Source organism: Temnothorax nylanderi, unplaced genomic scaffold, assembly GCF_030848795.1.
Source record: "Temnothorax nylanderi isolate EJ_2023f unplaced genomic scaffold, tnyl_v1.0 TNYL_tig0307_pilon, whole genome shotgun sequence".
Lineage (NCBI taxonomy): Eukaryota > Metazoa > Arthropoda > Insecta > Hymenoptera > Formicidae > Temnothorax > Temnothorax nylanderi.
This window is the reverse complement of record NW_027249369.1, coordinates 1,503-73,591: the sequence shown is the minus strand read 5'-3', so window position 1 is coordinate 73,591 and position 72,089 is coordinate 1,503. Positions and strand designations below refer to the sequence as shown.

Here is a 72,089-nt window from a genome sequence, read left to right as displayed (position 1 = left end):
CTCGGAGCACGAGGCCCCTCTGCCACCGTCTTCCCTCACGAACAGCGACCTCCGTTTCGGGCACAATTTCGTCTGGCGGGAGATGGAGGAACTCACTCCTACGCATCATTCTCCGTGTTAGGTCCTCGACAAGCTCGTCGAGGTCCTCACGCGAATTCTCCAGATGGACCCATGGGGGAGTCCACCCGGATGACCTTCGCCTTGAGCGGGCCGCGGGTCAACAAGCTAGTGTTGATGCATTTGATTTCCATGGCTTCGGCTACAAGAATTCGTTGTTAGATTATCTGCATGTCGCAGCATGCGATTATAGGGGCAGGGTGTTAATGATAGATAATGAGGTGTCATGCAATTCGTCCCTTTTTCCTTTGTGCCCCCCCTTTTTTTTTTTTTTACCCTTTGAGTTCGAAAGTATAGGTACTCTCTTTCAAAGGTAGGGAAGGATAGGCGTGTTCGTTTTCCGTTTGTTGACCCGACAGGCTGGACATTTGCCTGCCATTCAAGATCATGGAGTGGTGCGCTAGCTGACGCTCCTTGTTCCGGATCGTCTTTCGGAGCATTGGCATTTTTAGTTTTAGGCCTTGCCTGTCCCAGATGTAATAAAAGGTGAGTTAACGAGTCCCATATTGCTCCTATTAGATATATCGACCACCCATATACTGTATGAAGAGCATATCCATGCACAAGTGTATCTAATATTAATTTAATGGCTCTTATAAAAAGATATATTCCAAGCAGGCCAGCGCTAATATTGCCAAAGATTAAAAATTTGCTCCAGAAATTTTCCCAGGCTGAGAGTGCAATTTTTTCGATTGAAGCCTCGTCGATTAGGTTGGCGAACGATCCTCCACTCAGCACGATTGATTCTCCCATTACTCCTCTTGCTACGGTGTTAAGGACAGCGGGTCTCTCAGAGGGAAACATTATGTGATCCTTTAGATCTTCCAGATCCTTTTGTGTGTATATGCCGCTGGTAGCGAGTGCTCCAGGGCTAGTGTACTTCCAGGTAGTTTTGGTCATGGGTTTTATGACCGTAGGTGCTAGTGTTTCTATTGGCCTTGGCGTAATTTTATACCAAGAGTCTCCCAAAAGATACATAGGAGGTGCGAAAGAATTACAATTAATTTGTGTTCCTTGCCGTAGTAGTACGTGCGTTTGAGGCGTTAGGAAGGAGGTCTTGTTATTAAACATTACTGGGAGTTGCTCGTAGCATTCTTGGGTGTGGACTAATTTTACCTCGACTGGAACGCATTTTATTATGTGGATTACTTCGCCTGCTAGAAGGGCCATATATCCAGGTCCCTTCATAAAATGATAGGCGAAGATGTCGGGAGATTGTGTAGCTATTGCTAAAGCGTTTTGCAACATTTTTAACTCAAGGTTACATTGTTGTAGTAAGATGTTCCTGTACAGTTGATTAATCTGGTTACGGATGTGCTTTTCTACGTAAACGAATTTCGAATTCATATAAGTAAAAAGGTCGAGATTTTCTACACGGCCGGTTCGTTTAGCGATGTCCGTTTCAGGTGAGGTTTCCCAAATTACTAATTTTGGGTGTTCAGTTCGAATGAGCGAATATCCACACGCTAAGTCTTTCCCGGTGCTGGTTAAAGCAAAGACTGTATCGTCGGCATTCACAGTATAAGCGGTTTGAGAGTGCTCGTTTACGTTATCGATTACCTTTTCCGCGTAACCTCTATATAAGATGCTATATGAAGTGAATTTACAGGAGTCATTAGGTATGGGCTCCCAAAAGGTATTTCCTCCTTCTATGTCGGTGCATCTGGCGGTACTAAAATCACAGGCCACTCCTGATCTAAGTTGTATACGGTTAGTGCTTAGTTTAACGTTAGCGAAGTAATCTTGCAGGGTGATTGTGACAGTTGCCTGTACGAAAACATTTGTCCACGTTCCGTAAAGGTCTGAATAGGATCCTCCAGAACATTTTCCGTCGGCGTCCACAACGCCAGTTAGGATCGCCGGGCGACTGGTGGTCTGGTTAGATTTTAGTGCTACTATGTATGTTCCTTTAAATTCGAGAGTTCCATAATAATGCATTCGTATGCAGACCTCCCTGGTCACTTCGTGTATATATGCATATTTTCCGTTTAGAACGTCCGAATTATGAGAAAACATTCCACATTTCCGGATCGTACGATCGATTTCTACCTTGCATTGTATCACTTTTACAGATTCGAATTCGTTGAGCTGCAATAATTGTATGAAGACTTGGCTAGAATTGACCTTTGGTAGTGGAATATCGCATTCTTCAACGTTTATTAATGATAAGGTTGTTAAATTGGTAATTGGGGAAGTACAATCATATCCTATTATTCCGTAAGTTTGGCGTATCCATATGGTTATTATTAATATTGCGGTTATTCCTTTAATCCGGGAATCCATCTGAAATTTATTGAGTTGTCTTTATAGTATATTGTATCTGTTATTTATTTATTTACTTATTTATTTATTTATTTGGTTTGATATGAGAAATTCGCAATCGGTTGGGGTGTACAACTCGGTTATTTTTCTTGATTCTGATTTTCACGTTGTTTTTATTCAGTATTTCTAAGATTTCATGAGGTCCAGTATATTGATCTCTGAATTTTCCTGGCTTAGGCCCTTTTAGCAGAAACACGTGGTCTCCAGGTTTAAAGGTTCGAGGGTTAATTTTTTTGTCGTAGTGTCTCTTGGATTTGAATTTAGCTTCGACGACGTTTTCACGAGCGTTCGTTTGTATAGTGTGAAGTTGCGTGACGAGACTTATTAAATATTCGTTGTAATTTCCTAATTTGTCTTCTGGAGCCAGAGGTTCGTTCGATGGAATTCTTGCTATTTTACCGAAAACTAATTCGTACGGGGTGTGTTTTGTTGCTTCGTGTATGCTGGTGTTATAATTAAACATTGCAAGACTAATCCATCTATCCCACTGCTTTTGCTCATTTGCATATTGTTTAAGATATTCTCCTAATGCATGATGTGATCTTTCTAACGATCCGTTTGATTGAGGGTGAAAGGCAGTTGTACGAAATTTGCGAATTCTGAATATTTTAGCAATCTTTTTCATTAAATCGCTAATAAAATTTCTTCCTTGGTCGGTTAATATCGCTTTAGGTGCCCCTAATACACAAATAAATCTGTCCACGAAGGCTTCCGCTATTGTTTCGGAAGTTTGATCTGGTAGGGGTACTCCCATGCAAAATTTAGTTAATTGATCTTGTAAGGTTAAAATATATTCGTTGCCTCTTTCGGTTTTGGACAGGGGTCCTACGATATCCATCGCTACTTTATCGAAAGAAGATCCTGGTGTGTCAGTAATTATCATAGGTTGTTTAGTCTTTACTCGCACTAATTTTTTCAATTGACATTGTAAGCATTGCTGTATATATTGTTGAACGTCGGCTTTTAAATTTTCCCAATAATATTTATGCTTAATTCTATGATATGTCTTTGTAACGCCTCGGTGTCCTCCGGTAGGCGAACAGTGCATTTCACCGATTATAATAGAACGGAGATCTCTAGGAGGGTATTTAATCAATCCATTACATATGATTAATTTGGTTGTTGAGTTAGTAAAATTTAATTGTAAAACAGATTTTATATTATTCCATGGTACATTGTTAACAATCTCTGTTTTTGCGATGCTGAGTGTTTCTAATTTTAGTCTGTCGGCTACGTCTTGTAAGTTTTTTATAACTGTGGTAATCTGCGTTAAGGTCATTGTTGGGCCTTCCCGTTGTCCTTCACTGATGGGTAGTGCTATGTGGTAGTATTTTTTATACTTTACAGCCTTTGCTTCACCCAGGGTAAGCGGGCTTAAACGTGGGATCTCGTTTCGTTCGAATAGCTTTTGTGATCCAGAATCTAATGGTTTCCCATTAGTGTCGACAAAGTATGCCACATTGTCTTTACGTAAAAATAGTAAATCACGAGTTTCTATTATATTGCCTTTGAGTATTTGATTATCAATAATGGTAGGTTTTATCCGCGGGTTTTTATTTTCATTAGCAGGGACGTCAGATTCGCTAGATTCGTCTTCCTTATCGTCTATTTCATTATATGGGCCACTTTTTTTGTCTGGCGGGTCGTTTCTATCTTCTATCTCCTCGATTTCATTTCCCTGATCCTGTGATCTTTCTTGCTGATTATGCATATTTTTCGCTGTCTGGCTTCAAGTTTGTATTCTATTATAATTAGGAGGGTCGTGGACTAATGCTTTTTCTACAATTTCCGATTTTGGTGGCTCACGCAGTTCTTCCTGCGTAAAAGGTATAGAATCTTTGTTTCTATCAGGTGGGTTATCGTTAGGTGGTAAATCTTCCATTTTTTCGTCATCTGAAAGGTATAGATCGAAATCCTCGTCCTCCTCCTCATCGGATTCTTCTAACATTTTAGCAATTGTTTCTGCATCTCTGGGATCATTCGGATTTAAAAGTTTTTTATGATTAATTATGTTGCAGTCTGCTTCTTCGAAATTTACCGGATTTCTTGACAAAGCGTCGGCATTAACATTAGTTTTTCCTGCCTTGTATTCTACATCATAATCATATTCTGCTAATTTCAATCTCCAGCGGAGAATTCTCATGTTTGCATCTTGGGCATTTTTAAACCAAAGTAAAGGCTTATGATCTGTGACTAATGTAAATTTTCGCCCGTATAGATATGGTCGGAAATGTTTGACGCAATATATTATCGCTAAAGCTTCCTTTTCATAAGTGTCGTATTTTAATTCGTTGTCGGTTAAAGTTCGCGACGCGTATGCTATTGGCCGATCTTTGTTTATTTCTCCTTGCGATAATATGCCCCCTACGGCAGTTCCGGAAGCGTCGGTAGTTAAAATGAAAGGTTTCGAAAAGTCAGGATATTGCAAGACCGGTTCTTCGCATAATTTCTGTTTCAACATTTCGAAAGATTCTTCTTGAACAGATGTCCAGTTAAAGGCGTATCGTTTTTTTAATAAATTTGTTAAAGGTTTAGCTAATTTGGAAAAATTTGGTATAAATCTTCTGTAATATCCTGCTAATCCAAGAAATTGTTTAATATTTTTCGGTGTTTTTGGCCTAGGGAATTGTCTTACGGCTTCCAATTTTTTTGGATTGGGTTTAATTCCATCGCTACTTATTATGTGTCCTAAGTATGTTACCTCGGTTTTTTAAAAATTCGCATTTATCGGGCTGTAATTTTAGATTAGCTTGGCGGAGTCGTTCCATTACTAAATTGTACCTTCTTTCGTGTTCTTCTAATGTAGGAGCGGAAATAATAATATCATCCATATAGATAAATACACCTTCTATCCCGGTTAATATTAGATCCATTAGTCGTTGGAAAGTGGCGGGAGCATTCTTTAACCCGAAAGGCATTCTTACGAATTCATAATGACCATTAGGAGTTGTAAATGCGGTTTTATGGCTATCTGTGGGATCCATTTCTATTTGGTGAAACCCAGAGGCGAGATCACATACGGTGAAATATTTTGCATTGCCTAACTGGTCGATAATTTCGACAATGTTCGGTAATGGGTAGGCATCGCCCATAGTTTTTTCATTCACGCCTCGGAAATCTAATACTACTCTCCAACGTTTGTTTCCTTTTGAGTCTTCCTTTTTCGGCACTATCCAAATAGGCGTATTGTAAGGTGACTGACAAGGGAACCTCGCGAAGTGGAAAATTCTGATTTTAATAAAACTTTCCACACATGTAGGGGGAGTAAAAAGATGAATTTAGATATTTTTGTAGCGGCCCAAAAACGGTTTTAAGGGGTGAAACCACTGCTCATATGTAGAGCGGTTTTTTGCTTTTCTCGATATATCTCGAAAAATATTTGAGATATCAAAAAATGTTTCAAATAAAAGTTTTATAGTAAAATCTCCTCTATTCAACAACATTAATATAATATTTTTTAAAATAATTTTTAAACAAAACTTTTTTTTCAAAATTTTGTTAATGTTGTTGAATAGAGGAGATTTTACTATAAAACTTTTATTTGAAACATTTTTTGATATCTCAAATATTTTTCGAAATATATCGAGAAAAGCAAAAAACCGCTCTACATATGAGCAGTGGTTTCACCCCTTAAAACCGTTTTTGGGCCGCTACAAAAAATATCTAAATTCATCTTTTTACTCCTCCTACATGTGTGGAAAGTTTCATTAAAATCAGAATTTTCCACTTCGCGAGGTTCCCTTGTGAGAAGGTTTTATGATCCCTGCCTCGAGCAGTTCCTTTACCTGTTTATTTATTTCCTCCTTGTGGACTTGTGGAAATCTATATTGTCGAGTATTTATTGGTCGATCATCCGTTGTTGGTATTTGATGTCGCAATACATGAGTGGCTGTTAATTTTTCTCCGGGAAGGTGGAATCGATCTTGACTATTACTTATAAGTTTCATAACACTTTTCTTTTCTTCATTATTTAAGTGTTCTAGTCGTAGCAATTTCGTAATCTCCGTAAGCCTATCTTTCTTAGGTTCTCCGGATGATACAAAACATTCACGTGAAATAACATCATTAATTGGTGCTTCTGTTGTTAGGTGATGTTGTTTTGATTTACGTTTGAATCTGAAATTTTCCATTATTTCATGGAATCGAGCTTGTGCGCATGCCAAAGTTTTTGAAGACGGTTTACTTTTCCTGTTAATTTCGTAAATTTTCTCCATATTGGGATTATATGATTTTACTCTTCTCATGAGTTCTCCAATAGTAACATGAGAGGTATTATTTTTATTAACATCTGCACTTTTTATGGGTATTCCAACCCTTGGAAATATTATTTTCTCTACATGATTTAAAGAGCTCTCAACTTTCGGCTCTCTTAAACAAAATTCTGTCGTATTACGTAGTGAGGTTTGGTTACTTCCCTCCTCGCAATCGACGGGAGTAGAATATACTAGAGGAGCCTGGAAACTTGCCTCTGCAATTCTAGGATTGTTTAAATCTTCTGGAGAGGTTTGGTAACTTCCCCCTCCAGAGATTTGGGAATTATTTAACTTTTCAGGAGAGGTTTGGTAACTTCCCCCTCCAGGATTTTTAGATTTATTTAATAATTCAGGAGGGGTTTGGTTACTTCCCCCTCCAGGATTTTTGGAATCGTTTAATAATTCATGAGGGGTTTGGTTACTTCCCCCTCCAAGGATTTGGGAATCTAGCATTTCGGGAAAGATTTGGAAACCTTCCTCCTGAATATCTAGATTAAGAGTTTTATCTGATTTCATTCTTTCTCTCATAATTTCATTTCATTTATAATCCCGTCTTTATTATTCGGACTTGCATAATTATTTTTATTTTCATTATTGATGTCATCTTTTGTTTCTTCTTCATTTGTTCCGTCAATTATTTTACAATAAACTTGATTATTCGCTAAGTGTCGAGGATTAATTTGCGTAATCGCAATTTCTTCTCGGTTATTATGCGTCTCCATATTTGACTCAGGATTGTCAAATAATTCGTTTAATGGTTTAAGACGCAGGGTTGGTACTTGAACTTCCACTTCTTCGTCCAAAGTACTTATAACTTTTAAATATGCCTTTCCGGAATTGTTTTCTACTATGGTATCTCCTAGATAAATCCCGTGGGCTATTTTTAATTTTGGTAGATATCCTATTTTTATTTCTGGATTTTCCACTCTTATATAAAATAGAGATTCTGACCGCGGAAAAGCTGTAATAGTTTCCGGTGAGAGGAAAGGTATACTAATTCCTGATACGTTTAAGTGTCCCGTCGCGTAATCTATGTTTGAGGAAGTTTGCTGAAAAAAGTTGTTGCCTAATAGACCGGCTTGTGGAATCGGCAAATCATCTGACACTACGTTAAAAGTTACTGGCTTTTCAAAAAGTGGTAAAATAACCTCTCCGAGGGTATAAACGGGGTATTCATTTATACCGCTTAATTGCAAAAGTTTATTGTGATTGACTGTATTGTTATTTGATAAAATTTTTCTTTAATTAAATTCGGGCCAGAACCGGTATCCAGCATAAGGGTAACCTGTGAAATTGGTTTACCGAAATCTACCTGAATAGTCGGCACGCGACGGTGTTTATCGAGATTTACGGTTACGGGTCGTATCTCTATTGATTTTTTGTCTATTGAGTTTTCTGAGATGTCGATGGGTGTGAGATCCGTTCGGACCCCTGCTGCACACCCGACTTCGAGGGGCCACTGGAGTTTCCCTGATTAATAATTGCTTGCCTGCGATTATTGCTCGCAATGCGTAATTCGCAATTTTTGAGGAGATGCCCTTCTCCCTTGCAATAACGACAGAACAATGAATTTTTGACTGTTGCATTCGACTCTGTTTTAGTTCGGCAATTTCTCGCAATGTGCCCGAGATTATTGCAAATTTGACAAACAATTTTTGGTTTGCTTTCTGTATTAAGTTGTTCATTCTGTTTCTTCCAGCAATTATTAGCTGAATGCCCTGGTTTATCACACCATTGACAAATTACGGTCGGTTTACTCTGATTGTTAATAGTATTTATTCTACAAGATTTAGCATTGTGACCGGATTTTGAACACAATTGACAAGTGACATGACTTTCTTGAATTACATTGACGGATCGTCGGGCCTGAGGGTCGCGGAGGCGACATTTGTCGGCGCTATGCCCGCGTTTTTTACATATCTGACATATGAGAATTTCGGTTCCAAGATCAATTTTATTATGAGGTTGCGGCGAAGGCTGAGTTAATTTTCTACAGTTAGAGGCTGAATGTCCCTCTTTATAACAGATCTGGCAGGTTTCCCGCAAACGATTAGTGTTCGATGTTTTGCCTGCAAGATTACCTTGACCCTGTCGTAAATCTGTCATTTCGTACAGCTCTCTTTCTATTCTCAATGCGTCGGCCACAGTGGCTTGGACATCCAAATTTCTTGTCACTCTTTGTTCAATTTCCGGTTTCAACCCTCTAATGAAACATTTACACATGTCCCTTTCTAACGAGGCTTTAATATTTTGACCGGGAGCGGCAGCTTGTCCTGAATTTTTATGTGCTTCTAATATCTGTTTTCCCAACAATTTGACCCGATTCGCGTAAGTTACTACATCTTCCTCTATTTTTTGATAGATGCAACCTAACTCTCCTTGTAATTGATAAATATTTTTAGCAGCGCCATAGACTTATTCTAAATATTTTGTTAACGAGGCTACCGTATCGAAATCCTGATCTTGTATGGTACGACGAGCTTCGCCTATAATTCGGGTTCTGATTATTTTAGTGAATTGAGATTCTGCCTCAGCGGGCAGCATAGCTTTCGCTTCCTCGCATCCCTCGATAAAGTATGTTAACGGAATATTTTTTCCGTCAAAGAAAGGAAAACGGCCTCTACCGCGTATTTTAATGTCGCGAAAGGGTTAGCGTGCGCCATTGTTCCTGCGAAGCTTATGAAAGAATTATACTGATCTTGTCGTGCAGGAAGTAATTTTTTATTCGAGGGATCGTCGGAAACGTGACACTGATCTTGCAGTGCAGGTGGTAATTTTTTATTCGAGGGATCGTCGGAAACGTGACACTGATCTTGCGGTGCAGGTAGTATTGTTTCATCCCAGGAATCGTCAGAAACGCAAAGGGTGAAATCGAACGCGTCGGTTATATTTGACTTGCCCTCCGCAGTCTCGCCAACGTTTGGGGTGAAAAGTTGTCTAGGTGCGGATTTAATGTTAGGAAAGGGAGTGGAAGTATATGGTGTAGAGCTAAGTTTAATTTTGCCTTGATTCTCTAGGGCTTGCTTATAAAGATCTTCAACTTCAGCTTTATCTGATTTAGACCTCGTACTCATCACCACTCTCGAAAAAATCACACAAAAATCCCGGACGAGCCCCCAATTTTTAAGTTCTGTTACGTCCAACCCCGGGATTAGGATAAGAAAATCTGGGAAGCGAAGGAAAGGCTAACCAGGGGGGTCGGGGTAAGGAAGGACGCAACTCGAAGCTTAAGAATACTGCTCGCAGGTACGCGCTCTGCGGCGCGTGGCGCGAGCCCGAACACACTTTTATGACTCAGGAAGGGTCAACGTTTGTAGGGACGCTAGGACGCCTTCCGTGAGCGGTGCGATCGTCGGTCCTCTTTCGAGTCAAGGAATTTAATCCCTTTAACTCGGGATCGGACCTCGTGCAATTTCGAGAGGGAGATGAGTAGGAGAGGTGTTCAGTTATAATGAATGCAGATTGAAATCAACGTTTAACATAAGACAACATTTATTATGACAATATAAACTAGGTAAACAATAAATGAGAATTAGGCAAATGAGTAGAATACATTTATGAAAGCGAAGGTCGGACATATATGTAAGGTATGTGTGTTATTAAATTGAATCAAACATACTAAGTCGGATGCAGTGAGATGTATATGGTTGTGAAACATATAAGATCACAACACACATAAATTAAATTTATTCCAACAGGTTTCATGGGTTAATCTAGTGTAACGACCTCGGGATCGATATGGTCCTCGAGGGTGACGGTGGAGGTGGTCGACGGAGTCGGGGATGGTCCTCGGGAAGAGGAGGGGGAGTCGGGAGGTTCGAGGAGGGCGACCGGATCGCGGTTGACGGGGACCACGCGAAATGGGGCCACCCGACAAACCGGACGATAAGGTGTGGGGGAAAACCGAGATGGGAGGATAATGGGGCGAGATTGTATGACGGGGCGACGCTGTTGTGAGGAACAGGGTTCCTCTGAGAAGGCTGGTAGGGGCGGTGGAGTGGCGAGACGCGAAGCACCGGGCTGTGTGGGACAAGGTTCTTCCGGTTCCCTGCGGGCCCGCTTGTGGCGACGTCTCCCGTGTTTCGCGGCGTTTCGCGACTTCTTATTGGTGGGACCGGCCGAATCCACTACGAATTAGCGGATTGTTAAAATTTAAGTCCGTCACGTGCGGGGAAGTCTCCTCATGCTTTGGAGAATAAATCTAAAGAGTACTTCGAGTCCACCAACGAGTCAGCTAACCCTTAAGCAATATACCCCGAGTCCGCTTACCCAGGTAACCCAAAGCAGTGTACCCCGAGTCCACCGACGAGTCAGTTAACTCAGAGCAACATACCTCGGATCCGCCGAGCCAGCTAACTCAAAGCAACATACCCCGAGTCCACCGAGCCAGCTAACTCAAAGCAAAGGAGATTGTTCGGAATCGACCGATAAATCGGCTAATTCGGAACAGGGGTAGCAAGAGGGATGGAAGAGCTATACTGGGAGACTTCCCTAACGCGTGGATATATGAAGAAGAAGGGGAGCATATATATATATATATATATATATATATATATATGGTGTGTGTAGAACTTACTACTTGTCGGTGATCGAATAGCTGGTTCTTTGAAATCGCTGGCTCTCCTTGGGTGCTGTGGATAGGCTCTCGTTGGCACTCGATGGGTTTAAGTTCACGCACAGAATTTAACTTGAACTCAAGATAAGATTTGAATCTGGCGCAGTGAATTGAAAGGAGGCGACGAGATGATCTGCCTGAAGAGGAGCTGCGCAAGAGAGCAAGTCCTGCGATGTCGCGATTTATATAGGAAAGTTCTAAGGATGGGAAGGGTGAATTGCGTGTGGGATGTGTCAGGTTTTCATTTTGGGAACTTTTGGTTGGCGGGATGTTTCTAATTTTTGTCTGAAGGATTTCTTATTGGGTGGGATGGTCTTCACCCAAGAGCTGGATTCTTAAGTTTTCGCCTATCCTAGAAAGCTAGAGACGGTTGTCGATTTTTCCGGGTGTTCATTGGTGAGTCCCCTCGTAAGGCCCCCACTGTCTTGCTGGGGGTGCAACCTATCGTTTCCTCCAGTGACTCATCTGTTTTTCGACTGTCGCCGATTTCTCTTTTATTAGGGTCCCTTATTTATCTCGCGACCCTGCTCGAATTACCGACAGACGACGCATATGCCTCCAATCTCAAGTGCAGTTTTATTACAGTTTTATTGCTAAGTGCAAACAGAAACTTCCGCCACGTGCTCTTACAAGATTTCCAAAAGCACGTTTTAGATCTCGTTTCTGTTTGTCGGAACATTGCGCGGGAAATCTGAGCTAGTCGCACGATACAGTACAGATCCCCATCAACCCCTGTCTGGAATTAAGGCCCCTTTTACGCGTCGTGTCGCCGGGTTTATAGTTATGGGCCCGATAAGGTTGCTGAGAATCTGGTCACCATACGCCCCGTCCGTCACCAATTCGTAATCTGGAGGGTTGGTTTCATTTGATCATAAAAAAAAGGAATGTGAGGAGATCTAAACTCACTCCCCGATCGACAACCGTCCGTGCTCGGTTTGTGTATCCTAATCTTAAGGGCTACTCTTAGCCGCACAAGAATTTCCGCGAAAAAGGAAAATCGTGGAGTCTGCAGGACGTAACAAGGGTATAATGAACTACTATGTTCCGATTCAGGATGAAACGTGCGAGAAACAGCACAATGAGTAAGTACTGCTAATTTTCGTATATACTTGTGCAAAAAAACTTATAAACATAATTGTATTTTTTCAGTTTTAATAAACCCCGCTACACGCCACGTATTTTAGGAAGGAGATTTGCCTTGAAATCGACAGCATATAAATTTTTGGATGTTGGAATCAACGCGGGACCTATGTCCTCTGCGGATATACTTACTGGTGATAATCGAGGCAATCGGATAATTCTGCCTCATGCAACGTGGGTGACGTTCATCGAAAAACGTGCAGATATTCAGCGACTCGTGCAGTCACCGGCGCCTTCATCGCTAGCGTTTCGAGATCTGGAACTCGTTAAAATACGTGACGCAGATATTGTAAAATTGACATCGTGCGACACCAGCTTGTACATGAAACCGTCAACCGTGCTCTTCCTGTTTGAACTAGAACATTGCGTCGAGAATGTGTATTTTCAACTATGTCAAATGTTCATGGCGTAAGTGAAAAATTTAAACAATTTGTAACCATTTTAAGCCAAAATTGTATCACTGATAAATGTAATGCAGTTAGAATCTTGCGTGAATTTTATGATAAAAATTCAATTACTGATTGTGACCTGTTGGCGTATGCTGCAGATAATATTATACACGATGTATTACATGAGAAATAAATGTATATTAAATATGCATATCACTGTATCTAAAATTATCTTTCCTTCTGTCTACCGTTCCCTTGTCCACCGTCAGCGGTTTAGAATTACAGAGCAGTAACTCTCGATAAGAATGCGCGTGCTGCACTCGTCGCGCGATCTTTAAACGTTTTCTCTCATCTGTCTCATATAAATTATTAAATATTCTTCCTCTTATTTCCAATAAATAAATCACTTAAAATAATATAAAAATGATCTAACTATAATGGGTGACGGGAGCGAGAAGACGCGCGCGAACGGGGGAGAAAGAACGGGTGCCGGGCGTGTGAGAGACCGCGCGCGAGGGAGAGAGATAACGCGAACGGGGGCCGGGAGCGAGAGACCGCGCGCGAGGGAGAGAGATAACGCGAACGGGAGCCGGGAGCGAGAAGACGAGCGCGAACGGGGGACGGGGGCGCGAGAGAACATCTACGAGGGGGAGATAACGCGAGCGGGAGCGTGCCGTGTGACGTCACGCGGACCGACGCGGCCATTGCACGCGGACTCCGCGGCGCGGCGAAAACGCGGGTCCCCTCACCCCGCGGACCCCTCCCCCGCGGCGCCGGAAACGCGGTTCCCCCCTCCCCCTCCTCGCGGCGCCGGAAACGCGGGTCCCCTCATCCCGCGGACCCCTCCCCGCGGCGAAAACGCGGTTCCCCCCTCCCCCGCCCGCGGCGCGGCAAAAACGCGAACGCAGATCTCCTCACCCCGCGGCGCGGCGAAAACGCGGTTCCCCCCTCCCCCTCCTCGCGGCGCCCGAAAACGCGGTTCCCCCCTTCCCCTCCCCGCGGCGCCCGAAAACGCGGTTCCCCCCTCCCCCTCCCTGCCCGCGGCGCCCGAAAACTTAGGAACCTGATTGAGCCGCGTCCCAGAACTGGCATCTCCAGTCCCAAGGTGGAGTGGAATCGGCCTAGCTTACCTACTCATATGTATATATACATATACGTACGTATATTATATATATGTACCAATTTAATAGAATGCATTTACGTACTGCTTCTATGTACATATAATAGATATAATGTCAATATTAAATATTTGTGCAGCTATATATATGTTCAGATATTGCGCTCGAATTCCTTCGCGCTTTGCAAACGCCCGATCGTTTCATTCAGATGGCGCGACGCGTGAGTCGCCACTCTCAAAGCGCCCCCACCTCTTTCCTCGCTCTCGTTCGGTGTCATGGCCGCACTTGCTGCGTTTCTTCGGACGAGACGAGTACGTTTTCCTTCTTTCGTAACTGATTGAGCTAAGCGGCACGTATTCTGGAGACCAACCGAGCGAGATTCGACTTCCCAGAGAGAGCTTACCGCCAGGAAAAGGAGAGCTGTGGCAGCTCGCGTCCGAGAGGGAGGATTGAGGCGAGGAGTTTGGTCCAGCGAGCAGGGCCTTTCCGATATTCTCATTTGGGACGCCATATTGGAAGATCGACATTGATCGTAGTAGTACAAGGGGCTCTGCAAGGTTAACCCTCCTCTTGAAATCTTGGAATTGCTCTCATTCTTGTGGCTCTGGTTTATATTCTAGCCCTAGAATTGATCTCGTAGACAAATCTCTCTTTTCTTTTCTTACTTTGATTTTAATCAGTAATCCAGACTCCTTAATTCCGTCCTGTAAGATCTGGTTTTATTTCAGTTTGTTTTCTATTCTATCTGCAGGACAGATTACTGATTTGTTTTGTTTGATTGCATTTCAACTAATGTAAAAAACCTTTATTTATTATTAATTTTTGTCACGTCAACATATTTTCCTTTTGTTTTTGTAAATATAACTACATATACTAAAGACGAAATTTGATTTCAAAAGAACTCTCTTTCTTTCGCTCACCTACCTAACGGTTTTAGACAAACCTGCTGTGTTTGCCATTACGTTTCTAAACAATATATGATGTGTGAAAAATATCTTTATATAAAAATATAAAAAGTTCATAGTTCAAAACAATTGTGTCTGTCAAAGTTTAAGTAATAAAATTTAAGTAATTTTTACTAACGTACCACGTATCTAAATTATTATCAGGTAATTAATAAACAAATACATTATATATTTGTGTAAAGCTTCTATATAATGATTATTCATTACACATCCTTCACCAATATATTTGATGATTAAATTTCAAGATGATAGAGAACAAAAAATAACCAAAATTATCAATAAAAATATTAAAAATGATATACAGAAATATACAGTAGAATTTATATCTCATTTTATTAATTAGTTAGTTAGTTAGTTAGTTTATTCATAATCCATGCCTTGCGGCTTTGGATAGCTTCCAATACATTTGCGCTTTTATATACATTTGATTCCATTTTCGCTGTTTTGAGATTGCAATATCATCGCCGAGTTCCGAAAGTCTACTTTACACACAGATGCCAATATATCCCCAAATTCCAACGTAAAAATAACCTTACTACTAAGTCAGATACTAAAATACAATAAATTATATAATATAAATAAAATAAAATATAAAATACAATAAAATACAATACAAAAATAACCCTACTACTAAGTCAGATACTAAAATACATAAATTAGTTAAATTAAATCAATTAAAACAATAAGTTCTCTTTCATAAAAATTCCAAATAAAATAAATACAATAAAACAAAATAGTGACTCGAGTTTTAACCTTAACCAAGGGACTTTGGTATTTCCGTCGCTCCGCACCTCCCCTCGCCCCTCTCCCCCCTCTCCTCCATCTCCGACCTCTCCTCCCTAATTCTGTCCACTCTCCTCATTGCCTCATAGCCGCCTCCGCCCTCGCTCAGGAACTCCTCCATCCGCATCTCTACTCTCGTTGCTTCACACTCCCCCAAAACGTGCCATATGTTTTCTTCCTCTTCTTTACACATTCTGCATTTTCTGTCTTCTTCCTCTCTCCAATATTGGCTTCCCTTCATTTCGTTTCCGCATCTGTATCTCGCTATTACATTCCTGGCCTTCTTTTTCTTTCTTCCCTGTAGGTATTTCGGTACTCCTTCCGTTATTATACTTCTGTAGTACTCATTATATCTCGATTCTCCTATTTTCTTTCTTCTTTCCTCCTTTTCCATTCCTTCTATTCCCTTCATCATTTCTCGCGTTATCCTTTCCGGCTCCTCTCTCTCCCTTCTCTCTTCTAGCCCATTCTTGGTCAACTCCAGCCTCTCCAGCACCTCTCCTCTCCTTCTTCTCCACTTGTTCCCTTCGTTCTCTCCCCCTTTCTGTCTATTTCTCTAATACATTCCCTTACTATTTCCTTCTTCGACTTCCTTGCGGTTTCTTCATATTTTATTGCCCTTTTCAATGCTTCAAGTCTCAGTTCCCTCATCTTTGTCTCTTCTATCAAAATGTAGTTTGGTGTTCTTCTGTCCAGTCCCAATATCCATTTCACGTATTTTTTCTTTACTTTATCCAGCCTTTCGTCGTTTCTCCATCCCCACACCTCTGCCCCGTACAAGGCTATGCTTCCCACTATCGAATCAAACATTTTCATTCTTCTTCCGAAATCTTCCTTGAATAGCCTCTCCCCAATGCTCCATATCTGCTTCATCGCTATCGTCGCTCTTCTCATCCTATCTTCAATGTGTTTCTCCGATCCTCCATTCTTCTGCATCACATATCCTAGGTACTTCATCTCTTTCACCTCCTCTATGTTCTCGTCCCCCCACTTCCACTCTCTCCTGCTCCTTCCTCCACCTCCCCTCTCAAACACCATTACCTTTGATTTTTCTGGACTCAGATATAATCCTTTCCTTTCTAGGTATCTCTTGAATCTTCTTATCATTCCTCTCAGTTCTTGTTTACTCTTTGCCAGCAACACCATGTCGTCTGCGTATGCAATTGTCCAGAACTTTTTCCTTCCTACCACAATTCCACCAGTTTGCTCCTTCCTCATCTCTGCCTCCAAATCCGACCCATAAACGTTGAACAGCGCAGGACTCATGGGGCACCCCTGCCTCACTCCGCTTTTCGTCCAAAATTCTTCTGACCTTCTTTTCCCTACTTTTACAATGTTCTTCGTCTCCCTATACGTTTCCATTATTCTCTTCCTTAGCCTCCTTCCTATCTTTAACTTCCTTAACATTTTCCCTAGTTCTTTTCTATCTACTTTATCGAAGGCCGCCTTTAAATCCGCGAAGAACACGAACACCTTCCCCCTCTTCTTTGCCAGTTCTCGGTTTATCACATGGTTTAATGTATATATTGCATCAGCCGTACCTCTCTCCGCTCTAAATCCGAATTGCCCCTCTTCCAGTTTCTCTTCGATTTCCTTCTTTAATCTTCCATTCAGCACATTCGCATATACCTTGTAGGCAGTGTCCATTAAGGTCACTCCTCTGTAATTTTTTACCTCATTCTTCTCTCCTTTCTTAAATATAGGGCTTATCAACCCTCTGTTCCATTCTTCTGGGATTCCTTCTCCTTTCCATATTTCGTTCAACAGAACTACGAACACCTCTCCTATTTCTTTCGGCATCAGTCTCCATGCTTCATTCTCGATTCCATTTTCCCCCGGTGTTTTGCCTTTCTTTAACTCCACAAGCTGCTTAATTATTTCTTCTCTTGTTAACTCTTCCTCCTCCTCTCTGTCCCCCTCCTCCTTGTCCTCTTCTCCGTCCTCCTCCATCCCCATCACCGTTCTTTCCTTTGTTCCTTCCAGAAGCTCCATAAAGTGCGCCGTCCAACTTTCCAGTTCTATATTTTCGTCTATCCTTTCTCTCTTCTTCCTGTATCTGTTAATGTATCTCTCTCCACGCTTCCTCCTCCGTTCTTATCGCACTTATCTTCTCTTCTTCTTCCCTCTCATGCCTCTTCCTCTCTTCGTCGCACCATGTTCTATATTCTTTCCTCTTCGTGATGTATTCTTCCCTATTACTCTTTCCACTTTTTAATCTTCTTAGTTCCCTTCTCAACTCTTTCTTCTTTTCTTTCCATTGTTTGCTGTGCCACTCTCTCCTTCCTAATTTCCATGGCGTTATTTTCCTCTTTACCTTCGTAATTGTCTCCTTCACTTTTTCCTCTATCTCTCTCCATATCTCCTGGCTCTTCGTCTTTTCGCATGTCCAATCTTTGCACTTTTCGTGATATTGCTCCACGCCTTCCTTCGTCCACACGCTTTTTTCTACCTCTTGTGTGTCCGTTTTCCTCCCTTCCCTTCTCTCTCTCTCCCCCTCCATCTCTACCTCCAACGGCATATGATCCGATTCTGTTCTGGTTCCTTCTTTTACTTTCTTCACCTCATCCATCGCTTTCACATCCGCCACCACGTAGTCTATCACCGACGATCCCATTCCTCCGACATATGTCCAACCCCCCTCCCTCTCTCCAGTTCCGTTTAGTATCACCCATCCTCTATCTCTCAATCTGTTCAACATTATTCTTCCCTTTCTATTTACCATCTTGTCCCTTGACCTTCTCATCTCCTCCTCCTTCCTCTCCCCCGTTCCCATCGGTCCCCCCTCGCTCCTCGCATTGAAATCTCCTCCAATCATTATGCATGCTTCCTCCTCCTCCTTAATTTCTTCCACTAGGGTCTCCATCGTCTTTTCGACATCCTGGCTGTACACCGTCACGACTCTCCATCTCTTACCATTATATTCAAAATTTACTTCCATTGCTCCTTTATTTATTTCCTTCACCTTTATTCCTTGTAATTCTTTATTTATTGCCGTGATGATTCCTCCTTTGGCTCTTCCCTTTTTATTCTCTCTCAGCGCTGGTATGCTGTTCCAATTATATTTATTTGATAGTTTACTCCTGATTTTCTTCCACGTTTCCTCTTCTACCCATGTTTCCGTCAGTCCTATCAAATCGAATTCCTCTAAATAGTCCCACGTTTCTTCGCACTTGTTCATTATACCTGCCACATTCCAGAAACAAATCCTCAATCCCTTCCGCTCTTCCTCCCCCTCCTTTTCTGTCTGTTTCTCCCCGCTCTCTTCCTTCCTCCTCCCCTCTCTCCTCCTCTCGCGTCCTCATTCCCCAACGTCCCGCCTCTCCTCCTCGAGCTTTCCCTCCCTCTCGTTCCATCTGTGCCATCTTCCGTTTATACTTATCTTCCTGTATCCTATTGTCGCCGTTTTTCCCTTCTCTCTCTCCCCCCTCGCCATCTCCCACAGCATTTGTTGTATTCCTCTTTCCTTCCTTGTTAGATCGTCCCCTATTATAATACCTTTACTCAACTCTTTCTTCTTGCTCATAATTTCTCTTTTTTGTTCCCACTTTTCTATCTCCGCTATCACCATACTTTTATTATCATTTATCTTTATTCTGTTCGCCTTCTTTACTCCAATTTTTACCTTTAAGTTATTTTTTACAAATTCCTCTACTTCCTGCTCCAGCCTTTCCTCTTTCCAGTTCACTCCCTTTATTATAATATTATTCTTCCTTTCCATTCTCTCTCTTCTCTCATTCGTCCACTCCAAGTCCGCTAATCTCCTCTCCATCGCTTCTCTCTCTCGTTTCCATTCCTCCCTCTCTCTCCTTCCTTCCTCTTCCCTCTCTCTTCTGTCCTCCCTCATCTGCTCCTTCATCTTTTCCATTTCCTCCTTTAGCCCTCTCAATTCTCTGCTCATCTCTCCCATCAACTTAATAAGTTTTTCTTCAAATTCACTCCCTTTATTCTCTCCTCCGTCCACAATATACTTGTCCAACGTCCCGTCATCCCTGGCCATGGCACCCCTGGTTCCCATTTTAGTTGGTGGCGCCACCTCTATGAAGTTGGCCGGACAACTTCAACGTATCGAACTTTCATTAATTGGTATCGATTGGTGGTCGTTTGGTGGTCTTTGGTAGTCTAGTCCGATCGTTTGGTGGTTAGCCGTTTTCCTGTAAAATCAAAATGAAATTTCCGGTGTGAAGTTAGCCGGACAATTTTTTTTTTTCAACCAATTTAACTTTTTTTATAGCTCATTCGACGCGGAATCGTTTGGTGGTCACGAATATCACCAGTAAAACGTTTGGTGGTCAACCGTTTTCCCGGAAAATAGAAAAAACCGTATGCGCATAATGCCGGACAAATCACCTCTGTGCCATTAATCAGGAAAGTTGTATTTGTCACCCAAATTGATTTTGATAGGGCTCATTCGACGCGGAATCGTTTGGTGGTCACGAATATCGTTATTAAAACGTTTGGTGGTCAATAAATAATATTTATCCATCAAATTACCGAGCTAACGTCACGGGGTCATTCGACCAATGGCGTGAGCGTACGGTTATTTCTATTTTTTAGGAAAACGATTGACCACTAAACGTTTTAATGACGATATTCGTGACCACCAAACGATTCCGCGTCAAACGAGCCGTATGAAAGTCAATTTGAGTGACAAATACAATTTTTCTGATTAATAGCACAGAGTCATACGACCAATGGCGTGAGCGTACGGTTTTTCCTATTTTCTGGGAAAACGGTTGACCACCAAACGTTTTAATGACGATATTCGTGACCACCAAACGATTCCGCGTCGAATGAGCCGTATGAAAGTCAATTTGATTGATAAATAATATTTATCCATCAAATTACCGAGCTAACGTCACGGGATCATTCGACCAATGGAGTGAGAGTACGGTTATTTCTATTTCTTAGGAAAACAATTGACCACCAAACGTTTTAACGACGATATTCGTGACCACCAAACGATTCCGCGTCAAACGAGCCGTATGAAAGTCAATTTGATTGATAAATAATGTTTATCCATCAAATTACCGAGCTAACGTCACGGAGTCGTACGACCAATGGCGTGAGAGTACGGTTTTTCCTATTTTCTGGGAAAACGGTTGACCACCAAACGTTTTAATAACGATATTCGTGACCACCAAACGATTCCGCGTCGAATGAGCCCTATCAAAGTCAATTTGGGTGACAAATACAACTTTCCTGATTAATGGCACAGAGGTGATATGTCCGGCATTATGCGCATACGGTTTTTTCTATGTTCTGGGAAAACGGTTGACCACCAAACGTTTTACTGGTGATATTCGTGACCACCAAACGATTCCGCGTCGAATGAGCTATAAAAAAGTTAAATTGGTTGAAAAAAAAAAATTGTCCGGCTAACTTCACACCGGAAATTTCATTTTGATTTTACAGGAAAACGGCTAACCACCAAACGATCGGACTAGACTACCAAAGACCACCAAACGACCACCAATCGATACCAATTAATGAAAGTTCGATACGTTGAAGTTGTCCGGCCAACTTCATAGAGGTGGTGGCGCCATGCCGTCAATCAAGAACGAATCCCCAGACCAGTCGGTGCAACCACTCAGGCCGAAACAACGCCAGCAGAGAGACGCACGCAAGACAGGCGCGTGCGCGTGAGATCGCCTCCCCACACACGCGCGGTCCGGCGTGTCAGGTTAGAATCGAGAGGAGGCAATTCGCCACCAAAGCACCGCGCCGAGGAGACAAGAGCGCGAGAACCCGTATGCAATTCGCATCGAGCAATTAAAGGGCTTGCTTATACCTGCAATCAAAATGGCCCGAAGGCAGGAGAAGGCAGCAAAAGATTCACTCAAAACTGGAGCAACAACAAGAAACGTGCGATGGTACTCACCAGCGTTACCAACCTCCATCTCATTTTATTAATTATATGTTACATGTCTTATTGGAATTACATAATCTATTTTTGCCAGTTGTACTCTCCACATTTTTTTATCTATGGAACATAATGGCCACCAAGATAATTCAGAATTAATGACATCACGAATTATGTAAATACCTAAAAGTTTTGATGAACAAGGTTGATCATATAATCCTTTCAATATGTTACATTTACGTCCTATAATATAAATATCATTATTTTCTAATTGTACTATATTCAAAGCAATAATAACAGAATTATCTTTTAGTAGGAAACAGTTATTTCGTTTCTCATCGCAATTTAAATAGAATAAATTTGTTTTGAGGATTTTGTATTGCGATAGAATTTTTCCTGTATTTAATAGCAATGGGCCATCATTATGCTTCTTTTTTAATGATAATGTATCCAAAAATGAATTTGTTGATTGTGCTGATGTTATTTTCTGTTCACCATATCTTCGCGCTAGTTGTTGTAGTGGTTTTTTCAAATTTTCTCAACACTTTTTTTATTTGCATCATAAAATTTTCAAATGGAAAAGCGCTGAAATTGTCTAAAGATCCAAATTTTCTGACTTCATCACATAAATGGAGCAAATTATGAACATTATGTGACATAAATTGCACACCGTAAATAGTTTGGAAGTTTTCTACGAAATATTTTAATAAATCCTCAGCATATTTTATATTACATTCTTCTTCGACTAAAGATGGGCTCACGAGTATTGATAATGCTACATGAAAACTTAAAAAATGTACATAGATATGTTCTTTCAAAAAGGATTGCAACACAATTGGTCCTGTATACAATATAAACTGTCGAAATTCTGTTGCTTTCCAGTTGTTAACATCTGTCAGTACTCTTGGCTTCCTTGAAAACTCGGATGGTATCATGTCATGAAGTAAAACCATATACCGTGAACACTTTATTATGTCATTGTTACCAATCCTTACTGACAAAGGTCTTTTTATCCATAATAATATCAGTTTTTTTACAATGCCTAAGCAGACCAAGTGCATATAATCTAATGTTACATTAGTCACTAATCCGATGTTTGGTATTTCCGTTAATATAGTTCTGCCTCGATGATAGTCTTCATCTGATTGTCGAATAAATTCTTCATCCGTTCGAGCCCTACTTGGCACGTCTTCATATGGAAAACAAGTTGTTCTGTTTACAGATTGACCAGCTATCGTACATTTTGAACAACTTGAAAATCCTGTATGGCCTTTTACGTTCAAAATAAATGATTTTGCGGGGGTATCGCAAATGATTGTGGAAAGTTTTACCTTAATCAACCTATTTTCGTAAATAAATCCATTATCAATCACAGATTTTAATTCGTTCACAAATTTTCTTAAGTAGTCATTAGCACTTGTGGGCTTTTTCTGGCCATAATAAACCCCTATTACTTCGACTGTTTGAAAAATATTTCCAGATATTAAAATAGGCCAAAAAGAGTTGGTTGATGACTTCGATATTGGCAAGTCATCAATATTCAATGATAAATTTATATTGTCTATACTTAGTTCAGCATTTTTTATTTCCTGCATTATTGAATGAAGAGCTGGCATGAGTCCAAAATGTACATATTGTCCTCCAGCTAAATCAACAATATTAGTTTTACGAGGTGTCTTAAGTAGGGTCCTAGCATCTCGTGGTAATGAACAGCTTGGTATATATTTAGAAATTATTGGTAAGAGATCATTAATGGCCTTATGATGAATCGCATATTTTAAAGCCCACTGTGATAAGTCCGCCTTCAATGTATCAGTAGTGTCATCTTCATCATTATCAATTGGCTCATTATCAGACTCATTGTCTGAAAAGTTTGATGGGGATTCATAATTGTCATCATTCAGAATTTCATTTGACACCTCGCATTGCTCAAAATCACTAGAAGAAGTATTTAATGTATTAAACATTTCATCGAAATCATTATCGACTGTTTCATTATTTTCAAGTGTGCTGCTTGCATTGTTGCTATCCACTTTATTGATATTTAATTGATTTTGATTTGAATGACCAAAATTATTTTCTACAAAGTATTTATGTGTTTTTGCCTGATTGATTCTTCTTTGATGCCTACGACTACACAAATGAATATACTTTCTCTTACGCCTTCCTAAAAATTATAAATAGAGAGATCATGTAAATCATTTCTTTATAATACCTATCCCTGATAACGAAACGTGTCGACTTCTCAATACTTGACGGCACGGTTTCAGCCACGTTTTGCTATAAGGAATTAATGTTTTGATACTGGTTATAATAAAATACCTTTTCAAATTACAGTAAGTGAATTAATTTCTCTCTACTGAGCAATCTTAGTATCCATATTGCGATTGCAAATTATTTAAAAAAATTTATATAACAATAAATTTACGTTGTACTCGCACTGGGCTGCGTCCCAAAATTTAACCTCGGTAAAACTCGTGTCACACTACGTATCGCGGACGCGGATCGGATTAAGATTGCGGATCGCGGATCGTAATCTAGCCAATCGTAGACGAGCAGCTCATCTGTGATTGGCTGAATTCCACGGGCTTGCGCCAGACGCAATAAGTATATCGTTCATGCATAACGTACTTTTACTAAATACTCGCGTGTAGTGAATTTTCAATTACATTCGTAAAACGCAACAGATAGTCATCATGTGCTCCAGTGAAAAAAAATATGTGATAATTGAATTTGAAGATGGTCTTCAAGTTGTACCATCCTGTTGGATCGATGAGAATAAGATTACGTGTTGGTGGCCAAGTCATCTAACCTCAAAAACAGACGTTACTCGAGCAATATTACGTGAAACAATGCCTCGAGAAGGTGACAAGTGGTCGAAGTTGACGATAGTAAAAATTTTTGGCAGTTCAGGTAATTTTTATATTCAAAAATATGGTAACATTTATATACGAGGTCTGACAATAAAGTTAGCGAACTCGTCACAGTACAATTGCTACATATTTTATTGCTGATTATCACTGTGATCCTCTTCAAAGTTATAGTCTCCTTGGGAAGCTATACACCGATGCCACCTTATTCACCCTTCAAAGCAGTTTTGGAAATGTTGTTGTGAAATGGTTTTTAAAGATGCCGTCGTGTTACTTTTAATTAATGTCATAAAAAAGTGCGTTCCTCTCAATGTTTCTTTTATTTTTAGAAAAAAAAAGTCACACGGGACCAGATCCGGTGTTTTAAAGGGTGAACAAGGTACTGGCATAGGTGTATAGCTTCCCAAGAGGACTACTTTGAAGAGGATCATAGTGATAATTAGCAATAAGATATGTAGCAATTGTACCGTGATGAGTTTGCTAACTTTATTGTCAGACCTCGTATATATAATATATATATATACTCAGCAAACACAATTTTTTTACAGATGATTATATAAGAGCATTAGATAAGCTTGCTCAAGCAGAGGAGACATCGAATTTAGAAGATTCCGATTTTGTAAATTCAACAAATGTGATAGCCGGTGTCAGAAAAAGGAGGCAAGAAAGGAAAAAAAATTTTTCTAGCAGTAGTGACGATGAGAGTGGCATAAATCAATTTAAAACAAATAAGAAAAAATCTATGCTTCAAGGTTGTATTTGTGATTACAATATATATTTGACTTTAACATGACATGTTTTAATAATTGCTTTATTCTTTATTAATTGATTGCAAATAATTTATATCAGATAAACCAATGGAAGAAATAATAAAGAAACCACCACAAATCAATTCTCTTGTGAGAAGTAATAAGGCGAAAATTGCGTCGATGGAAATAATTTAACCTCAACAATCTTCAACTCCAAAAATAATTCATAAATCTAAAAATGTTATTGACATTCCCCAACAAGGAGAAAAAGTATTCAGTGGTAATATATAAAACAAATTTGAAATTGTTAAATTATTAATTAGTTTTTAAATTACAGAAATTTATTGAATTTTTTTATACTTAATAGATTTTGAAGAAACTGTGGTGCGAAAACTTAACTCCATATTGATGAAATTGGCGATTTTAGATAATAGAATGACTCAGATAGAGTCACAAATGCAAATAAGAAAAGTTTCGAATGAAGACTTAGCTGAATTAGAGGATGAAATTTCCTTACCAATAAAAAGTATGGCTCAATTGGATGAAATCGAAGAGAAGCTGAAAAGTCGCGCATTCTTGGAAAAAATGGTAAGTTATATTGTACAGCTTTTTATTATAATTTACAATATAAAAAATTCAATGCCATTAAATTTTAATTACAAGTAATATTTAAAAATCATTGAATATTTGTCTGAATCAGCAACCTCACTTGCCTTCAAAGGCCAACGTCTCCAACTGGGATCTCATATATATTCGTGGAGACATACGAATACAAAAAAAAGTAATTTTTTTGTAGTCATATATCTATATATCTATATATCTATATATCTATAATTTGTATACCTGTATACAAATTATTGTACAAAATTTATTAATTATAGTTATTTTTTTAAATGTATAATGCATGATTTAATATCTTGATTTTTTTATTTTTGGGCATCTTTTGGTGCATCTTTTAGGTAAAAATATTTTGCATGATATACAGTGGATCAAAAAGTATTTGCACACCTGTAAGTTTTCTTACAATAATTTTATTCGAAGGAATAATACATATAATTACGAAATGTATCCATAAGTAACTTATTACATACAGTATATGTAATAAGTCAATTATGGACACAATTTGTAATTACGTATTATTCCCTCGAATAAAGTTATTGTAAGAAAACTTATAAGTGTGCAAATACTTTTTTGATTCACTGTACTCTTGATAATCATTTTTACTTCTGATAACTTTCTAATATTTTTATTCGTCTTTTACATGTGTCTTTAATTGAATATAATCTTATGTTTCAATATTTCACAGGTCACTTATGTAAAAAGATTCGGTGGAAGCGATGTAAATTTGGTGACCAGCGGCATCCTAAAAAAATTATTGGACGACTGTGTTGCAGAACAATTTAGTTGGGATGGCAAAAGGAACAAAAAAGAATTTAAAATTCTTTTAATAGCAAAAGTTTTGAAAAGTAGAATAGTCTATATATTTTTTACTAAAGGAGAAGGTGGTAATATGGAACTATTCACTTTAAATCTAGAGCTCTTAGTTCCATATATTATCAGCAGGATTCCATATTTTACACCACTTTCTCCTCTATTATTATTAACATGATAATATCACATTAATTTCGCGAGAAATATACAACTAATGTTATGTAAAAAAAATCAGGAGCAGTATCCAGTGCATGCCCGAATTGTACCGAAATAGAAATTAAAAAAATTGCGTCTCAATGGTTGGCTCAAGCCAAGATCAGACGTATTCGTCGAGAAAATAAAACTATAAATAAAACTGCAGAGAACAATGATAGTGAACATGAATAAATATTATTTTTAACAGTAAATTATAGAAAATATTGGTGTGTGTAATTCAAAAAACATTGATATACTAATAATTATTTTAAGTAAAATTATATTAATTCAATAACTAATATTTTACTTGTATATTTTTGTTACAGAAGCTGTTTGAAATGTTACAGAAGCTGTTTGAAAATTAATTATAATATATAATAAAATAAATTTAAAATAAATGTATAAATTGCAATAAATTACATAAGTTTTCATATATAATAAAAACTAATTTTGACTTACACCACTATGGCTTTTACCTCTTTATATAATATTTGTCCAATGTAGTGCCACAACATTGCAGCAATATTGCAGCAGTATTGCACGGCAAGGTTGCAATATTGCATGCAATATATTGTGCTGTTAGGGTAACCGCTTTATATTTTGAGCTAAGGGTATTAGTGAATGAACAATTGGTAAGAAATTTATTAAACGTTAACTCATTAACGAGGGAAATCGGACTACCCGTGTCTAAAAGCGCGTAAAGTTCGCAAGGCCATGTATTAATTTGGGTTACCTTAATAACGTTACCGGTTGTAACAATTTTGTTGGTTTCATCTACAAACGCGATATAGTCTTCTGAGTCAGGGCTAGGCTCTGCTGACGCCGATTCTACCACCGACGAGACGGGGGCTGCTTTACCCGGTGTCGACGATTTCGGGGTTTGTTCCTTCCTCTTCAATTTGTAGCATTCTTCCCTGGTGTGACCTTTGAAACGGCAATAGGAACAGGTTTCCTTGGAATTTTCCTCGGTCTTCGCGTGAAGATCCCTTTTTTCTGGAGAGTTTGTATTTTCTGCCTCTCTTTTTGGCTTCTCGAATTTAGGTTTGAAGGTTGGTGACTTCTTGGCTGTAGCACTACATGTCGTTGTGATATGGTGCATTTTTTCGAGGAAGTCGTCCACTGTTTCAACTCCCAGTGAGGCTAATGAAGCTGCTGTGCCCTTGATGGCTGTGTTATTAATTCCATCAATGAGGCAATGGATGATACTATCTTCCGGCAACCGGAGACATTGTAACATGGCTATTTTTTCCATCGCGTAATCCTGGAAGCTTTCTTTGGGAAAAAGCCATTTACGCTCTTCTACTCTCTTCATGACGTTTCCAAAGACGATTCTCCTCTTGAAACGACGGACTATGGCTGCTTTAAAGTCCGGCCAGGACCTGATAATAGTACCAGAACTCAGGTCGAACCATCTGCGAGCTATTTTACTCAGCTTCGACGTAGCTGCTGACATCATTGCAACTGGTGGTAATCCATGAATTTCCGTTATACTTTCTATCTTCTCGATCCAGAGTTCTACATTCTCCTGTTCGGTACCCCCGAACTGAGGTATCTGTGAGGCCAAAAACTTGGAAGCGTTCGTCGTCACTGACGAGAATTCCGATGTCTGCGAACTGTTGAAAAACCCTGGAGATTCAGGCGGTCTTCTTCCTCCACTCGCAGCATTACTGCCGGCATTATTTAGTACTCGTTCGAACATCTCTTGCTGAGACCTCATCATGTCCTGCTGTGACCTTAACATGGCCTGCTGTGATTCTCGCATTTGAGTTGCGAACATTTCACATAGTTGAGCAACCACTGGATCTCTACCCGAACTTGGTTGAGGCGTAATTACCGGGTTTGATTCATTTACTCGCCTCAGCAACGGCGGCGACAATGTTTGTCTAGCCGGTGTGGAAGAACCTAAAGCGGGGTTTTCCAATTGAAACGTTGTTGAAGCCCCCCGCTGCGGCCGAACTCTTCTTTCCTCGAAGTCGATGAGCTGGTCCGCGCACCGATCGTGATTTGAAGCCTCTGACCGAGTTCTTCTTTCTCCTAAGTCAATGAGCTGGTCCATGCACCGATCGTGATCGTCGGACACAGTTTGAAACCCTTGACTGCGCAGCTCTTCCTGAAGCTGCGGCAATGTGAGAACTTCCAACCGCTCGCGCGTATACATTTTGAAATTTTCAACCGAACAATTGTCCTTGCCCGAACTCGCACGCACGGTGTGTTCACGTGTTTAGCTTGTCCGTTCCGATACGCACTGCGTGTTCACCAAAATGGCGGATCACGAGGCGCGAACGTGAGCCCTTAATAATGGCGCGCACTTTCGCCCGGCAACGGCGAAACGTTTCGAATTGCGCAGATTTCGCACAGCGTTAGCAACGGCGAATTATAGAAAGTGTTCCGCGTGGCACTTAATTTCGTACTGCACGCGGCGATGATTCCGCACAGCACACGGCAACGGCGGGTAAATGTTCGAGAACGATTTCCGCACAGCGTTAGCAACGGCGAGAACGTTCGAGAATTTCCGCACAGCTCTCGGCGACGGCGGGTAGACTGTTCGAGAATGCTTTCCGCACAGCACTCGGCAACAGCGAGAATTTCGCACAGCACGTAGCAACGGCGATAATTCCGCACAGCTCACGGCAACGGCGGCCCACACAGCACATGATATCATTCGTATATACTGAATTGCTACTCAATATACTATAGATATACAAGATATACTGATAATATCTCTATAACGTATTTTGCAGTATATTATTTTACTGATATTTTAAGAATATTCGAAATTTATCAGTAATATTCGGTCTATTTATCGAATATTTTCAGGATATGCTAAATTGATGAAAATAGTATATTATTTTATTGATATTTTAACAATATTCGAAATTTATCCGTAATATTCGGTCTATTTATCGAATATTTTCAGGATATGCTAAATTTATCAGAATAGTATATTTTTTTATCGGATTTTTAGAAAGCATAATAAGAAAGAGACGAAGAGTAAGTGAGCTAAGGTTAAATATTATGCGACGTTGGTACAAACTAGGCCTAAATTTTATTATTATTTTGTAACGGAAGGTGTTAAGGATCGAACCATATTTAATTCTCGATGTAATTGGGCCGCGAGGCTGACTGCTACGTGCCTGCTGTCAGTCTCGTGGCACTGATTCGATCCGCACGGGGTTGTCGATCACGCCGTCCCGCGTGGTCGATCATGGTTGATCACGCGTCGATCCCGTCCCACACACAGCTGCTGAACGCGACCAATTAGAGAGCGCTGCGTTCCGGATCTCTCCCCCCGTTTCCGTCTTTCGAGAACTCGCCGGGCGGAAGAGACGGCCTTGTCGCAAGTCCCAATCAGTTATTCGAAGTGCGTACTGCGTGATTGTCAAGGAATCCAACGTTCTTGGATTGATTCTCTAAGCCGCGATAGTGACTATTCGTGCGAGCTCCTCCGCCCAACCGGGATAAGCACGATTCCAGACTCCGAGTAGCCAAGGGCGCTTAACAGCAATCTTCGAGCGTGACCGTCCTCTGCCCTGTTCACCTAACCTAACCTAACCAGGTGAGCTCGCCTACGATCACTGCATGTCATCGCGTCGCGTTCGCGCTCGTCGTCTACCTCAGGGACAAGATCTCCGCCGCTTGACCGCAACATCTCCGTCGTAAAGATTTCCGAGCGATTCGAATTCCGAGAGCGATTCGAATTCCGACATAGTGTACCGTGAAACGGTCTTTTGACATCGAGCTCTCGATGCAAATCAATACGAACGTCGTTCTCTCATCCGCAGCCCTTTTCTCGTTTGGCACTCTTTCTGAGTGGTGCCGGTGAATATTCACATATGAAGCTAGATCAAATACTTTTTTTAATACATTTTAGAGGTTAGATTGTATAAAAATTAGTAAAAAGAAATGTGCAAAAAACCACGAAATGTACCTTCTGTTTCGTGGTCGACCGGAGATTCCGCGGAGCGCGATTTATGCCGGCACCACTCAGAAAGAGTGCGAAACGAGGGGAGGGCTGCGGATGAGAGAACGACGTTTGTATTGATTTGGATCGAGAGCTCAATGTCAAAAGACCATATATATTTATGCATTACACATATCTTTTCCAACATTAGTAAACTGCAACATTAGTAAAATAGCAATTTACTAATGTTGGAAAAGATATGTACGTGTTATATACAATAATATATATATATATATATATATATATAATAATAATTATTATATGCTACCAAGATCCAAGCTCGGACCGTAAATGGCAATTAATTTTAATCTAATTTAATTGTATACCATAACGGTCGTATATTTCTGGTATTATTGTAAATTTTTTTATGTTTTATTATAGGGGTTCTTCTCACATTCTATTTTTGATGGAACATATTTTGGATAGACATTACTATCAAAGGAGTTAATTTAAGCAAAAGCTATATTGACCAAAGGTGCATTATGGACACGTAAGTTAATACACAATAAAACTCATCCCAAAAGACCATATATATTTATGTATTACACATATCTTTTCCAACATTAGTAAACTGCAACATTAGTAAATAGCAATTTACTAATGTTGGAAAAGATATGTACAGACAGCGTCATTAATACCTAATAGAAAACGTTGAAAATTAAATAAACTGTAATTAATAATTAAAAATTTTGCTATCCTTAAATTATTCAGTAGTTTCTGTAATTCTTTTATGTGTGGGAAATTAATGTAGATATCCTAAAATATTATGAATATAATACTCAAAATTCTATAGGTTTTACTGTAATTTATCTTTCTTTTAAAAGGTGCTTAATAAAATAAATAGAATAAAATACAGAATACATTACATTTAGTACCATGTTCTATGAGCAGAAATAAGAAAAAAATGTTACTTAATGTTCGCGAAATCGCTGATTAATCCCGGCGATGGTAGCGGGGTGAGAAGGACGCGCGTGGAGGGTGTTAACAAATTATGCCTTTATTTTTTGTGTAACTCAGACCACAGTCTGAGCCGTCTTTAATGAAATATGTACAGTCTGACCTGAGAAACGATGAGCGGTGTATAATGAGAAGTCTTTTGATGCGCGAGGCAATTGTATAAATTGCCTCGCTCGTGGTGATTCGCCCGTGAGCCGTTGAGACACGTGGCGGTCGGCACTCGCGCACGTGTGAGCCTGAGTCGTCGTGTTGATGTACCAGAGCTGGCTGGGGTGAGCGGTCTCTTTACACTTTACAGTCTCTTGGCAGCTTCAATCACTGCGAGCGGCACGGTATGCAGTTCTACGAACAGAACTCACAGAGCACACGTCGTACGTACGATCACAACGCGGACATGTTTCTCTCTGAGGCGAGGGAGAAGCTCGCGATGAGCGCGCCCGTGCTTGCGCAAGCTGCCGCGTCGATCCGGCCTGTCGATACCCGATCGATGCTGCCATCTGATGAGATGGCGCAACGCGAGCGTAATCTCGAACATTCCGCCCGCCATCAGCAACCTTGTTGATGATTCCTTACTCGTGATCCTTTATCCTGATGAAATGGGTAATACGGCAAGCTTGGCAATTGGCCGGGTGAGCATCGTGGTGGCCGTCTTGAGGGTAACCACCCTAGTAAGTCCATCCTTTCCGGGGTGCAAAGCCGTTACTCTTGCGAGTGGCCATTTGCACGGTGGAGAGCGTTCGTCGGTGAGCAGCACGATAGAACCCACCTTGATGTTGTTGTTAGGATGATGCCACTTGGATATCGCCTGCTGGCGTTGCAGATAATGCGCCGACCATTGCGCCCAAAATTGTTGAACATGCTGCTGGATGAGCTGCCACCGAGATAGTCGCGAGGTTGCCAGGTCGATCAGAGATGGCTCGGGTATGGTAGTGAGTGGACCTCCAATGAGAAAATGACCTGGGGTGAGCGCTGAGACGTCTTCAGGGTCGTCGCTCAACGGTTCCAACGGCCTTGAGTTGAGAATGGCCTCTATTTGCGTAAGCAACGTTGTTAGTTCTTCCGTCGTGAGTAGAGTCTCCCCGATGGTCCGTCTCAAATGAAACTTCACGGACTTTACAACCGCCTCCCACTTGCCCCCCATGTGTGGAGCACCTGGTGGGTTGAACTCCCATCTTATGCCGTCAAGTTGCAACACTTGAGCAATCCGTTGATGTTCTTGAGCGTCTTGGACGAACATTTTCTTGAGCGCGGCGTCTGCTCCAATGAAAGTTGTCCCGCAGTCCGAGTACATGGTCTGAGCAATTCCCCTTCTCGCTGCAAATCTTCGGAAGGCTGCTATGAATCCTTCTGATGAGTAGTCACTGACTACTTCGAGGTGAATTGCGGAGGTGGAAAAGCAGACGAACACACAGATCCATCCCTTGTATGTTTTCGCACCTCGTCCCTTCCATGTCTTGATGGTGAGCGGTCCGGCATAGTCGACTCCTGTATGAGCAAACGGACGTGACGGCGTAACCCGAGAGAGAGGTAGTTGGCCGATCAGTTGATGAGCACGGATCCCCCTCTGCCGAGCACACACGACACACCGTAAGATATGAGACTTCACCGGAGCCCGTCCGCCGATGATCCAATATTGTTGCCTGACATGAGCCAATGTCAGCTGTGTTCCTCCATGTAAAGTACGCAAATGGGCGTGGGCGATGATTAAAGTTGAGAACCGTGAGTGGCGAGGTAAAATCGCCTGATGTTTGTTGTCTTGAGCTAGTGCTGATTGGTTGAGGCGGCCGCCAACTCGGATAACCCCTTGAGCGTCTATGTACGCAGTCAATCGACTGAATGCGTGAGTAGGTGGTAGTCTCGAATTGGCCGTGAGCATCTTGATCTCATGCGTGAAGTATGCCGCTTGAGTAGCCTTGATCCAGAATAGTCTGGCCTTCTCCAAAGCTGAGTGCAAGTCCAGTGACTTGGCTCGGCGCTTTCTCAAGAGAGAGATAAACCTGAAACAGAGAGCTGTTACTTTCAATAATTTATTGAGGGTTGAGTACCTATATATGAGGTCCCAGTGGTATTCCGACTGAGATGCCGCTGCATGTAGCGCAATGCCAGGACGGGCCTCACTGCAGCTCAACTCGTCCGACAGCGCGGGTTGTGATGGCCATGCTTCAGGTGTGAGTATCCACGGTGGTCCCGTCCACCATAATGAGTGGCTTTGAAGTTGAGAAGTAGTCAATCCTCGTGATGCGCAATCGGCTGGATTGGATGTACCAGGTACGTATCTCCAGTGTGCCTTTGCAGTGAGATCTTGAATCTGAGAAACTCGGTTTCTCACAAAATCCTTCCAGCGCGATGCATGAGATTTGATCCACGTGAGTGTCACAACAGAGTCCGTCCACAGGTGAATTGCTGTAACGTTCAACTTCAAGGTGGCTTGAACGTATTGCATGAGCCTTGAGAGCAGCAGTGCTGCGGAGAGTTCAAGTCTCGGGATGGTGAGCCGTTTGAGCGGTGCTACCTTAGTTTTGGAGCACACCAATGAAATCGTGGCGCCGTTTGAGCTGCGGACGGTGATATATACGACTGCAGCCATTGCTAGTTGAGAAGCATCAGAAAAGCCGTGAAATTCCACTGACGAGGTACTCCATGTGTTATACCATCGTGGTATTGAGATTCTGCTTAAGCTGGTGAGTTCTTTTCTGATAGTGAGCCACCGTGATGAGAGCTGGGATGGCAGTGGTTCATCCCATCGGAGCTTATGAAGCCATAGCTCCTGCAAGAGCATCTTCGCCTTGATCACTACTGGTGATGCAAAGCCTAGTGGATCGAATATCTGAGCCACTTCAGACAAAACGAGGCGTTTGGTGAACTGAGTGGTGTGCGATGAGATCCTTGTTGAGAATGTGAATGAATCTTCGTGAGGAAGCCAGTTTAATCCGAGGATTTTGGTTGTGCAATCGTCAAATGCAATTTGCGAGCCCTGTTCCTTTTCTGCTTGAACCGCAGTGAGCACATCTTGATGAGTCGCGTGCCACTTTGATAATGGAAAACCACCCGCCATGCACAAATTCTTCAGTTGCACTGCAATTTCCTTTACCTGCTGAACTGTGTCGGCGCCTCCAAAGGTGTCGTCAACATATCGACCCTCAGTGAGTGGCGGCACTGCAAGGGGAAACTTATGGCCTTCATCCTTCACCAGTTGCAGCAGTGTTCGCACTGCTAAGAACGGGGCACCCTTGGTACCATACGTGACCGTTGTTAGATAATTTTCCACTTCCTTGAGTTGTTTGTCGATCCAGAGAACCCGTTGTAAATTCCAGTCATCTTTATGTACGTTGATTTGCCTGTACATTTTGGTGATGTCAGTTGCCACTAAATGCCGAAACTGTCGAATCCAGAGCAAAACGTCTGTGACGTCTAAATGCAACTTGGCTCCCGTATACATGATATCATTGAGTGAGCGGCCGGATGTAGATGCACTCGAGCCATTAAACACCACACGTAATTTTGTGGTTGCACTGTCTGGTTTGAGCACGCCGTGATGTGGCAAGTAATATTGCGCGTGCTGGCTGGAAACGGGTGAAGCCTCCGTCATGTGATTGAGCTCTCGATATTCTGTCATGAACTGATGATACAGGCGTCGATAGTTGTCATCTCGTGCGAACCTTCTTAGTAAGCCCTGCAGGCATCGATGCGCAGTGTGATACGAATCCCCAAGAGTATCAGGTGATGATTTTAACGGAAGTCGAACCGTGTAGCGACCTGTTGAGTCCCGCGAAACAGTGCTCTTGTAATATTCTTCACATCTTTGCTCGTCAGGCGTAAGATCATGAGTATTACTTGCAGGCACTTCTTCTTGTGTCCAGAATTTCGCCAGCAACTCGTCGAGAGCATCTTCTCTCTCCTGAATCGAGGCATGGTGCACTGCAGCAGATGCCGATGATGATGTGTCGACAGGTCCGAGAACGAGCCATCCAAAAATTGAGAGCTGCGCAATTGGCATCAATGGATCTTGTTTGATGATGTTGGGCTTGATGATCTGCCCATATGAGTCAGCTCCAATGATGATATCCACTGGCCGTGGTGTGAGAAAGTCTGGATCGGCCAAGATTAACTTGGTGAGATGCGGCCATTCCTGTGGTGCAGCGTTGAATGATGGCAAGATGTTGGTTAACGTCTGCAGAATGTGAGCTTGAATGATGACGTCTGATCTTGAGTAAAGTGAGCGGAGCTGGAGTGAGGCAACTCCTCGAGTTTGAGTTGACTTTTCGCCCCCAATTCCAGTAATGATGATGACAGAATGATGACGAGGAATGTTGAGCTGACGAATGAGTGATTCAGAGACGAAGGTGAGTTCTGAACCTGAATCGATGAGAAGCCGTACGCGCTGAGTAGTCACAAATGAATTTATCTGAGCCAGGGCCGTAGCTAATAAGGTTGAGTGTGATGAGCGGGCCAAAGAGGAGTGAGCGACGATTGCACCATCTTCCTATTGAGCTGCCGCAGCTGAGCTGGTGCTCGGCTTCGCTGATAAGTTCGCCTGATGAGCTTCATGCAGCATCGTGTGGTGTCGGTTGGTGCACTTCTTGCACCCCCGTGAGCTCTTACATGAGCGGACGTTGTGGCGGCCGAGGCAATTGAAGCAGAGCCTCCGTGAGATGACAAGTTTCTGTCGTTCGACCGGTGAGAGATCCCTAAATTTTGTGCACGTCACAACGAAATGCGTGCCGTTGCAGCAGTCACACGGGTACACCGTGGAGCCGTCTGATGATTCCGTGCGGGCCGTTGAACTGCCGCATGGTGAGCTGTCGAACGCCTGGATGTTGAGGCGACCGTGCTCCCTGAGCTGACCGTGGACTCTATCCTCTCGAGTGCTCGAGCTCGAGAGGTGAGAAACTGCTCGAGCTGCTCGAATCGCGGATACTCGCGTTTTGCTCCTAGGGACGTCTCCCACTGCTCCTTCGTCTGGCGATCCAGCTGCCTGGACAGCTGGTACACCAGGATGCTGTCTCCCAGATCCTGTGAGACGCCCAAGGCTTGCAGGCCCTTTATTCCTTCCTTGAAGGTGTTGAGCAACTTGTCCAGTGATGCGGCGTTTCTCTGCACTGGTGTTGAGCTGGCAAAGAGTTGGTCCAGATACGACTGAATGAGCAGGCGTTTGTTTTCGTATCGCTCGACGAGCATCTCCCATGACGGGTTGAGAGAATCTCCGGTGAGAAGGTGTGCCTTCAAGCGAGAGTCGCAGATAGTGAAGTTTTTCCACGTCAGTGATTTGTCGGCTATCAAGGATGACGGCCCTGAATAGGTCGCGGTACGTGGGCCAAGTAGCGTAATCGCCCTTGAAGGACGGGATGTTTATGTCCGGCAGTCTCTGTTGAGACTGTGAGGGCTGCACCGTTTCAAGAGCCGCCTTCGGAGCAAGCCTCTCCGCTAATGCGCCCTTGAGCTTCGCCAGAGAGCGACGAGCCGCCATGCACTCCTGCGCCTCCACCGCGAAGGCGTTCTTCGAGAAGTACTCATGAGTGATGAGCGCCGCCGGCCATGAGGCTTCGAAAGGTGTGTTCCTTAAGGAACGCCTTGTGCACTTCCTCGAGCTGGATCGAGATCTGGAGAATTCCATCCACCGACGTGTCATCTGCGGTAGATGGCAACGTCTGGTTGATGGCCCGCACCGTTGCGATGCGATTCATCTGCGTCTGCACCTTCAGCGTGAGCTCCGCGGACAGCCGCACCGGTGAGGCCTGACGCTCTGAAGTGCGCTTGTCGGTCGGCAGCTCGAGTAATGGAGAGGTCTTCCCTCCCGTCCCGGTTTTGGCGGGATCCGTCATGATGAGCCGCCCCTGAGCTGTTCACGATGAGAAACCTGAGAAACGTCGAGACACGTGTAAGAAAATGCTGCACGAATCGAGAACGTTCGAGGAACGCGAGAGAAAGCGCTATGCGAAGCGAGAGTCATGTATTGAGCACGTGATACTGTTTATGTGACACTCGCGAGGGCGCGTGAACACTCGTGTAACACTCGCGAGCGCGCGTGAGAATGTCTGTCTTTCACTCGCGACAGCGCTATAATGTCTACGTGGCACATCGCGGAGGGCATGCCCCTTTCACGTGATCTGTGTCTGAGTTACACCATAAGTTCCACGCATCCGGCTCGAAGGACCAAATGTTCGCGAAATCGCTGATTAATCCCGGCGATGGTAGCGGGGTGAGAAGGACGCGCGTGGAGGGTGTTAACAAATTATGCCTTTATTTTTTGTGTAACTCAGACCACAGTCTGAGCCGTCTTTAATGAAATATGTACAGTCTGACCTGAGAAACGATGAGCGGTGTATAATGAGAAGTCTTTTGATGCGCGAGGCAATTGTATAAATTGCCTCGCTCGTGGTGATTCGCCCGTGAGCCGTTGAGACACGTGGCGGTCGGCACTCGCGCACGTGTGAGCCTGAGTCGTCGTGTTGATGTACCAGAGCTGGCTGGGGTGAGCGGTCTCTTTACACTTTACAGTCTCTTGGCAGCTTCAATCACTGCGAGCGGCACGGTATGCAGTTCTACGAACAGAACTCACAGAGCACACGTCGTACGTACGATCACAACGCGGACATGTTTCTCTCTGAGGCGAGGGAGAAGATCGCGATGAGCGCGCCCGTGCTTGCGCAAGCTGCCGCGTCGATCCGGCCTGTCGATACCCGATCGATGCTGCCATCTGATGAGATGGCGCAACGCGAGCGTAATCTCGAACACTTAAACATACATCTCCAAAATGCTTCATTAGAAAGTTATAACCAAAATACGAAATGTATAAAAAACAATTTTATTTAAATTTGTATTTTAAAGTACCGTCCTTCTCTCTCTCTCTCTCCTGTCTATCCCTGTCAATACAAGCTATACAATGTAATATTGAATTTATCACTCTAGAGATTTTATGTCAATTTTGCTTTATTTCTGCAGCTGTATACAATAATACAAATATCATGGACGTATTTCGAATATCAACAGAATATACACAATCTACGTTTGTGATATACTGAGTACATTCTCAGAATCTACCTGTGCTGTGTGGGGGTAGAATGTTCGAGTGATCTCCGCACAGCACTCGGCAACGGCGAGAATTTCGCACAGCACGTAGCAACGGCGATAATTCCGCACAGCTCACGGCAACGGCGGGTAGAATGTTCGAGTGATTTCCGCACAGCACTCGGCAACGGCGAGAATTTTGCACAGCACGTAGCAACGGCGATAATTCCGCACAGCTCACGGCAACGGCGGGTAAAATGTTCGAGTGATTTCCGCACAGCTCTCGGCAACGGCGAGAATTTCGCTCAGCGTTAGCAACGGCGATAATTCCGCACAGCTCGCGGCAACGGCAGGTAGAGTATTCGCGAATATTTTCCGCGTAATGTCCACGGTACCGGCACACACGTTACCGAACCGGGTAACTCAGGCGTACGCTCACGATTCCACGGGATTGAAACGCGAACCTGCGTGGCTATGCTCGCGACGGATCCACTTGTTGCTTGTCAATCCGACGCGCACTTGAGACGTATTGTCTGTGAGACCGATGCGTGGACTTCTCGAGTCGAATCCCACTTCTGAACTGTAAGGCAACACCCGGTCCGCAGTCACCCCACCAGCTCACGCACGCCGGTAAAACGTTTAGGTAACGTTCGAACTTGACCCGTTCGGAAACAGTTCGGAAGTGCCACCACAAAAACGTTCGTCTGACGTTTGCATGGAACGTTTGTTTTTAACGTTCAAAGAACGTGCTAAGAAACGTTCAGAGAACGTGCGAATAAACGCTCACGAAACATTAGAAAGAAAAAAAAGCTAGTATTTCAAAGAAAAGCTATTTATTTCACAAAATTTATTTTACACTATTTTTTTCTAAAACATCTTTCTTTCAACCATTCCTTTATCCCATCTTCTGCCTTTCCTGTGTCTAGTTTGTCTCCTCTCAATTTTTTAACTGCCGCTAAAATAACACAAAATTTATGAAGTGTCAAAATTCCAACAAAAAGTGTCAGGAAAGAAAGTGATGTAAAAGAACATAAATTTCACAATTTCACTTACTGATCACTATTTCTTTTAAATGCCAGCTCCCAAATGGCTGCTTTCCTTTTCCGCCTTTCCAGTTAAAGAATGGGTAATTATACAGTTTAGGGGCCTCACCTCCGATTTTGATGAACTTAGGCTTAATCGACGCGTTTTTGCTCAAAACGACCAAATCTGGCAGAAAAAAGTGTCGCTCTGCCCCGCGACGCGAGATATTAAACGTTAAAGTTGACAGGAATCAGGTTATGATTCCTGTCATACCGACGCCATGTAGCAAGACTGAACATGCCCTGCGGCCACATACGCATGCTCAGTGGCCGCACGCGCATGCAAAACTGCGCCAATTTTAAATATGTATTTTATAAAACAAATGAAGCGCGACAATGTTGTTACTGTCAGATGCCACGAAATTGCACGCCACGTCGCCACGCAATGTTAGGGCTGATAGAATTCGGACATTTGACATATAGTCAGGATAAGTTAATAGATTTTTTAATTGAGCATGGTGTCCTAACAGCTACAATTAAATGTAGTGAATGTGGTAGCGATATTAATATTGATAAAGAAACATTAATGTACCGATGTAGAAAACGGTACTACGTAAAAAATGAGCACAAGAAACGTGTCTCGAAGCAGTGCAATTTTAAGAAAAGTGGCAAAGCTGGTACTTGGTTCGGGAAAAGTCATCTTGACGTGGCAACAATATGCAAACTTGTTGCCTGTTTTTTAATGTTGAGACATCCACGTCAAGATGACACACAAGATGAAACTGGCGTTTCATCGCCGACCACGATTGTTGACTGGTTCAATTTTTGCCGAGAGGTAATTATATTTTAATATATTTTCATAAATACACACACACACACACACACACACACACACACACACACACACACACACACACACATGTAAAATGTATGAAACAAAATATTAATAATATAATATTATTTCTTTCTGCAGGTCTGTGTGTTCTGGGCTGAAAAACATAGTGAGAAACTTGGTGGCCCAGGATGCACAGTAGAAATCGATGAAGCAAAAATTGGAAAAAGAAAATACAATCGTGGTCGGCTCATAACAGGTCACTGGATTTTCGGAGGATATGAGCGAGGCACAAAGAAGATTTTTATCGTGCCAGTACAGGATCGAACTGAAAAGACACTTCTGGCGTGTATTAAGGAGTGGATATTGCCAGGTACTACCATCGTGTCAGATTGTTGGAAGTCTTATAATTGTTTGAACAATGAAGGCTTCCAACATCTGACAGTAAACCACTCCTACAACTTCGTCGATCCTGAAACTGGTGAGAACTTTTTGCCATAGTTAACTATATTATTATTGTTTATTTGTATATTGTTCTAATACATTTTTTAAATCTACAGGCGCGCATACGCAGCATATAGAGCGTGTTTGGAGAGAGGTTCGCGGAAATATCCCAAGGTACGGAACCAGGGAGGATCACCTCCTTGGATATTTGTGCGAATATCTCTTCAAACGCGCCTATAGCCGCTTGGAACGTATAGAAATCTTCTTTGATGTCATCGCAGAATTATATCCTCCGACATCCACTTTTGAGGACCAGCCAAAAGCATCTGACGAACCAAGTACCAGCACTGCTTAGAGATACGTTTTTTGTGCTCATTTTTTACGTAGTACCGTTTTCTACATCGGTACATTAATGTTTTTTTATCAATATTGATGTCATTACCGCATTCACTACATTTAATTGTAAATGTTAGAACACCATGCTGGATTAATAAATCTAATAGCTTATCCTGACAATATGTTACATACCTAAACTCTATTATACCTAACATTATTGCGTGGCGTGCGTTATGTCTTGGTCAAAGTTTTGACTGGTCAATTCTGCGGAATGACTGGTCAATCATGCAGAATAAACGTCTTAATTCAAGCATGCAGTTAGGTATCACGCTGGGAGTTTGTTTAGTTTTATTATGCGGGGGAACGTGTATAAACAGTACACAAATAATCAAGCGTCTTCATTCAAGCAGTTAGGTTTCACGCTGGGAGTTTTGTTTAGATTTATTATGCGGGGGAAGGGGCTTCGCCGCAGGCTACTTCTATGTAAAAATCACAACTTCTATAAAGCAGGGCATATACACACGTGTGTGTGCCCTGCTTTAACAAAAATCACAATTTCTATAAAGCAGGGCATACACACGTGTGTGTGTGCCCTGCTTTAACGGAAATCACAACTTCTATAAAGCAGGGCATACACACGTGTGTGTGTGTGTGTGTGTGTGTGTGTGTGCCCAGTACATGCGTGGGCGGGGAAATTTTGCTCCCCTGCACCCCCCTCCCCATGCATGTACTTTATAATTTCGCTTTACAACTTAGCATGTACTTTAAGTTGTAAAGCGAGTTCCACGCTTTCAACCACGGGGGGGTGCGGGGGGCCGAAGGCCCCCCCTCGCACCGCCTCATCTGTGTGTGTGTCCACGCGAAACGAGGTGCCACATGGGTTCATGACGCGCTTTACAACTTAAAGTACATGCTAAGTTGTAAAACGAAATTATAAAGTACATGCATGGAAAGGGGGGTGCAGGGGAGCAAAATCCCTTCGCCCACGCATGTACTTAAACGAGCTTGTAAAGCGCGTCATGAACCCATGTGGCACCTCGTTTCGCGTGGACACACACACACACACAGACGAGGCGGTGCGAGGGGGGGCCTTCGGCCCCCCCCGCACCCCCCGTGGTTGAAAGCGTGGAACTCGCTTTACAACTTAAAGTACATGCTAAGTTGTAAAGCGAAATTATAAAGTACATGCATGGGGAGGGGGGGTGCCTTCCCCCGCATAAAACTAAACAAACTCCCAGCGTGATACCTAACTGCTTGAATTAAGACGCTTGATTATTCCGCATGATTGACCAGTCATCATATTTAAAATTGGCGCAGTTTTGCATGCGCGTGCGGCCACTGAGCATGCGTATGTGGCCGCAGGGCATGTTCAGTCTTGCTACATGGCGTCGGTATGACAGGAATCATAACCTGATTCCTGTCAACTTTAACGTTTAATATCTCGCGTCGCGGGGCAGAGCGACACTTTTTTCTGCCAGATTCGGTCGTTTTGAGCAAAAACGCGTCGATTAAGCCTAAGTTCATCAAAATCGGAGGTGAGGCCCCTAAACTGTATAATTACCAAAGAATGTTCCTGTGTGATTTGTCATAAGAAGAGCCATAACTTTCTTTGAGCAATCCTTCTCACACTTCCCAGAGCTTGCAAACATTAATTTTTTTACCTAAGATTGAAGAAAATAATGAAAAAAGCTTCAAGTTACAAAATATACAATTTTAAGTTAGATATATAATTTATATCTTTCAATTTACAATATAATCCTTTATGGAAGGGTTTCCATTTGTGAGATCTTCAGCAGTTTCAGCATCCTCGAATGTTGGGAAGGGGAGGCTTGGGAGGCCCTTTGGATGGTGGAGCACTTCTGTTCTATTCAATAAAAGTTGGCGTATTTCTTCAACAGTCCTTTGGAGCGTTATATATGACTTTTCAAGTCTACTGAGTTTCTCGTACTGCAGTTTCATGACCTCTGCAAAGTGACAAAATAAATTTAAAAAATGGTGTTTAATACTTGAAAGAATTGCATATTTGGAAAGAAGAAAATGTTATTTACGAATAGCTGAAAATTTATCAATCTGGTTGGCAGAGTTGCTAACAGCCGTTTTGTTAGTGGTTTCATTTATTGCCTCGATCTCGTGCCCACTTAAATTTGAATCAGTCATTGGCGATTGGCTGATTCGCATCTCATCAACACTATCAGAACTTTAGCGGCTAATTGAATCTGCAATTAAAAATAAATCGATGAGTTTACAGAACATTCGTTTATAAAATGCCAAATAGTTATTAACAAAACAGTATCTCACCATCATTTGAATGTGGTTCATAAGAATTATCTGAATCATTTTTAGCGTCATCCTCACAGAAAGTGTCAGAGGCAGGGTCATGTCCTCGTAGGGAGCTTGTTGCTTGAGGGTCCATCTCCTCAAAATCAGTGTGAATGTCATCTCCTGGAAACAAGCCATATTATCAAAAGAAATGTATCCAAAACTATCACGACATTTTGTGGTTTCTGCATTGTTGCTAACGGCTGGTTCATTCAACTGCGAAAATGCAATCATTAACTTACCATCTTTTTCATTTGTTAAAAGGGCATTTGAAATAGAATTTGAGGGGCTTTTACCACTTTCCAACAAACTCGAAGCAAGTGAATTACTGTTTTCTACTTTTTTATTGATGTCAACAATTTCGAGAATAGGTCGTTGAGATTTATTTGTTGTTGCTGTAAAATAATTAATAAAAAATAATTGATAATAACATAAAAGAAAAAACAACATTGTCAGACACTCTTATTTTTATCAATACCTTTTTTCATTCTCTCTTTATTTTCTTTTTTATTTTTATGTTTACTAACATCGGAATGTTTTTTTGCAAACTTTTGAACCTTTCCTACAGCTCCTGCAATGAATTAAATTCATTTTACGTTGTATAACTCATATTGGTGACAATAAAAGTACCCAGTGAAAACAACCTAGTCAAAATGATATTAAAGTGACAATAATGTCAAAATGAGTGATCAAAATGATGGCAATATGACTGCATAACGTCTCATAAATAATACCGAATTTTACTTGTATTCCGGAGGGTCGATTGTATTTCAAAATTTAGTAAAAATTTCAAAAGTAAAAATTATAAAAAATTAGGTTTTGACGTCATATTGACATCATTTTGACTATTTTCACTAGGTACTATTGCAAAAAATAATCATAATTCCCATTACCTTTATCACTTCTGTCCTTGCTCTGGCTGAATTGTTTTTTTTTAGTGTTAATATTGGACTTGAAAACATTGACAGACGTTTTGCTGCCCCGATTTAATTGCTTCTTGCTATTACTGGAGTCCGGTTGGCTAACATTAAGTGATAGCCTGTTAGGTAAAGCTAGATAAAAAAAAGAAGAAAAATAATTACTTAAATTCTCAAATAATATCTATATTTGAGAGTTTCAAGACAAACTAAAGATACATTTTTGGACATACCAGTCATTGTCTTTAATGCGCCACGAGGAGAAGGTGTTAATGAGACTGCAGAGCTCATCTGGGACTTAGTAATGTCCCTTGTGCTTGGAGCAAAATCCAAGCCCTTATCTTTGGTCTGGGCATTATTGGTGCTTTGTGATTCAGTTGAAGGTAGATTATAGCCTTTACTAACTGTGGCAGCCAGACAGGGTGTTGAACCATCACTGGTTTTCCTGGACTCTTCTACCAGAACAAAAATAATGTAATAATAATAGTAATTCTTTTAGTGCAGTCTCGAAGTAAAATTAATTGTAAGTCAAACAGCAATGGAAAATTTTTCATTATGTTTCAAAAAACAAAGAAAAGATTTATAATTTAAAATCTTTCAAAGTTTTCCTTAGGATAGAAATCTTAAATTATAAATAAAAAAGGTAAAGATATTTACCTGTTTCTCCAGGCGAGAAATTAAATGTTGGCAAAGCAAGACTAATGCCCTTCTGTGAAGCAGGTTGAGACTTCCCCACTTTTGTCGGATTTTCATCACCTTCATCTTCGGACCATGACAAATCTGTTAAGGGTTTTCTCTTGCGAAAACCTCGATTTGCCTTGTCTCTATCTGCATCAGATTCTAGGTCAGTTTTCTCAACAGCCCGTTCCAGCTTTCTCCTTGCTTCCTCATATGTCACTAGAAATAAGAATAAAATTAAGGTGTCGGTATAGTGATCAAAATTAAGAAAGTAAATGATCAAAGCATGAGACAGGACTTATGAGCGGAAAGATGAGCGAGAAAAGTACATTATATTCATTTTTAATTTTAACACAAGTAAAAAAGAACAATGAGAGAATTTATCTTACCAAACCAAGCACGAATAGTAGCCGGATAGGTGTTGAATTTTGCAGTGGGCTCCATGCATTTCTTGGCCGCAATGCCTTGTTTTTTAGGTGCTAAATAAGAAGGATAAAGGCAATTTTCTCCGTCTTCACTCATCCAATTGTGCGCTATTACGCACACATCCAAATGTTTATCGTCACCAAGAGTAACCTCAAGGTCCGCAATTGCATACTTCTTTTCTAGAAAAATATAAACATTAAGAGGGAATCATCACCTCAAGGAGAAGCACACATCAACTCACTATAGTAACCCCAACAGTATCAAATATTTTTCTCAACATTTGCATGCCAGTTTTACAAATAAGAAACAGCAAGCAAACTTCATTATTAACATTATTAATAAAAATATTAAGTGTGTGCATGACTTAATTAAAAATAAAATAGCACCATACACCAAAAAGAGCAGAAAAAATTATACAAAACGAAATCAACTAAAATATTAATCGATGCAGTGGTAACCTAATATTATTATCTCGTTGAAAAATAATTTTAATATGAGATACCTTGATCTCCGTACCAATGACAATAATTTCAAGCATTTCAATCACCTTCAAAATGTAAAACTGAGATAGAAGTTAAAACCATATAACCACAGATAGCACAGGTAAAGTAATAAAAAAAAAGATTTTAATTAGTGCAAGTAGTACAGTTACTCCTGGTCTGCAAAGCCAATGATTTTGTCTGTTACAACAAACAAGGTTAATCATATGACAAGGTATCATTCTTCTGCGTGCCGATTTTCATAAAATGAAGCATTCTAATGGGAAGATACGATTGCTCAGCAAATCATTGGATTTTTTAGGCAGCGCATACAAGGTACAAAATCAGTTAAAAGAATTGTTATTAAGACCAAATATTCTGAAAAAAGATACAACTAAAAAATTTGAATGTTATTTCTAATTATGTCCATCACTATTTGAATAATATTTTTTCTTAGCTCATTCTATTTTCTGTAGAAATCTATCAGTTTGAACCGAGCCAAAATAGCAATACTTGTTTCATAGATAGAGAGATAGAGAGACACATAAACTGATAGAAAGAAAAATATATACAGGGTGTCACTGAATGTTTGGTACTTTTCTCATATTTAGATAGAGCGAGCCAAACTGAGTCGAAAAGTCATGTACCATTTTGCAATTTTCGCGATAGTTGATGAGTTATTAATGATTAAAAATCGCCGTATTAGCCCGGCCCACCGCCAAATCCAAGCGCGCGGTGAGATGCGGCCGCCCCGCGTTCGGCGTGCGGGCAGTTGTTTACTACAAGCGGCGATGATGACACGGCGCGACGCACGAGCGGCGCGTAACGCCGGGCCCCCGTCCTGAGCGATGATAGTTTCTCGCCTTTTTTAAACAGAAATAAAATTTTCTAACATAGAAAAATTTTTTGTGCGTACGTATGTACATACGTGTGTACATGCATACACACAGGAACATATCAATTGTACTGCTTAAAAAAGCGATTACTCAATTTACTTTTTTTCTTTTAGTAAGTAACGGTTGTCTTTAAGAAAGAATATTTTCTTGATGATAGTCTTAAAATGTACAAATTTTAGAAAGAGTCTTTATCATGTACTCGAAAGAAGAATTTATACTCCTTCAAAGAACATAATAAAATTTTATCAAAGAAAAGTCAAAATAATAAATAAAGTAATATGAGGACCCTCGAGATTAAAATAGGAGAAGTCAAGGCTATGAGGGTCAGACGCAGATCACAGTGCGTAATATCAGAAATAACTGATTTATTCGTCGTTTTGATTCGTCGTGTTGAAGGGCTCTGTAGTGAACTGTACGAGAAAGGAAGAGAGCAATACCAATTGAGATCAATAATTCGTTTATAATTGTTCGAACACTCTTTTTATAAATGAGTGAGTAAAATACAGCTTGAGTTATCAACGTTTGAAATTATACATAATCAAATATATATAGCATAAATAAATTCGAACAGATATATTCTGATAATAAGATGAAGTTTTTGTTTATCTCTGAGTTGTTAATTACATTAAACTATAAAAGAATGAATCAACGGAATGAAGTATTATTGAACAATGTAAGCTATTAAATTATAAATAACTTGAATTTAAAGAAAAATGGTAATCTTTAATTAAGCATGAACTCAAAGAACAATGTGAACTAGAATTAAATTGTACTTATAAGAAATGAACTATTATCTTTGTGTTCTGTTTGAAGAAGCATGTACAAAATAGTAATTTAGTTTATCAGAATATATCTTAACATATGTAAACATATCAAGGCATGAAAATTATACAATTATCACAACAAAACATGCACTATATATCAAATATCACTTCAGAACATACACAATATGTTAAATATTACATCAGACCATGCATAATATGTCAAATATCACGTCAAAACATGCACAATATCAATGGAATTTAACAATGTTTTAGCTAGATGCGTTAAACAGATGTTAACTGAAATTCTGATGAAATGAATTACAGTGAAGATTTCCTTAAATTGAGCAATGACAAACGTTTGTTAAGTTATTGTAAATTATAGTTAAAGTAACTGAATGATTTTACTTAACATAGATTATAATGAAAAGAACGTCTTGTTCTCACAAAATCTTTCTATATGAACGTCTTGCACTGAATTGGCTCGAACCTTGATCAATTGAGCGATGTTTCTAAAACCAAGAGAGTTACATCACAAACTCTCTCTTCTCGGGTTTCATTGAAACTCTACTAAATACCTGTGTTAGGATGAACAGTTCGTCGAACCGAACAGACAGAGAGAAAATCTCTCGTGGTTCCTTGTGTCGTGTCGGCACTAGGAGCTAGCTGAATGATGTCATGTCGGCATCATTCCTTTCTCTTAATTATTCCTATGGATGGCTGGCGAGGGTGCTCTTTCGTTATATGGAGGAGCTCACAAGATGGCTGGAACGATCCGTAGTCGTTATGCGATGGAAATCTCTTTTCTTTAACTCTCGTTGGAATTCGCCGCCCACAATCAAGAATAGATGATTTGAGAGCGCACGCAAAGCAGTCAACACGACTCTTTACAATGAAATCACTCAATCTAATTTGTTAACACAATGTTACAAAACGTAAAAGCACGTCAATCAAAACGTGTTGCTAGCTCGAATTGTAAAGACAGAATGGCCGAAAACGACGCGACCAAAGACGATCGTCGCTTCGTCTTTTTCGTTGAGAAAATCAGAAGTCGGAAGTGCGCCCTTGACAACGACAAGCGCCACTTGTTTTTCATTGCTCTTTGCCTTTCCTCCCTATCGTACTTTACGCGGTTATTTTTAAACAATCCGTACGTTTCGGCTCAGTTTTGAGCCATCTTCAGCGGTAGTTACAGAAATTAAGTTACACGTTCTCCGTACCGTATGGTGAGTATACTGATTCAAAGTATCAGAAAAATAGACCAATTGATCCATATCTGTAAATTTGTTCAATTAATGTTGAGATATTAAAAAGATCCCTTAGGAAACTCACCATTCGGTCTGAAAAACGTGGAATACAGAGCCATGTACATAATGAATACTCTCTGCGAGAAGACTTGACGATCTTATCGACACGACACATGCACAGCAATGATATGAAAGGTCTTGCAAGAAGAGGCATGTCGTAGGTCAACACACCGGCGAGGATTATAACAAAGCACGATTTGACACCGTCTCAAAATGACACGGATTTTTTGCATCATGCATATGTCACGGTTTTGAGCAAATTGTAATCCATGCTCATGAACTTTGGTCGTTGGCAAATCGGGGTTTTACTATTGGTACATGTAATATTGTGACGGTGTCAAATCGTGCTTTGTTATAATCCTCGCCGGTGTGTTGACCTACGACATGCCTCTTCTTGCAAGACCTTTCATATCATTGTGTGTCGTGTCGACAAGATCGTCAAGTCTTCTCGCAGAGAGTATTCATTATGTAAATGGCTCTGTATTCCACGTTTTTCAGACCGAATGGTGAGTTTTCAAAGGGATCTTTTTAATATCTCAATATTAATTGAACAAATTTAAAGATATGGATCAATTGGTCAATGTTTCTGATACTTTGAATCAGTAAACTACTCACCATACGGTACGGAGAACGTGTAACTTAACTTCTGTAACTACCGCTGAAGATGGCTCAAAGCTGAGCCGAAACGTACGGATCGATGTAATGTATCAAAACAACGAATAAATCAGTTATTTCTGATATTACGCACTGTGATCTGCGTCTGACCCTCATAGCCTTGACTTCTATCAAAATAATTAGCAAATTGAATTTTTGTTTTAATTTTATATTCTTAACTGAAGAACTGAATAATTAGAATTTAGAATATTATTTATTTTAAGTAATATTATCAAGAAAACATTTTTTGTAACGATCATCGTTACTTAAAAGAAGAGAAAACTGAGTAATTGGTTTTCTTAGCACTAGAATGATATTTTTTTGCGTGTGCGTATACGGCATGCCATTTCACTATTTAATATTATCATAAAAATTCTACCAAATTAAATTGATACTCAAAGAAAAGAAATTATTATTGTGTCTAGACATACTTATAATTTATCGAATTATTGTTAAGCTATAATTGAAAATGCAGAATTACAATTATGTCTAGACAAAATATTAATTCTGAATTTATTTTACGTTATGACATAAAAAATTTTCGGGAATTAAAATTATGTACATAATTGTAATTCCCGAATTTTACTTATGTACGCAATTTAAATACTTGAATTTCTATTATGTACACAATTGTAATTCTGGAATTACTTTTTTTCTTTTGGTAAGTAACGGGGTTCTTTAAGAAAGAATATTTTCTTGATAATAATCTTAAAATGTATTCATCACAAATAGAAAAAGTCTTTATCATGTACTGGAAAAAAGAATTTATACTCCTTCAAAGAACATTATAAAATTTTATCAAAGAAAAGTCAAAATAATAAGCAAATCGAATTTTTGTTTTAATTTTATAATCTTAATTGAAGAATTAAACAATTTGAATTCAGAATATTACTTGTTTTAAGTAAAGAGAGTAAACAGTTACTTAAAAAAAGAGAACTAAAATAGAGAAATTGGTTTTCTTAGCACTAGAATAATATTTTTTGCGTGTGAATTTTGCGGACATAAATAGCAATCGCGATATAAGATCGCGAGCCAAAAAATAATTATTTTTTCTTTTTGTGGCAAGAAAATGATAGAGCGCTATCATTTCCACACACTACCTTGCGGCAGATAGCATGGTGTATTTTTTTAAGTGGTATTCTTAGTAGGTCTAATCCACTTTGTATTAAAATATTCTCATATTTTAATGAAAGAACTGTTCGAAGTGCCTTCCTCGTTCTCGTATACAGAGTTCGGCCCTTCGATTAATATTGCGCGTCGCGCGGTGCGCCATTTCCGGCGTGATGGTATCGAAAGCTGCGAGAATTGCTTCTCGTACCTCAGTTTCTGTACCACCACGCCGGTGTACTCGACTAAATCTTTCATGTAACCCCAAACGAAATAGTCGAGCACGTTAATATCCGGCGACCGCGCCGGCCAAATGATTGTGCCACTTCGACCCATCCATCTGTCCAGATATCGCGCGTCTAAAACATTTCGCGCCTGTCGCGAAAAATGCGCATTTTCCAGTACGATGGGGCTCCTGCGGATTTTTCGCGAAAGGCGCGAAATGTTTTAGACGCGCGATATCCAGACAGATGGATGGGTCGAGGTGGCCTAATCATTTGGAAACAGGCACTTCAAACAGTTCTTGCATTAAAATATGAAAATATTTTAATGCAAAGTGGATTAGACCTACTGGGGGTACCATTGCACTTAAAAAAATGCGCCATGCTATCTGCCGCAAGGTGGTGTGTGGAAATGATAGCGCTCTATCATTTTCTTGCCACAGAAAGAAAAAATAATTATTTTTTTTCTCTTCCTTTTTTTAAGCATAACATAAAATAAATTCGGAATTAATATTTTGTCTAGACATAATTTTAATTCTGCATTTTCAATTATAGCTTATTAATAATTCGATGAATTATAAGTATGTCTAGACATAATAATAATTTTTTTTCTTTGAGTATCAATTTAATTTGGTAGAATTTTTATGATGGTATTAAATAGCAAAACGGCGTGCCGTATACGCACACGCAAAAAATTATCATTCTAGTGCTAAGAAAACCAATTACTCAGTTTTCTCTTCTTTTAAGTAACGATGATCTTTACAAAGAATGTTTTCTTGATAATATTACTTAAAATAAATAATATTCTAAATTCTAATTATTCAGTTCTTCAGTTAAGCATATAAAATTAAAACAAAAATTTGATTTGCTAATTATTTTGATAGGAGAAGTCAAGGCTATGAGGGTCAGACGCAGATCACAGTGCGTAATATCAGAAATAACTGATTTATTCGTCGTTTTGATACATTACATCGATCCGTACGTTTTGGCTCAGCTTTGAGCCATCTTCAGCGGTAGTTACAGAAGTTAAGTTACACGTTCTCCGTACCGTATGGTGAGTAGTTTACTGATTCAAAGTATCAGAAACATTGACCAATTGATCCATATCTTTAAATTTATTCAATTAATATTGAGATATTAAAAAGATCCCTTAGAAAACTCACCATTTGGTCTGAAAAACGTGGAATACAGAGCCATTTACATAATGAATACTCTCTGCGAGAAGACTTGACGATCTTGTCGACACGACACACAATGATATGAAAGGTCTTGCAAGAAGAGACATGTCGTAGGTCAACACACCGGCGAGGATTATAACAAAGCACGATTTGACACCGTCACAATATTACATGTACCAATAGTAAAACCCCGATTTGCCAACGACCAAAGTTCATGAGCATGGATTACAATTTGCTCAAAACCGTGACATATGCATGATGCAAAAAATCCGTGTCATTTTGAGACGGTGTCAAATCGTGCTTTGTTATAATCCTCGCCGGTGTGTTGACCTACGACATGCCTCTTCTTGCAAGACCTTTCATATCATTGCTGTGCATGTGTCGTGTCGATAAGATCGTCAAGTCTTCTCGCAGAGAGTATTTATTATGTACATGGCTCTGTATTCCACGTTTTTCAGACCGAATGGTGAGTTTCCTAAGGGATCTTTTTAATATCTCAACATTAATTGAACAAATTTACAGATATGGATCAATTGGTCTATTTTTCTGATACTTTGAATCAGTATACTCACCATACGGTACGGAGAACGTGTAACTTAATTTCTGTAACTACCGCTGAAGATGACTCAAAACTGAGCCGAAACGTACGGATCGATGTAATGTATCAAAACGACGAATAAATCAGTTATTTCTGATATTACGCACTGTGATCTGCGTCTGACCCTCATAGCCTTGACTTCTCCTGTTTTAATCTCGAGGGTCCTCATATTACTTTATTTATTATTTTGACTTTTCTTTGATAAAATTTTATTATGTTCTTTGAAGGAGTATAAATTCTTCTTTCGAGTACATGATAAAGACTCTTTCTAAAATTTGTACATTTTAAGACTATCATCAAGAAAATATTCTTTCTTAAAGACAACCGTTACTTACTAAAAGAAAAAAAGTAAATTGAGTAATCGCTTTTTTAAGCAGTACAATTGATATGTTCCTGTGTGTATGCATGTACACACGTATGTACATACGTACGCACAAAAAATTTTTCTATGTTGTTAGAAAATTTTATTTCTATTTAAAAAAGGCGAGAAACTATCATCGCTCAGGACGGGGGCCCGGCGTTATGCGCCGCTCGTGCGTAATCATCGCCGCTTGTAGAAAACAACTGCCCGCGCGCCGACCGCGGGGCGGCCGCATCTCGCCGCGCGCTTGGATTTGGCGGTGGGCCGGGCTAATACGGCGATTTTTAATCATTAATAAATCATCAACTATTGCGAAAATTGCAAAATGGTACATGACTTTTCGACTCAGTTTGGCTCGCTCTATCTAAATATGAGAAAAGTACCAAACATTCAGTGACACCCTGTATATAACATAATCTGTGAGTTTGTTTAAAATAAATGCAGTAAAGGGATAGCAATATTGTCATTCTTGTAAGGCAGAACAACATACTTGGTTGTTACTGCATCAACTGGGATGACAACATTTCTTTGAGTCCACTTCATATCACCCAGATTATAAATTCCGAAGTAACTAGACTTACATGGATAGTCAAAAAAGTTTCTGTTTGTATCACAAATATTGGCAACTATCACAACATCACCGCTTTCCAACTTCTGGATAGAGCACACAGAGGCAACACCTCCTTTGTACTGGAAATAGCTATCTCGCCTGTGAACTGAACTTAAAGTAAACAGAGATGATGTCAATGTCTTATAATTATTGGTGCCATGCACAGCATTCTTAGGTGTCAAATAAGACTGGAAATCAGCTGCCCTCTCAGGAAAATCATTTAAAAAATCTCTCTCAGCTAGTCTACGCAATAGTTGTTGGGTTGGCTTGGTTGGAGATCTTAGCATCTGTTTGAATATTCCCAAATAGCTTTCAAACGGAAACGCACTTATATTTGAGATTTCTCCATACCTTTTTACATCCTCATGGAGATGCAACAACCCATGAACATTGTAAACACAAAATTTTTCTTCAAATACCCCTTTATTAGAGGATAAGATGACAAATTGAATTATAAGATCTTTAGCAAATGAAAAAAAAAATTCATCATCGATAAATTTCTGTATAGAAAATATCGTAATTGCTATTTGGAGCATTAGAAATAATTTGTAGAGGGTTTCAGCCACAATATCTTTCAGTACTACACACCCTCCATAGAGCAGGAAAAACCTCAACTGGGTTCCCTTCCATTTTCCCAATTGCTCCAGTCCAACTGGTTTGCGAGCAAATTCCCGTGGAATGTGTTTACGCGACTCTACCAATCTCCGAGAGAGCTCAAGAATGCTTTCACCTCTCAATCGCATTCCTGATTTCGTGCCCTTTAAAATAAATTGCAAGTACCTTTTTACTACACCTTCAAGAACTAAATGAAATGGATCAAGAACAAACTGAGAAACCATTTTTAAATTTAATCTTAATAAAGGTGAAACCCCAACATGATGGTCTGGATCGGATTGATGAATAAAGTCCTCGTCTGATCTCAGCCCAATTATTTTGGTAGCATAGCACATTCTGTTAAAAATGTAATCCCCTGATTGCCTACACCTTTCACAAGCGTTATAAGATGCATGCCCCACAATACGTTTCAAATATTGCCTAGCAGGTGCATCACATATGAAACATCTAATATAAATCCCATATTTATTCTCATCAACAGTCAAACCATCATTTAATAACTGCAAATACTCTATTATAAATGCATGTAGATAGTCCTCAAGAGGGTTCGGTTTGCCAGTGCCAACAAAAAACCCTACCACAAATGGCCTGTTATCCTTTAAGTCCAAAGAACGACATAATATTGGCCAGACATCCGTAATTGTACTCTTTGTCATATTTATTCCATCGATATTTGTGTCTATTCCTATACGCATACTGCCAATTTTTACGCCACTTTTCTTTATACGTTTCTGTAACCCATCTATCAAACCAACATGGACATATAAACCATTTCTTAGATTTTGAACTACTGTCTCCCTGGGAGTATGATTAAGTGTTCTTGGATCTAAAGGCAATTCGGGATGTGAAGGTTTAAGGATTTTCAGTAATGCTCTACATGCATCTAATGTTATATTGTACTGCACGTTCCATAAGCGCAGTTTCTGAGACATAGTATCGGCTTGAACCTCTGCATCACTCGCCTCACTTGTGCTAGAACTGGAAGTTTCAGAGCTGCTGCTTCTATTGAACAAGTCGTGTCTGACACGAATCATGTCTTCTTCAATAATATGATCTATTTCCATATCGTCATTATTTTCAGCATTGCTTAGCTCGTCACAATTTGAATTATTATCCTGTTGGTTAGAAATATTTAGAAGGTTATCTTGTTGGTTCTCTTTATCATTATTTGAACTTCCTGAAATTAAGTCATCTTCTGGAAAATGAAAATAAGTTGATAAATCTACTTCTTCATCTAAAAACTGCAAGTCATTCTCAGTGATTTCAGCAAATACTGCTAAAGCTTCAGATTTAGCTCGTCGTCTAATCTGCTTCAAACCTACAAATCCCCTTTGTAAATTGCTCATATTGCAACCAGAAAACTCAATTTAATCACATTAGTTCAACAATCGAATTAGTTTTATACGTAGGTCACGGGTTTAACTCCAGATAAGAAATATACAAACTAAGAAAGCTGAAAGAAAATAATTAAACAAACTTAAAGTACAATAGAACTGTAGTATATTTTATAACGTTTACAGTATGATGAGATAATCACCTAAAATATGGAAAAATTATAATTGTAAACTCAACGGCAAGAGACAAAATAAGATTGTAATAGTAGGAAAAATAGAAAAAGGAAATCTGGATTGTAATAGTTAGGAAAAGTAGAAAAATAAAATATGAACATTGATCTCAAAAACAGCAGTACCTCTCATAAAGGAGCAAAAGATTCAAATCAAACACCTTAATCTAAAGAAAATTAGTTTACTCTTAAAATGTATGAGAGCATATTAAGTAACATTATTTAATTCCAAGAGTTACATTATATTTGATTCCAGACAGCTATAATTTTCTTTAGAAAGAAATAATATTCATACCTTCCATAGTGCAGCAATCTAATTCAAAATTCTCATTTAAATTTTCACCTGCAAAGAAATAACGCAAGCTGAAACAAAAATAACAAAAATTCTTACATATAATGGAGTTTGGGAACAATGTATTATCATCAAGTCATTAATTAGACCCTGTTTTACGCAGAAAATTGACATTTTCTAATTGCCACAGAGGGGTTAATTAGGCACATAAAATAATACTGATTAATTCCATATCAAAAGAGATCAAAATTTTAGATCCATATGTGAAAGAAAAGAATAGGCTTCCAAATAAAAAATTAAAGAAAAATTAAAAATTGTTGCATTAAAATAATGTTATTGCATGTGCACTATGATCAAAATATATATTTAGAAAAAAATATAAACATAAAAATGCTCAGTAAAGTACTATATATGTAGATACTATTTTAGATACCGAAGAAAAAGTTGCGACCGAAGAAATTTTCAGTATAATTGAAAGAAAATAGTTCTTACTAAAGATCCTCCTTATTATTACAAATTATGAGAATTCTTCACTGTCCTTCACTGTCCTTTACTGTCCTTTACTGTCCTTTACTGTCCTTCACTCGATCTGATTACAACTTCGCAATAACCTGCAAATAAAACATAAAAATTAAAAACAATCAGAAGAAGAGTACTGAAAAGACACTCTGAAATTCGAAAAGATTATGTGCATACGAAATAAAAACCAAACTTTCTCATCCGCCTTTGCGCATGCATCAGGTTAGCACGCGCCGACCGTCACACATTTAATGAAATTCCAGCGATTCAAGACATCTGATCTTTTTTTTTATTGTTCAAACAGTAATACTTACATTGACAACGGTTTTGAAGAAAAACAGAAAGTTTCAATCGAAGTTCCGTAAATTCGGTGACACACAACCACTGAGAGCACTAGACTGATTGTGAGTAAAGAGAAACGGGAGGGACAGAATACGGAAGACGGAAGACGGAAGCGCGCCAAATTGGCATCAGTGCTGCCAGACAGTGGTGCCGCGTGCCGCGCCTCTTCGGGACAATGTCGATGGGCAGCACTGATTGGCGTCCGTGAGCGGCGTCCATCTTATTATTCAAGAGTTTATTGTGTCAAGAAGCTTAAGTAATACGAAAAAGACCGCTGCATGATTTTTGATCATGCATGCTTACTTTTGTTGAAAGCAGCAATTTTATTATTCATTATATGTAGTTGATAAACGATTGGCTGGGCTCGCAACGGCCAAAGATTTTCAAGTCATAACAAACGACCTCGCAACGTTCCAACGGCGTGCGAGACGACCAGCATCGCCCATTTTCGCGGCTCGGCGATTTTCGTTTGATTGGTTCGGAGGGCGGACGATTACGCGCGCGCCGAACGAAAATTCGTTCCCCAAACGTTCGCAAGTCGTACGTGTGCTGGTGGGGCAGGTTACTGACGAAGGGAACAAGGGTGGCGGTGTCAGGATATGAGGGTGAAGAAGGGTAACTCGGTTTAATACGCAACGGTCTTTATTACTCAGAGACACGCGGGGTGCGTCCGCGTGGCTCGGCGGTCAGACAAATACTCTATCGTCTCGGGGTTTGAATAGGGTGTGTCCCCGCGCACAACTCACTCAACCAATCACAGCTCACTCGTCACAACCAATCATCGCACTTCATCACAATCAATCACCGCTCGTGGGGTCGCTAGGCGCGAAGTGTATGTGCACGAGCGCCTCGCAGGTGAACGCGGGAAATTCAAATACGGCCTATGTCCTTAGTCGACGTTTACAGATTTTGTAATTTAATTTCAGATAAAATCGTTCAAGCCTGAAGAGAAACATGCTGTTCTTCTAATTGACGAAATGTCTATAAAACCAGGTTTACAGTACGACAATTCAATCATGTCAGTTGTTGGTCGACCTACTATGAAATTATCAGGGGGATTAGATAGTTCTGATAAATTAGCAACGCATTGTCTTTTTTTCATGTTGTGTGGTATTTCCACAAAATGGAAACAATGTTGCTTACGAATTGACAGGTTATTCAATCGATTCAGAAGAAATGTATAATAAAATTATATCAATTGTTCAAAAAGCACATCATATCGGATTAATAATAAAAGTAATCATTTCTGATATGGGACCACAGAACCCTGGCGAAAATTAAGAAGCTTTATAAAGCGTTGACAACCGTTCAATGAGGATTTTTTGAGAGTTTATACGCTTTCAAACTTTATAAGAACGCTTACACAACGCCGTTGGATTTTGAACGCTTCCAGAACGCTTATAAAACGCTGTATATAACGTTTCATGAAAGTTCTGAAATGCTGAGGCAACGCTTTTCAGAGAACGCTCAGTAAACGCTGCGTGCAGAGAGTTTGCTGTCAGATTTTTCAAACGTTTAGCAAACGCTTTTCCCAACGCCGTAAGACAAGCGTTTTCAATCCGTTCAGCAAACGCTCTTCCGATGGCGAATTGTAGAGGCGCAGTGAACGATTTGTAAGGCGTTAACGCAAACGGCTTGGAGACGCCCAAGAAACGCTTTTCCCGACTCCGTAAAGGTGCGATTTCACGATGACGCTCGACGCTGGATTCGAGCGTCAAACAGCGCCAAAAAGCTAAACTGTGTTTAGCTTTGACACTCGACGCTCGAATTCAGCCAATCCAGTGGTTAGGTTATATTTCGCGTCCCTCTGAATCTATCACGTGACCAGATTTGACGCTCGAATCCAGCGTCGAGCGTCATCGTGAAATCGCACCTTTACACAAACGTTTTCCCTCCGTTCAGCAAACGTTCTTCTAACAATGCTGCTAGGCGGCGCATCTTTCTCGCGTTTAAAATACATCCAGTTGCGTATATAAGCAGACCCCCTGCGAGGCGAAAAGCAGATTTTAACATTTAACGCTTTTTACGCCGTTTCTTCTAACGACAAGAGTAAACGCCCGTTAAGCTCAATAGAAGCTGCACCGCTGCACGCAGTTTCCAATGATGAAAGCAAACTCTTTCGACTTAAGGGTCGACAGGAGTGACGGCCGAACTCAGGTACACTCAGGTACACTTTATGCACTAAGTGCACTTTAAACTGCACTTTAACTCCGTATTTTATTTATTATAAATTTTTAAGAGCCAAAATGGAAAATCCGGCTATGTACCGGGTTGCGGCTGATCTTACTGATTAAAACGAGCATAAGTTTAATGAGATTCGTTAATTAATCTGGCTAAACTTTGGGAAAAACCATTTGTAGTTCACGGCTACAAATGGTTTTTCCCAAAGTTTATCCAAATTAATTAACGAATCTCATTAAACTTATGCTCGTTTTAATCAGTAAAATCAGCCGCAACCCGGTACATAGCCGGATTTTCCATTTTGGCTTTTAAAAATTTATAATAAATAAAATACGGACTCGCAGAGAGTCGCAGCTAAGCCAACCCGACAGAGGTCTCCACTCTTACTCCTGTCGACCTTAAGGGGATGCTGGAGCCGCAGGCAAACTCGATCAGCGTCGATAAAGAAGTGCTCACCGACTATATCTGTCCTTGTATAGACAAGGATATAGACAAGGATAGCACCTAACCTTGCATCTTCCACTGGTCTAAGTAATATCTTTTTTTTAGGCTTCAAATCTTACTTCTAATTGCACGATATTATTCCTGACAGTTTTTTGTAGAGGGCTGCATCACTATTTTCTATAGAAAAACTGCAGAATTTTTGTATAAAGTAAATATTGTCGTCAGGTGAAGACAATATTTATAAAAATAAAATTTTTTTTTAGTTTATCAGAAAAAATCATGTACAGCCCTCTACATTTTTGTGCGTACTTTAATCGTGTAAAAGGATTTTCCACGATTAAAGTAGGGGAGACCGGGGCTAAGCCGACACTATTTTTTCAAAGGCAATTTTTAATATTTAATTAAAATTTTTAGGCAAATTCAATGGTACATATTTAAAGAGTGTTTCTTCAGGTACAAAATTGATTCAGGAAGTTTTGCTGTACGTCGCTTTGTTTTGCCGCCAGGAAAGGAAAAGTGACGCGAAGACTAATTTTCGAATTGAAAAATGCCGGGGCAAACTCGACACCCCGCCGGGGCAAACTCAACACTTTGTCTGATCGACACAATTTGATCTGGAACTTATTTTTTACTGTCTGAAAATGAAAATACATTGTTTATTGTGTATTTAAAAAGTACAAAAATTCGGAATAAAGTAGCTAGAACAATCATTTGAAATAATGAGAACAAAAATTGTTGAACTTTCAATTATCTTCATCTAAACTCATGTCTGAAAAACAATTAATGCAAGTAAACTCGCGATCGGACGTGCGCATACATTTGTCATGAGCCATACGGCTGCATGACAAGCATCGTTTGTTACTGGGAGCCGACGAAACGGCGTGGTGTTGACTTTGCCCCGGACGTCGTTTTTCACTTTTGTCACTTCAAAAACATGAACATTTTGAAAATATGCAAAAACGATTATCGGATTCATATAGAGCATCAAATTTCCCATCAAAATCACTTACCGGTAGATTCGCAAGAGTAAAGCTCGATGAAAGAGTAGACATTTTCGAGAGATCAGAAAAATTACTTTTCACTATCAAAAACGCTTATGTCGCGTTAAAAATTACACTATAACTCAGAATGTTACCAAATTCCGTTGATAATACTGGCACATAAAGACGCATTTACAGTAGGAAAGGCAAGTTTCTACGATAGATTTAAATTGGCAAAAAGCCTAGTGTCAAGTTTGCCCCGTTGTCGGCTTAGCCCCGGTCTCCCCTACGCACAAAAATCCTTTTACACGATTAAAGTACGCACAAAAATGTAGAGGGCTGTAGGGGAGACCGGGGCTAAAAGGTCAACGGGGTTGAAGCGTCAAATCAAATATCTCGGAACCTGTATATTGTGCGAACTCGCTATTAACATTGTAAACGCTGCTTATGGTACCCATGTGACCAACGGAGTTTCGGCAGGTTACCTGCCGTGTTATGATTTTTACGAGGGCAACCCTTACGGAAAGAAACTACAGCGGATTACAGAAAATTATATTACAGGAACTACATAAAAGTATTACACAAAATTACAGACTGAAGTATTGTAATATACTGTAATATTTTCGTACTATACGCTCGGATTACAGGAAAATATTACAGGATTACAGGACTACAAGATTGCAGTCCTCTTAATACTAGAGGACACTGATTTCCGATATTCACCCGGCATAAAAAAAAATTATTTTTTTCTTAGTTTTATTACTTTTTTATAACTAAATTTGTTTCTTAAGATGCAGTCTATGATTATAAATATTTTCTTGTATTTGAAAAACACACTTACCTTGGTGGGATTCGAACTCGGGACCTCGGGACCTCTGGATCGTGAGCCAACTGCCTTACGTGGTAGACTACTTCTTAATTTGATGTAAGTGTTATATATAGTCTACATATGTCATAACCAGCACAAATATATAATTTTTCAAAAATCATCTTAAGAAACAAATTCAGTTTAAAAAGAGTAATAAAATTTTTAATTGGATATATGATATAATATTTCTTAAAGTCGGGTGAATGTCAGAAACCAGTGCCGGCTCATTATGAAATCTATCATTTATATATATAAGTACCGTCGTCTGTATGTATGTATGTATGTATGTATGTATGTACGCGAACTACTCATTCGTTAGTAAACCAAATTTTTACCACAGGTACATGAAATAGGGGTAGAATTTCCCGGGGATGAAAATGTCGTGGTTAATTTTTCGTTACCGATTTTCTGGAAATCGATTTTTTTAATTTTTTTAATTTTTCGGGAAATAATCTACCGAAGTCGGGAAATAATCGACCAAATTTCAAAGAATTGTATATGAAACAGGGGTAGAATTTCCCGGGGAGTGCCATAAAGTGTATAGTTTTTCGCTACCGATTTTCTGGAAACCGATTTTTGTAATTTTTTCCAATTTTTCGGGAAATTGACCGAATCACATTCGTTAGTGGACCGAATTTTTACTAAAAATATATGAAGTAGGGGTAGAATTTTCCGGGGAGTGCCATAATGTGTATTGTTTTTTGTTACCGATTTTCTAGAAATCGGTTTTTTTATTTTTTCGGGAAATAATTGACCGAATCTCTTCGTTAGTGGACCGAATTTTTATCAAAAGTATATGAAATAGGGGTAGAATTTCCCGGGGAGTGCCATGATGTGTATAGTTTTTCATTACCGATTTTCTGGAAACCGATTCTTTTAATTTATCTAATTTTTCGGGAAATAATTGACCGAATTACATTCGTTAGTGGACCGAAATTTTACCAAAAGTATATGAAGTAGGGGTAGAATTTTCCGGGGAGTGCCATGATGTGTATAGTTTTTTTTTTATAGTTTTTATAGTTTTTTATAGTTTTTCTTTGAGATTTAATCACTTATTTCTCCAAAAAAATTGGAAAAAATAGAGTGAAACATTTCCAATTTTTGTTTAAAAAAATATACGTGATTTTTAAAAAAATGTACATTACGTCGTCTGTCTATAAGGAGAAAAAGAAGAAGTGGAATAAGTTGCTAATTTCACATATTAAATGTCAGAATCATGGAAAATAATCAGAAATAAAAGCAGTAAATAATGAAATGAATTCAAATGAAGAATCAATAGAGAGATTGAGAGAATTGGAAGAATTGAGAAATGGTAAGTAAGAATAATAATTAATTAGTTAATACAGATGTTTAAATTGTTTATATGATTTCTTTTAATATATAAAATTTTAGCATTAGAAGATGGTTATGACGATATACTGATAACTGCAATGATGGAATTTGACAGATCACAAGAAGAACGTGAGAAGAAAGAAAATTGTAAGGAAAAATGTGAATCACAAAAAGAATGTGAGAAGAAAGAAAATTGTAAGGAGGAAAAGGAGGAAGAAAAGAAGGAGGATGATAAAAATAAAAAGAATAAGCGGAAACGAGACGCTGAGGACGAAAATGACGAAAAAAATCAATAAAAAAATTATAAATTACACTAAAAATGATAAATTACAATTATACAATTTTATATATGTGTATTTTATATATGTATAAACCTATATATTTTTAAAAAATATAAATTGTACATAAATTGTAACTGTATTCGTAATAGATTAATAATTTCGATTCTCTCTCTCAGTCTCTCTCTCTCTATATCTCTCTCTCTCTCTCTCTCTCTCTCTCTCTCTCGTCTCTCTCTCGTCTCTCTCTCTCTCTCTCTCTGTCTGTCTTTTTCTCTTTTATCAAATATTTTTTATTAAATAGGGATATATATAAATGATATCATTTATATATATATTTATATATATATAAATTATTTATATATATATTATATATACTTATATATATATTAATTATTATATATATATAAATGATGATGATGATGATGATGATAAATGATGATATATAATATATATATATATCATTTATATATATCCCTATTTAATAAAAAATATTTGATAAAAGAGAAAAAGACATATATATTTATATATATGGGACAATCCACGTCACTTTTACCCCCCATCTGTCCAAAATTGGTATGGACGGATTTTAATGACTAAGGGCGGAAATGTTCGTCTTGAAAAGAGCTTTCGAAAGGCGTGTGGCATATATGCGCAATTCAATATGGCGTCATAGTTATGGCTGCTTAAAGGGATAAATTCAAAATTTCAGATCCAACATGGGCAGATAAAACGGTGAAAGTAACTAAATTCATGTGAAACTCAGTATTTGGGGGATTTTGGGGTCGCTGATTACGAATCTGAACGTAAAATTGTGAAATTCAAAATGGCGGATGCAAATATGAGAAACGGACGAAAATTCCAGTAAATGATCTGAAAAACTCTTACTGGAGGGTTTTTTGGGTCGCTGATCACGAATTTGTAGCTAATTTGTTAAAAAACAACAGAAAAACCGTGTTAATTAAAATTCTACTCTAGGAGATGAATTTCTACCACGTCCACGCCGTCATCTCTGGGTAACGCTAAGAGTAGAATTTCAATTAACACGGTTTTTTCTGTTGTTTTTTAACAAATTAGCTACAAATTCGTGATCAGCGACCCAAAAAACCCTCCAGTAAGAGTTTTCAGATCATTTACTGGAATTTTCGTCCGTTTCTCATATTTGCATCCGCCATTTTGAATTTCACAATTTTACGTTCAGATTCGTAATCAGCGACCCCAAAATCCCCCAAATACTGAGTTTCACATGAATTTAGTTACTTTTCACCGTTTTATCTGCCCATGTTGGATCTGAAATTTTGAATTTATCCCTTTAAGCAGCCATAACTATGACGCCATATTGAATTGCGCATATATGCCACACGCCTTTCGAAAGCTCTTTTCAAGACGAACATTTTCCGCCCTTAGTCATTAAAATCCGTCCATACCAATTTTGGACAGATGGGGGGTAAAAGTGACGTGGATTGTCCCATATATATTATCGGCCATATATATATATAAATTATTTATCATCATCATCATCATCATCATTTATATATATAAGTACCGTCGTCTGTATGTATGTATGTATGTATGTATGTATGTACGCGAACTACTCATTCGTTAGTGGACCGAATCCTTATCGAAAGTATATGAAAAATATATATTATATATAAATTGTATGTAAATTGAAATATAATATAAAATTAATATCGATTAAACTCGATATATATAAATTGTATGTAAATTGAAAATATAGTATAAAATTATTATCGATTAAACTCGATTAAAAATTTATATAAAAAAGATAACACTCGATTAAAAATTCATATAAAAAAGACAACTTCGTAAGTTGACAGTTTCACATATCATATGTCATTTTGTGACATATGTCATTTGCAAATTGTAAGGAAAAAGACAGAAAGAGGAGAGAGAAGAAAACGGATATTCGCATATTCTGAGATAGAGATAGAGAGAGAGAGAGAGAGAGAGAGAGGAGAGAGAGAGAGAGAGAGAGAGAGAGAGAGAGGAGAGAGAGAGAGGAGAGAGAAGGGGTACGTATCTTAACAATCAATTTATATGTCAAAAATTTACGTCTTTCCATTTTCATTTCTTTGCTTTATTTTCTTTTTATTAATTATCTTATTGATTTTTTGTCTTTTTGTTCTGTCTTTCTTATCTCTTATCTATATAAGTTAATTATATATTTTTCCTTCAACAGATATTAATTTTATAGAAGAAAACTGACGTTAAAACCTATTTTATCCTGTTCCTGTTAGAAAGATTTTCCATGTTGCCTGTTCCTATTTTTCAATTATTTTCTATTTAAAGGTAAATAATAATTTTATTTTTAATAATAATTATTTCACTCATAAAAAGGTCGTGTTAAAAAGAATGTTAGAAATATCCTTTTATAATAACATATACATTGGCTACCACTTTTAATGTTAATGTTAATCTTTACTATGAAATTATTTATTGTGGTTTATTGTTTTATATTGTAATATATTTTTATCTATTATTATAAGTTAATAAATTCAATAAAAGCGATAGATCATGTATATGTTGTATCTATTAAATATTCTAATATTTTATCTATTATTATAAGTTAATAAATTCACTGAAAGCGATAGATCAATATATATGTTGCAATAAAAAATTTATACAATATTATACAAATTAAAAATTATATATAGATATAAGAGATAGATTATACATTTTTTGTATATACATTTATATGTATTTATTACATATTTATTATCTTATTGATTTTTTGTCTTTTGTTCTGTCTTTCTTATCTCTTATCTATATAAGTTAATTATATATTTTTCCTTTCACAGATATTAATTTTATAGAAGAAAACTGACGTTAAAACCTATTTTATCCTGTTCCTGTTGTAAAGATTTTTCCATGTTGCCTGTTCCTATTTTCAATTATTTTCTATTTAAAGGGTAAATAATAATTTTATTTTTTATCCTCATTTTATCCTCATTTTATCCTCATTTTATATCCTCATCTTTTTCGTTACATTTTCGCTTCCTATACAAAGAATAATTTTTTTTAACGATATTTTTTTAAAAGATAACAACATCCTTAAATTTTTTTACAGTAAATGCTTTTCAGAGCTTTTTCCCCAGTCTTCCGATGAACATTATCTGCTTGCCCTCTTTCATTTGTTATATCTGCTTGCTCTCTTTCGTATGCTAACATAGCATTCAATAAAATTTCATCCATTCTATTATCCATAGGTATAACTAAATTTAAAAACACTATATATACTAAATTATATACATTATATATAGATACATTATACAGGCTAATCGAAACCTTTTATTTAAATTTATTTAGAAATAAAATAAATTAATTTAATTTAATTTATTTCGAAAAAATTCATTAGGCAAATCTTCGATATCCATATTAGTAAAATTCTTTAAACCACCGTTTTTTTAAATTGATATATAATAAATACGTGAAAAGATTACGTGAAAATAGTCACTTAATTTATATTTTTTAAATTGAAAATCAAAGTTAAAATTTAAAACAATTTTAATATATAAAATCGTTACGGGTGATGTATGTTTGAACGTTAACAACTTAAAAACTATTGGACCGAATTTTTAACATAAATATATGAAATAGGGGTAGAATTTTCTGGAAAGTGCTATAGGGTATATAGTTTTTCGTTACCGATTTTCTGGAAACCGATTTTTTAATTCTTTATTTTTAAATATTAAAGAGTTACTAATATATAAAATCGTTACGGGTGGTGTATGTTTGAACGTGTTTGAACGTTAACAAATTAAAACTATTGGACCGAATTTTTACCACAAATATATGAAATAAGGAATTTACGTTTGAACGTTTTTAACTTAAAAACTATTGGACCAAATTTTTGCACAAGTATATGAAATAGGGTAGAATTTTACGAGTAGTGCTATAGGGTATGAAAGTTTTTATTATCTATTTTCTAGAAACAGATTTCTTTAATTATTTAATATTTAAAAAATAAGAATTAAAAAAATCGGTTTCCAGAAAATCGGTAACGAAAAACTATATACCCTATAGCACTTTCTAGAAAGTGAAATTCTACCCCTATTTCATATATTTGTGGTAAAAATTCGGTACAATAGTTTTTAAGTTAAAAACGCACAACACACACCACCCGTAAGGATTTTATATAATAGAATTTCCCGGAAATGAAAATGTCGTGGTTAATTTTTCATTATCGATTTTGTGGAAACCGATTCTTTTAATTTTTGAAATTTTCGAGAAATAATCGCGGACTACTCATTCGTTAGTGTACTAAATTTTACCAAAAGTATATGAAATAGGGGTAGAATTTCCCGGAAATGAAAATGTCGTGGTAATTTTTCATTACCGATTTTGTGAAAACCGATTCTTTTAATTTTTCAAATTTTTTGGGAAATAATTGACCGAATCACATTCGTTAGTGGACCGAATTTTTACTAAAAGTATATGAAGTTGGGGTAGAATTTTCCGGGAAGTGCCATAATGTGTATTGTTTTTTGTTACCGATTTATGGAAACCGGTTTTTCTAATTTTTCTAATTTTTCGGGAAATAATTGACTGAATCTCATTCGTTAGTGTATCGAATTTTTACCAAAAATATATGAAGCTTAATATCTCCATTATATCTTACAAAGAAGGGAGAATTAATATGACAGTCATGTCAAATGTAAATGTAAGTGTTTTTTAACAGAAATTTTAAAGAATTATGAGTAATTAACCAAATTTTTTTAAAAATGTCCGTGGTTGCTCTAACTTTTTTTGGAAATTTTGAGATTGCTCGCTCGCATCTTTGTACAGCGACCGTTCAAAAAAAGCAACTCGAAAAAGAGAGTAAATTTTGAATTGAGAAGCCAATTAACTTGAAACTTGGTGACATTTATGAGTATATGTTCGGCTCGAACTTCTGAGGTGGAACTTCTGAGCCTAACATATACTCATAAATGTCACCAGTTCAAGGGTAAACCAAAGAATGATGTCGTTGCCCTAGATATAGAGGTCGATGTTGAATTTCAATAATGCGAAAATATACGACGTGCGCCGCGTAGCGGGCGCGAGTCTTTTAATATCATTCTCTATCTTTTAATTAGTTCGCGTACATACAGACAGAAAACGGTAATTATTCTGTCTCCCTCCCTCTCTCTCTCTTTCACAAGTTGACACATACATATGAAGCATGCCACATTGCGACGATATACCAAATAAATGAATTTTCCGGGGGAGTGCTATAGGGTATGTAGTTTCTTATTATCTATTTTCTGGAAACAGAATTTCTTTAATTATTTTAATATTTAAAAAATAAAGAATTAAAAAAATTAGTTTCCAGAAAATCGGTAACGAAAAACTATATACCCTATAGCACTTTCCAGAAAATTCTAAACCCCTATTTCATATATTTTGTGGTAAAAATTTGGTACAATAGTTTTTAAGTTAAAAACGCACAAACATACACCACCCGTAAGGATTTTATATAATAATATAGATAATAATTATTCCAATCTTAAAAAGGCCGTGTTTAAAAAGATGTTAGAATATCCTTTTTATAATAACATATACATTGCTACCACTTTTAATGTTATTTTAATCTTTACTATGAAATTATTTATTGTGGTTTATTGTTTTATATTTGTAATATATTTTATCTATTATTATAAGTTAATAAATTCACTGAAAGCGATAGATCAATATATATGTTGCAATAAAAAATTTATACAATATTATACAAATTAAAAATTTATGTATAGATATAAGAGATAGATTATACAGATTGATTTTTGTTTTTTTTTTGGTTCTGTCTTTCTTATCTCTTTTATATAAGTTTAATTATATATTTTTCCTTTCAAGATATTTAATTTTAAACAAGAAAACTGAACTTATAATAGAGATAAAATTATACAAATTTTATAAATTTATATTTAGATATGTGAGTAATAATATGAATTATATACGAAAATGCAATATATTGACGACGGTACTTATATATATAGATACATATATTGAACAGAATATAGATAAGGTAGAGAGATAGAATGGAAACAGAAAGTAACACAACAGAAAAAAGAAATAAAGGATTAAGCAAATGTGATAATATGAGAACATAAGATAGTAAGAATAATAGTAAGAAAAATATCGAAAATTAGAAAGAGAGAAGAACAAGTAAGTCTTAATTATACAGTAAATTTTTCGCAATTGTACGTCCGAGTAGACAAATTTTAGCGTATAGTATTTAAAGAATAATTAAATTTAAAATAAATTTTTCGCGAATTGTACGTTCAAGTACAATCAAATTTGAATTTTACCCTCTCTATTTAAAGTACCCTACGGTATTCCAGTTCGAACAAGTAAATTTAAAATAAATTTTCGAGATTGTACGTTCAAGTATACAAATTTCAGCGTTCAATATTTAAAGAACAAGTAAATTAATATACAAAATGCCTCGAAAGAGAAAATGCGCAAATTTGAGTAAAGTGAGTCATGAAAGCAGACGATTAAGACAAATGCGAAAAAATGAGATTTTGGAGGAAAAGACTAAGAGATTAGAAGCTAATGCCCAGAGAAATGCTATGCAGAGGGCACAGGAAAATGTAGAGACAAGATCTCAACGATTGGAAGCTAATGCCCAGAGAAATGCTATGCAGAGGGCACAGGAAAATGTAGAGACAAGATCTCAACGACTGGAAGCTAATGCCCAGAGAAATGCTATGCAGAGGGCACAGGAAAATGTAGAGACAAGATCTCAACGACTGGAAGCTAATGCACAGAGAAATGCTATGCAGAGGGCACAGGAAAATGTAGAGACAAGATCTCAACGACTGGAAGCTAATGCCCAGATAAATGCTATGCAGAGGGCACAGGAAAATGTAGAGACAAGATCTCAACGACTGGAAGCTAATGCCCAGAGAAATGCTATGCAAAGGGCACAGGAAAATGTAGAGACAAGATTTCAACGACTGGAAGCTAATGCCAAGAGAAATGCTATGCAGAGGTCACAGGAAAATGTAGAGACAAGATTTCAACGACTTGAAGCTGATGCCCAGAGACATGTTCAGAGAAGGTGCCAAGCCAAACAACTGAATCACCATATTGCGCTAATTATGAAGGATCATGAAATGAATGTGCCTGTTCATACACTTGGCCAAATGAATGTCGAATGCCAATTTTGTAAATCGTTAAACTTTATATGTGAAAAACCTAAAGATGGAAAATTTACATATTGTTGTCAAAAGGGGAAACTTCAATTAAAACAAATAAATTTTCCAGAATTTCTAAAAAAATTATTCATGGGAAATGATGCTTCATCTAAGAATTTTATGGATAATATTCGTTCATATAACAGTGCTTTAGCTATGGCTTCAATGGGTGCCCCAGGTAATAGGAATCCCTTGGATGTAGTGAACCATGCTCCTTATTGCTTGAAGATTCATGGGCAATATCATCATTTGACCTCGATAGCAATGCGTCCAGATGATGGGCAACCCCCACGATATGCACAGCTTTACTTCTTGGATACGGAAGAAGCTATTCATCATAGAATGAATAACGAAGCCAACCAAAGGTGTGATCCAGCAATGATGAGAGATTTATCATGTTTCATGATCCAATGCAATGAATTTGCAAAGACTTTTAAGATGATGCGTCAAGTTGAACAAGATCTTAATCCGAGAGGCATTCAAACTCCAAACTTGATGTTGTGCTTCCGAAATGATCCTAAACATGATCAAAGAAGATATAATGCTCCACGAGCTAATGAAATAGCCGTGGTCTTTCAGAATATTGATGGTGAGCCTCCATTTGAGAGAGACATTCGAATTTATAACAAAAATTCGAACGATGTCCAACAAATTTCAATTCTGGATAAAAGATGTGACCCAATGTGTTATCCTTTATTATATCCATATGGTAATGATGGATGGCATTCAGAATTGAAATCTCATAATCCTCAGTATCCAGGATTCAAAGTAACGCAAATGGACTATTATGCTCACTTGCTGGCACCAAGAGCAGAATTTAGCCAATTTCAAAGAGCAGGCAAATTGAGATGCCAATTTATACTTGATGCCTATATGAAAACTGAAGCAAATAGGCTTAATTACATTAAATTGAATCAGCCTCAATTAAGAGCTGAACTTTATTCAGGGTTAATGGATCACCTTGATAATCTAACACAAAACGAAGGAATTACAGTAGGTATACCTGTAATATTACCATCCTCATTTATGGGTAGTCCAAGGAACATGCAAGAAAGGTACCAAGATGCTATCTTTAGTTAGAAAATTTGGTAAACCAGACATTTTTCTTACGATGACTTGCAATCCTCAATGCCCTGCAATTAAGGAAAACCTTGATGGATGCCCATTAGAGTATCGACCTGATTTGATAGCTAAAACATTCAGCTTGGATGTCAAAGAGATTATGAAGGATCTAATCCAAAATGGAATTTTTGGAAATATTATAGCCTATGCAGGCGTCATTGAGTTCCAAAAAGAGGACTTCCACATTTGCATTTACTTGCAATGTTGAGTGATGAAGATAAGCCTCGACTTTCAGAAGTTATTGACATGATGGTATGGGCTGAAATTCCGGACGAAGAAAGATATCCAGAACTTAATGAAAAAGTTCTGAAACACATGATTCATGGTCCTTGCGGTAACCAATCTCAGGGATATCCTTGCACTGGTGACGATGGAAAATGCTCAAAAGGCTTTCCAAAGAGTTTCGAAACGAAACAAATGCTAACGTGAATGGATATCCCATGTATCAACGAAGGAATACTGGGAAAAAATACATTG

At 38.8% G+C, this 72,089-nt stretch overlaps 4 protein-coding genes, 2 long non-coding RNA genes and 1 pseudogene across 6 annotated transcripts; 1 reads left to right on the top strand and 6 right to left on the bottom strand.

Annotated features, from left to right (window-relative positions):
* Positions 1 to 209: 209 nt before the first annotated feature.
* On the bottom strand, positions 210 to 4,150 carry LOC139780945 (uncharacterized). Its single transcript, XM_071719687.1, has 2 exons — positions 3,785 to 4,150; positions 210 to 2,205 (listed from the first exon to the last, which is right to left on the bottom strand). The coding sequence occupies exons 1-2, from the start codon at positions 4,148 to 4,150 to the stop codon at positions 226 to 228; spliced, it is 2,346 nt and encodes a 781-aa protein (XP_071575788.1). The 3' UTR covers positions 210 to 225.
* Positions 4,151 to 21,355: 17,205 nt separating this feature from the next.
* LOC139780944 (uncharacterized) lies at positions 21,356 to 23,729 on the bottom strand (the record flags this gene model as incomplete). The annotated part of the gene is made up of 2 exons (XM_071719685.1): positions 21,356 to 23,500; positions 23,668 to 23,729. Coding segments are annotated over 2 exons (1,509 nt in total), but the record flags the coding sequence as incomplete, so codon positions are not given.
* Positions 23,730 to 23,918: 189 nt separating this feature from the next.
* Positions 23,919 to 27,265, top strand: LOC139780957 (uncharacterized). Its single transcript, XR_011720390.1, has 6 exons — positions 23,919 to 24,475; positions 24,981 to 25,184; positions 25,282 to 25,461; positions 25,549 to 25,769; positions 25,882 to 25,962; positions 26,488 to 27,265. It is a non-coding gene; the product is annotated as an uncharacterized lncRNA (long non-coding RNA).
* A 5,043-nt stretch (positions 27,266 to 32,308) lies between these two features.
* LOC139780943 (uncharacterized) lies at positions 32,309 to 37,339 on the bottom strand. Its single transcript, XM_071719684.1, has 3 exons — positions 37,035 to 37,339; positions 36,571 to 36,835; positions 32,309 to 35,896 (listed from the first exon to the last, which is right to left on the bottom strand). The coding sequence occupies exons 1-3, from the start codon at positions 37,337 to 37,339 to the stop codon at positions 32,309 to 32,311; spliced, it is 4,158 nt and encodes a 1,385-aa protein (XP_071575785.1).
* A 2,210-nt stretch (positions 37,340 to 39,549) lies between these two features.
* LOC139780959 (uncharacterized) lies at positions 39,550 to 46,065 on the bottom strand (annotated as a pseudogene).
* A 7,633-nt stretch (positions 46,066 to 53,698) lies between these two features.
* On the bottom strand, positions 53,699 to 55,953 carry LOC139780958 (uncharacterized). The gene has a single exon (XM_071719703.1). The coding sequence runs from the start codon at positions 55,838 to 55,840 to the stop codon at positions 53,699 to 53,701; it is 2,142 nt and encodes a 713-aa protein (XP_071575804.1). The 5' UTR covers positions 55,841 to 55,953.
* A 118-nt stretch (positions 55,954 to 56,071) lies between these two features.
* LOC139780948 (uncharacterized) lies at positions 56,072 to 57,263 on the bottom strand. The gene is made up of 3 exons (XR_011720385.1): positions 57,184 to 57,263; positions 56,843 to 56,961; positions 56,072 to 56,421 (listed from the first exon to the last, which is right to left on the bottom strand). It is a non-coding gene; the product is annotated as an uncharacterized lncRNA (long non-coding RNA).
* Positions 57,264 to 72,089: the final 14,826 nt, after the last annotated feature.

What these genes read in the sequence shown, in the direction of transcription:
- LOC139780945 (XM_071719687.1), bottom strand. Translation starts at nt 4,150, where the DNA reads ATGCATAATCAGCAAGAAAGATCACAGGATCAGGGAAATGAAATCGAG. An exon ending in CCCTGGGTGAAGCAAAGGCT is followed by an intron (nt 2,206 to 3,784) that starts GTAAAGTATAAA and finishes CAATTATTGCAG; the next exon opens with CTCAACGAATTCGAATCTGT.
- LOC139780943 (XM_071719684.1), bottom strand. Translation starts at nt 37,339, where the DNA reads ATGGAATTCTCCAGATCTCGATCCAGCTCGAGGAAGTGCACAAGGCGT. An exon ending in GATTACGCTACTTGGCCCAC is followed by an intron (nt 36,836 to 37,034) that starts GTACCGCGACCT and finishes ACTCTTTGCCAG; the next exon opens with CTCAACACCAGTGCAGAGAA. An exon ending in TCGAGAGGATAGAGTCCACG is followed by an intron (nt 35,897 to 36,570) that starts GTCAGCTCAGGG and finishes CACATTCTGCAG; the next exon opens with ACGTTAACCAACATCTTGCC.
- LOC139780958 (XM_071719703.1), bottom strand. Translation starts at nt 55,840, where the DNA reads ATGAGCAATTTACAAAGGGGATTTGTAGGTTTGAAGCAGATTAGACGA.